Genomic DNA, 72,043 nt, shown 5'->3' on the forward strand with positions numbered 1-72,043 from the left:
AAAATTCTATTAACATTTTTATTTATAATACCATCTTATGTAAAGATGATGAGATAATGATTGATTTAATTAAATGCATGAACTAATTAGGTACATATTTCTCTACATAACAATTATTACATTTTATGCAATTATTTCTAAAAAAACAGCTCTTAGATTTCTTCCAATAAATGTTTTGGTGGTTTTGTCACACGTCCAAGTTTGGTAAATTTAATGTTTTGATGATCTGTCATAACTTTTAAGGAGTTATCTGTTAGATCTTCATAATTTTCATTGAATCTGGGTGGACTTTCGGTTACATCATGATCTAAATTTGATAACACAATTTGACTTGGTATGGTTACCAATTCCCTACTTGGGTCATCTTGTTGTATCCAAGATGTAAGTCTGGAAGTATCTCTAAGGTATGGTTTAAGGTCATTAATGTGTACAGTAATCATTGGGACATCAAGAGCCTTTTGTATTTTTACTGTCACATCACTTGGTTTACCTATAACCAAATATGGTCCGGTCCAGCCTAAACCTAATTTGACATTTGCTTAAGGCGGATACCATCTCCATACCCATGAGTTTAACTCAATACTTTTAGTTTTCACATTTTGGTCATGATAATACTTTTGTCTCATGAAAGAGCCAGTCAAGTTTTGTTGTGCAAATTCAAAAGCTTGCTCACTGGCAGCTTGAACCCACTGTACATATTCTATAGGACACATACCATTATGATTTGGATCTCCGACCAAAATATCAATTGGTACATTTATTTCTCTACCAAACATTAATAAAGATGGTGTACATTTTGTGCTATCCTGCACTTTAGTTCTATATGCAAACATAACATAGGGAAGATGGTCATCCCAGTCATTTCGGTTTGAATTGGCAAATATAGCCAACATTTGTTGCAATGTACGATTAAAACGTTCAATCATTCCATCAGACTGAGGATGGTAGGGAGTAGTGCGGGTCTTATCTATATCTAATAATTTGCATAAGGCTTTGAACAAATTTGATTCGAATTTTCGACCTTGATCTGTATGTATACAATATGGGACACCATAACGACATATAAACTCGGTCACTAATGTATCTGCAACAGTTTGTGCTGTATGATCTGCAATAGCATAAGATTCTGTCCATTTTATGAAATAGTCTCCTACAACCATTATATATGAATGACCACGGTCAGAAGTTGGTAAAGGGCCAAGAATATCTATGGCAATACGTTCCAATGGGAAACCGGATTGCACATTTTTCATTTGGGCCTTTCCTCGACCTGGGCCAGGTTTTCGCCTAGAACATAGATCACATTCATTGCACCACCTAGAGACATCACTAGTAAGACCAGGCCAGTAAAACCTTGATTTAATGTCGTTCACAGTCTTGTCTCTACCAAAGTGTCCTGCAACTCTATTACTATGTAATTGGTCAAAATATATCTGCGGATATTGCTAGGGGTAACCAAAAGATTGACTTTACCTCCGATATCCTTATCAGAAATTTTATATAAAACCTCATTTACCAGGGTCAATTCATGCCATATATTGAATAAAATTTTAGTACCGTGGCTATATTTCGAAATAGATTGTAAGGATGGCTTTTCCTTGTCCGATTGCATTGCATGTATCAAGGGACGTAATGTAGGGTCTTTTAATTGGAAATCGCCAAGCTGATCATTTGACCAAGTGTCAATTCATGTGCTTACAAATTTTTCTGGATAAATAAAACTAATTTCATTTTGCTTGTCTTTATTTGCTTTTTCGTGCCCTTTACTTGATTTTGATTTAGAATTAATATCAGAAGTCACGGGTTCGAATTCCGCACTTGGAACGATTTCAGTTGATAATGTGCTTTTCTTTGCTTGGTTTCTAGTAACAACAGAAATATTATTCTCTTTAATCGGGTAACAGTCAGTACAATTTTCGCGCTTGCATTTTGAGTGTGCAATTCTACTAAGGGAATCGGCATTCCCGTGCAAACTTCCTTTTCTGTGCTCAATTTCAAAATCATATGTGTCTAAAATAGCTAGCCAGCGCGCAACCATACCCTCAGGCTCTTTGAAATTCTTTAACCATTTAAGTGAACTATGATCTGTACGTACTAGAAAAGGTCTACCCCATAAATAATGTTTAAAATGACGGACAAAATGAACAACGGCTAGCAATTCCTTATAAGTAGTACAGTATTTGCGCTGAGACTTATTTAAGCTCTTACTTCCGTACGCAATTACCTTTTCCTCCCCATTTTGAACTTGTGATAAAGATGGCGCCCATACAGAAATTACAACAATCTGTATCCAGAATAAAGCGTCTCCTGTTGTTGTAGGATACGCTAAAATTGGCGCCTCAATTAACTTTGACTTCATGTTGTAAATGAATTTTCACATGCCTCGGACCAATGAAAACGGCTATTTTTATGCGTAAGTTGTGTAAGGGGATATGCAATTGTGCTAAAATTTTCTACATATTTCTTGTCATAATTTGCAAGTCCAAGAAAACTTTTACATCAGAAACAGACATCGGTTTTGGCCAATTTTTAACATGCATCTATTTTAGCTGGATCACAAGCCACCCCATCCCCAGATACTACATGGCCTAGATAAGCGACCTCCCTCTGAAATAATACACATTTCTTTGGTTTCAATTTTAAATTTGCTGACTTTAATCTGTCGCAGAGAAGCGTTAAGTTTTCTAATGCTTTTTCAAATGTGTCGCCATACACAATTATGTCGTCCAAATATACCAGACAGCGTTCGAATCTCAGGCCACTTAGTACAAGTTCCATTAGACGTTCGACTAGCCCAAATGGCATAAAATTAAAATGAAACAAGCCTCTGTGCGTCGCAAATGCAGTTTTATGTTTATCGTCAGTATTCGTGGCAACTTGCCAAAATCCACTAGATAGGTGAAGAGTACTAAACCAAGAAGAACCCGCCAATTGGTCAAGAGAATCAGAAATATTAGGCAAAGGATAGGCATCTTTACGCGTAATATCATTCAACTTTCTATAATCTACACAGAATCTAACTGAATAATCTTTCTTTCGTACTAAGACAATAGGACTAGCAAAAGCAGAATTGCTTTCGGAAATTATACCATTTTCTAACATGTCATTTATTTCTTTATCAGCAATTTCACGTTGCGCAATAGGCAAACGTCTTGGAGGAAGCTTAATTGGACGGTTATCACCGGTGTCTATTGTATGTTCTACTACATCAGTACAACCAAGTTTCCCATCAGGCCCTACAAAAATATCTTGGTAATTTATCAGAAAATTACGCAATCGTTCAGATTGTGATTTCGAAAGATTTTCGCAAGACTTTTCATACATGGGCATTAAATGCTCCGGAAGTACATCATTTTCCATAGAAACGTTGAAATGTGTACCGTGTGAAACTACTTCTGCTGACGAAATTTGAGATAAATTTGCTATTTCATAACCTTGTTTCAGTTTTACAGGCTCTGAATTAAAATTCAAAATAGAAAATACAACTTCTTTGTTGTTGCTTTCTACAAGAGACCTGGCTACAAATAGATCTTTACGCTGCAAAATTTTATCATTAGGTTCTACGATACCAAAAGTACAAATTTCCCATGAATCAAGTAATTTACCCTTTAATAACAATTCACATTTTGCAGGAATGCTGATCGTTTCCGAAACTGAAACGCGAGTGCATACATTTGTATTTTCTCTTTTCAACTGCACTTCAAAATTTCTTATTTTAAGAATACCCTTGCCCCAACTTGTAGTGACATCAAATTTTTCTAGAAAGTCCGGGCCCATTAAACCATCAATTTTATCTAACTGGGCAACAACAAAATTGTGTTCAAACATACGACCGTTGATTTTAAGCTTGAGTTTACATTGTCCGAAAATATTCAATGGAGTACCGTCAGCGCCTTTAAGCACAACATTTATTTTATTAAGCGTTGGCAAACAAGCCAAGGATTTATAACAGTCATAGGTCAAAATACTACAAGACGCACCAGAATCAATTAATAAATCATTTTCACTACCATCAATAACACAGGGTAGAAACCAACAACCTTGTGATATAGCTCTAACATTAACAGAAGGCCTTATGTTTGAATCACAATTAAAATTTTGCAAAAGGACTGGTCTTTCGGCTTCAAACTCAGCCCGTTCTAGTTGAACGAATTTTGATTTGGGGTATTTTTAATTTCATTAGGAAGCGTACATGTAGACTGCGCTGGCGCATTGCCAAGGTTGTAATTATCTTGATTGTAAACAGATCTATTCTGTTTTAACGGACAGTAGGTACTAATGTGACCTTCTTCGTGACAATTATAACATACTCTTTGACGGCGAGCAGATCTATTGCCCTGTCTTTTATTATTACCGGACATTTTATTGACTGAAAGTAAATCAATTTTATCATTTAGAGAAGAGACAAGTTTCTCTAGCGATGTTTGAGTATTTACGTCTTGATTTTGTACGGGACGGATATATTCTTCATTACTAGGCTTACAAGTCGTAAATGAGTCAAATGCCTCAAATTCTGTTGCAAGAGAAATGGCACTATCTAATGAAGAAGGGTGCCCGAATTGCACGTGGCGTCTGAGTTCTGACCTATTTAATCCCTCTATAAATTGATCTACAATTAAGGTTTCTAATGTTTTGTGCGGCATGTCGGGGTAAGCTTTTATACCGAGACGCTTTAAATGATAACCATATTCAGCAGGGGATTCTTGCTTATTTCGTCTTTTATTTCTAAATTCAAACTTATAACTCGAAGTTCTTTCACTTGGGTTGAAACGTTTATTGAGAACTTCTCTCAGACCAGAATAATGGCTCAACTCTGTTTTAGACAATTCTTCCAAAACACATTGCGCACGGTCTCTGAGGCAAATTGCCAAGTTTTGGGCTTTGTCAAGTTCAGACCACCTGTTGTAATTTGCGACCTGTTCAAAATGGCTAATAAACAAGCCAAAGTCAGATTCGCCATTGAATTTATCTGGCTCTCTTTCTCTACGTCGAGGCAAGTTCTCAAATTGGCGATAGCCAAGATTTAGTGGCGTTATACCTTCATTAAAATCTATCGATTGATTTTGGTTTATTACGTCACAATGATGACGTGTAGGCCTACTGTTTACATTAGTGTCGTAGCCATTCTGACAGCTAGATGTACTATAACTACTATTCATGGACATTGCTGTTTGTGGAATTGTAGAGGCATCGTGCCAAATGTCCGGCAAGGTTTGCTCTGTTTCATTAAAATCTAATTTTCTTTTTGGAGTTTGTATTACGGATTTACTTGAGTTACCTCTCCATCTTTACAAAAAGTTACTTGTTAGCCAATCAGGGAAAGGCATTTCATAGCTATTTATAGATTATATAATAATATCTTTAATATTATAGGTATTATTATTATAAAAGAATTATACATTTTTTTTTCATTTTTCATTTGTTGAGCTCAGTTTATACCAAATTATAAATAATGAGCATTAAATAATCTTTTATGACCTAAACTCAAACTTTTTTGGAATATAGAAACAACAATTTAACGGACCGTTTACAGAGCAATAAACAGCATTTATAATGCAAAATAAGATAGAAAATATTATGATTATGTGTGAACAGTAGTTTAACAACTTCATTGTTGATATGTGAATTATATTATAGTATGATATCATTATCCCATAAAAAAACCAAAGAGCACAATGAAATTCTTATCAATAAAAAGAACACTTGATTATCAGTTATAATACTTTTATCAATGCATACAAATTCGGTCATGATTTGATAATCCTACTTTGCACTGTAAAAGGTAAGATTTTACAAGATAAAGTGTTCCAAATGAAATTGTTATATATAAATAGATATTATGTTTTGAATAGTAAATATATCGATTTTGCGTATGAAAGAAATTGAAAATTCAACAATTTACTTAAAACTGTTTTTTCTCTCTTCTTTTTCACAAGGATTGACGGAACCATGTATAAAACAGCTAAGCTATAATAATGGTTTTACATAACTAAATGCATTGTCACATATAATAAAAAATGCAAGAACACATTTTATTACAGTTATAAATCACACTTTCCCTTATTTTATCTTCGTTTTAACCATTTTCTTGGGAATCACGATCAGCAATAATGTATTCTTCTTTGACAAAATAATACAGTTTTATTACTTCTGATCCTTACACTGCTTGCAATTAAATGACACTATTTGTTTTGCATTTGTTAAACATAATGAGAACCATTTTCTTAAATAAACTAGCTATTTTTCAGATTATTCTAAAATAATGTAAATATAAACATAGTTTCAGAAAATGTCATTTTTTTATTGAGAAAAGGATTGCCAGCAACGAAAAGGACACTCAGATAAGTTTATGTCTTCTTAAGTGATCATTATATACCCATTGGTACTCAGACAATACTCACATGTACATGTATTTTTCAATGATTATTAAGTAAAATTCAGATCTGATTTATAAAAACATTTATTTTATTCAGGAAAACCTGATTAAGTGTGAGTTTAAAAATGTGATATTTATAAAACTGCAAGAAGTTTAGTTAATTTCCGTTTCCTTAGCTTAAAAATATATATTTGTTGTCAGAATGGAAAGATTGTCAGTTACAAACTATTTACGTTATCAACTTGCACATTTTGTTTCTTTGGGGTTTTTTTTTTTTGTTTGGTTTTTTTTTTTTTTTTTTTTTTTGTCGTAAAAAGCCAAGACGAAAGATCAATTCGATAACGCTGTCTTATTCCGTATGCATATGTATTTACAATTGGATTTTCTATACGTCTCTTTTTTTACACAAAATAGAAGGCAAATCTAAATTCTTCTGGGGTTTTTTTGTGTTTTTTTTTTTATTTGTTTTTTCTTTTCTTAAAATATGCCAAAATGCCTGTACAATCCTTTGATTCTGTTGCTTGGTGACAGTTGTTATGTGATGTTAAAATACTACTACTCGTATGTTTATGTTTATATTTGTTCACTTTTGTAACATTCAGTGCTACGCTCATACGTACTTCCTTATTTTGGACAATAAGCGTTTAACATACTCTAAAAAAAAATTTTTTTAATTATTTTTGCCCTTTAGAAAAATAACAGAAAAATATATAGTTTCGTTTCTGAGACAAAATTTGCTTTTAAATTTCTCAGGGGACAGAAAATGATATATCTGCAGTCATTGCACATTTGCGAATGTGAACAATCAATCGTAAAATATACATTAGACATTTTGACCCATTAAATCTACAGGGATACACTGATGAAGTCATTTTCTAAGAAAATGGTAATATGGGAGAACAAACCAAGTCTATAATTGATTAAGGTATTTGAACTGTCTGTGTCGTTGAAGCATGCAAACATATTTCCAAAATGAAGTATAAAATTCATTCGTGAAAAGATCGTGTATAGATCTAGATCAGTGTTGATCACTGAATAAGTATCTGTTTTAAACAACTTTGGGTTTTTTTCGAAATCGGTTGTCATGTGGCCGAATATTGCTTTCGGGCCCTTTGGTGACATCTTGCTTAATTAGCCTTATCTCTTTTGTGCCAATACCTTAGATATTTATACGATTTTTATTATTTATTCAGAAGATTGGGAAACAAGGATCCGGAATTTTCAAGAGTGAACACATTTTGAGAATTTTCAAAATTTCAAAAGAAGGTACAACTATTAAGTATGAATTAATTTCTATAAATAAATCATTACAACGAGTAAAATGTTGATTATGCTTTGATTTTCTTACGTTTATTAAAAATAATATTCATATTCGAAACGAAACAAGTGTGAAGTGTTATTAGGTCAGATATGTTTACACAATAACATTTTTTCAAAGAAAATTGCGTGTATCATCGTTATTATTAAAGCAGCGATTAGATGTTAGTCAGCTATAGTAAAACTGTTGATTGTTGATGTGTTATACTTTGATGCTTACATTTAAATCTTTGAACGCACATTTGCATTTTTGTCTAAAAAAACGCGATGACTTCCATTGAGGTTTATAAATAGAATTTCGAACCTGAGACAAGTGATATTGACCGTGGAAAATACGACTTTTATCATGTCCTAAAGCCGTATATTGACCGTAACGTAAGTATATGTTATTACATGTATATCGTATACGACTACCTTAATAATTTTTAACGGTGTAAGAAGACTGACAATTTACATGTCACTTGTCAGCCATCGGAACTGCATTTTTGAGATATATGTGACGAATAAATGTAACAAAGTTTTAACGTTTTATATTTAATTATTAAAAGCGCTTTGATATAACGACATGCATTTAGCTCACATACTTACAATAAAGAGTTAATCTGTTCATGTTTAAGTTTGATCACTATTCCTATCTATTCGTTACACAATTTTGTTTAGTAAGGTACAAGTAAGAGCAAATGTTTGTCTGACAGAAAACACTTTCATAACCTCGATACTAAAATTAGACATACATTTTTAGATGAAAGGGGTAGAAGCATTTTTTTAAACTTTTTTGTTTGTTTTGTTTTTGTTTGTTTGTTTGTTTGTTTTATATTTGTTTTTCAAAATGCAGTCTATAATTCAAAGATGTTTTGATTTATGTCAGATTTTTTTTCTGCGTGTGCTGATCGTAGCTTTCTGAATAATACATATCTTTTTGAGGAATAGGAAATCGCTCTTTGTTCTTCGGGTTGCAGGAAATGGTACACACCATTAGTTTATCTTTTCATATTTAGCAGTATAAAAGTATAACATCAAATGGATACCTAATGTAAATCTCATATTCTCGAATCAAGTAAATACTCAAGAGACAGGTTGAGAATATCATTTGCAAAGTCCTTCCCCCTCAATCGCCATGTTTACCGCTCGAAGCATGGAGTAATATTGACCTTCATATTTCACAGCATCTAGATAATTTAACGAGTTAGGTCATTTATACTCTGCATCTCATTTCGTTAAAGGTAATGTGATTTTTGTTGTTGTTATTTTTACGATTTACTTATTTTTGCGTTGAAAAGAAAGAAAAGAAAAAAGAGATATGATGCATTCCATTGGGGTTTGTTTCTGGTAAGAAAGTGTTGAAATCTAATCTGATTTTCTGTTTCATGATTTACTAAACAATTTATGCTTACTTGAATGTGATAGCTCTATCAACAGCTGACTGTTACAAAATAGCAGTCAAAAATAATTGTAATTTATCTGTACAGTACTGTCGTACTTGTTGTCAAGTCAAGTCATAAATATTTATTTATTCTCGCGACATATAATTGTCGGATAAATTAACAATAGTAAATAATATAATATTAAAAATTATGAAAATATATAATTCACGTTTCATTTTCATGTTTCAATAAAAGATGGATTTATTTATTTATTTATTTATTTATTTATTTATCTATCTATCTATCTATCTATTTATTCATTCATAAACAAAAAAACAAAAACAACATGTGTTCGCATAGTGTTGTGTTGAAATTTAAACATTTAACGCTGATGTTAAACACATTGATTGCTCAAAAAAAAAACTTGCGGGTTGTACTTTTGTCATATAAGAAAAGACTCTTCATTTAGTACATACATGATTTATTTGACTTGTGACAGTAAATTTTCTTCAAGAGCAACTCTTTTGATCACGCCATTTACTTATTGTGCAATACTTATCTTTATTTTCAATGTGACACATTTAATTGAACATCATTGAGATATATTGTATTGTCAACTGTTTGTGTTGTATGACAAAAAACAATTCAAGAACGACACTGTTGAATGCTGTATGCAAATTTAAAATGAAAAAACAATATTTATAAAGCTTTCGTGACAGCGGAATTACTGAAATACAATATCTGAAGACATTTTGACATAGTGACAAAGTAGGCTTCTTCATAATCGTGACAAATTGTTGTTAAATATATTGTAAGATACAAGAAATGGTGATTGTTAAGAAATTCGTTTTAGCCTCATTGATTTGTTTCTTTAGCGAAATAATCAGGCTGTATAAAATAATGATATTTTTGTACAATAAATAAAAAAACTATTTTGCGATCACAAATTGAAGAAATGATATAATTGTAAAAAAATCAATAAACAAATCAGTGTATACATCAAGAATATTGATAACGACTATATTTTAGTATTGAAAGGAAAGCATCTTATTACAATAGTACGATAATATTATGAAGCAACAAATAAATAAATATACAACTAATAAGATAAACAACAGCCATGTTGCAATGATGAAATATGTTCTGTTGTTATTGTAATTTCATATTATTCTGTTAACTTGATTAAAAAAGTACTAGTTTACATCTAAATTAATGTCAAGTCTTACACTATTTAAATGACAATTAATAAAAAAAGATATATAAAAAACATGTGCGATGCATCCTCTATGAATTATCTCTTAACATTCATTACGTTTTTGAAGTACATTTATACTTGTGGCATGATGTGAAACGTGATCTGTGCGTTTTTTTCTGAATATGATATTTATACCATTAGGAAATCGTTTCTGCTTTGAAATTGATATAGAAGGGAAGTAATGCCAGATCAATTAAATATCTAATGCAAATGTCATATTTCCATACAAAATATATATACTCGCGAGACCTTAGCTAAGTGTATAATTTGTAAAATTCCATCTTCTCTATTGCGACATTTCCGTCTCGTTGTTTAAAATGAGTATTGTACATCTGGATGAATATTTTCTAGATAGCGTCATTCACCGCCATAATATAAACTTAGAGCCAGATGTCCAATTCCTATTTGAAATTCATTGCAAACAAAATAATGTAAACCACAAGTCTTAGGGATCTTATTTGTGGCAACAGCGGCTAGTTTTTATCAGTAAGTCATTGCTGTAAAAGAATGATTAGTATAGTCCTTCAAAATATTCGCCATGAACCTCTTCACATTTTCAAGCCGCCTCAGAATCCATTCAGAAAAGGCATTTTTAAACTGTTCTTTAGAAATTCTTTTTATAGACCTGCGACAGAGAAGGCAAGATTTTGGTATATGGATTTAACCAAAAGTCACAAGAAAAGAGGTCAGGGATCCAAGCGGGTTGTATCAAATACCTCAGTTCTCTCCTCCTCTAAATAAGCTTCAACCAAAACTGACCGGTGCGCAGGTGCATTATGACGGAATAATTTGATCCTGCGACCCGAACATTGAGTTCGTTGTAATGTAGTGATTAACTACAGCAATGTGAACATATGGTCACGGTAAAATGTTCCAGTTACTCTACCCCTCCCAGACACAGTGACAAGGGTTACTATTACTTCATTGTCAAAATATAGAGCGTTAATAACTCTTAATGCTTCTGCTACTTCGAGGAATAACTGGGCGATCGCTATTTTTACCTACCCACATTTTATTGCTGAGATTTTTTGTGTTGTCTGGCTAAAATAAATATAAAAAAATAGATAAAGCCACGCTTCAACTCCTCTGAAAATCTCTCCTATGCGTTCAGGGCATCGATATTTGAACCTTGTCAATGAGGCCGTGACTTTTTCAAACCGCTCCCATTTCTGGTCAAAAGTTAGCAAATGCGGGATCCAACGGGAATACACTTTCCTTTTCGTAATTTTTCTTTCAAGATGGAAATCAGTAAGGCCCGATGTGTCACTTATCTCTTCCGACTAGGGAGGGGATCATCCTTATCATTAGTTCTACATTCTAAAACATTGACATCTATCTGGCAATTGTACGGTATGGAAGGGCAATTTCTCAATACATTTAATGTAAGTCCGTTTTTATTTCTGATGCGCATTTACCCTAACCCACGTATTTTGAATTAAGCTCTTTGAATTAAGCTCTTTGCCCCTCTCTCAAATCACAATTCAACACATCCATGTTTACAACCTGTATACAAATAGTTTGAACTGATCTGCTAAAGTTTGATTGCAAGTGCAAATCAATAATATTCAAAAGTTGCATTAAACATGTATTTTCACTACGTCTACGACTGCTACTACTACTGGTACTACTTATACTCCTACTTCTGCTACTGCCAGTGGTAGTGGCTGTGGTGGTGGTGGTGGTAATAGTAGAGGTAGTAGTAGTGGTAGTAGTGGTGGTGGTAGCGGTGGCGGTGACAGTGGTAGTGGTGGTAGTGGTAGTAGTTTATCATTTTTTGTAAAAAATAAATATGAATCGCTGTTTTGATATCATTGAGCACAATCAACTTTCTTAATTGTTTATGACTGAATTGTGTAAAAAATTGTGTTCGCAACTTAATATACATGATCGTAGTTAAAATTTAACCAATATTCCTGTTTAATGATATGTCTGTGAATCAATTGTTTTAACCTTTCTTTTATTATTTGTCAATAAATCTTTTTGCAATGCAAAATGATGAATTTCAATGATTCTTACCTATCCACAATTAGTGTGTTTTAAGATGTATGTTTGTAATTAATTTAATGCAATTATCTAAACAGTCTGGGGTATACAGTATAGCAAGAATGACATTGAAAAATAACTGTATTCCAAACGACCGTATAAATTTGATAGATATGATTCAAGCAGTGGCGTAGCGCGGCCAAAAGTAATTATACGCCTTGGGGTGGGTTAAGGGAGGGGATGGCTCCTCCCTTTGTAAATGGCAGGGGGTTCAGGGGTATTCCCCCGAGAAAATTTGGATTTATAGATGCAAAATAATGCAATCTGGAGACATTTGACAACATAGTTAAATCCCTTCTTATCTAATAAATAAAGGATATTGAAAGAGTGTAAGTTTAATACTGAATTTATGTAACAAGTTGAATAAAATGATATTATGTGATCCTGTGGCAAGCATAATATTATTTTATTCAACTCGTTCAATAAATTTAGTAATGAACTTACACGCATTTAATATTCTTTTTATCACATACCAAAAACAAAGACCGTTTGAAGTGATAAAGAAACAACTTTCATTGAAGCGCCTATAGTATAACACTAACATTTAGCGCGTCTTAACGTTATGTTGATGTAACGCAAATGATGTCTTGTCAAAATATATGCACGACCGTGCAATACCATTTTTACAGAGTCGCAAAATCGGCACGGGTATGTGATATCAATGATATCTATGCAGAGATGGTTATTCTCTGAAGACAAATGCAAGGCAGCGTTGTTTTCTTGCAGCAAATTTGTCAACTATGTACTCAGAATAAATGTTCATGTCTCTGTAAATATTCATTAGGCCAAGCCCAGACTGCCGTTCTGTAGTCATGGTAGATCTCTTCATGGTGCTGAATGATTGTTCAGCTGTAGCTGTAGACACTGGCATGGTGATCAATACTAACAAACAACGACGGACATTGGGTTAGTACTGCTCATTAGCCAGTGGTAATGTTCCAAGAAGTGTCTCAGGAGCTTGTGGACGGTCCAACGCAAGTGCTCCATCTGTCCATCATGTAACCCACTATCTCACTTCCCTGGTAAAGGTAGCTTTGTCCGTACGCCCAAGACAAAGTTTAAAAATGACTCTTTATTTCAGTTTTATTATATCAAAAATAAACTAGAATAATATTTGATGTAATTTGATAGAAATAAAAATACATCTCAATATGATTTAATGATAAATTGCATTATTTTACCTACTTTAAATTTCTTGATCTGCATAAACTTACCTCGATTTAAATGCCAGTTATGGACATTAGGCCTATCTGACTTTAATAAAGTGACTTTCTGTTCATCGTTTAAAATGGTGCAGTTGAAAATATCTACGTAAGGAGGCTCATGTTCTTCGAACGTTTTTTCTCGCTAGAATAACTTCTTATGTAAACAACATTCGGAATATAATAGGATTCTACGATAAGATACCAACAAGTCAATACGCATGACACTGTCTTACCTAACATAGTACTAGCTGTTCTACACTTGCAACAAAAAATACCGATACACTATTTAAATCGCTCAATAACAAAATATTATTTGTCAGCAAATCCTTTTTTCTCCATCAGAACTCACATGTTATGATACACTATTTAAATCGCTCAATAACAAAATATTATTTGTCAGCAAATCCTTTTTTCCCCGTCAAAACTCACATGTTATGATACACTATTTAAATCGCTTAATAACAAAATATTATTTGTCAGCAAATCCTTTTTTCCCCGTCAAAACTCACGGCGATGCCTAACACGGGTTAGGGTACTGATTTGAACTACTGTTTTCAATATTTAAGACTTTTTGATTTTTTAAAATTCGTTTTCATTTAGTATGCCTACGGCGTACTGGCGTATGCCCGGCTACGCTACTGGCTTGTATTGTTATCGTGTAGCTTTATGCATAATGATGATTTACATGTCTGCATCATCAGCACGTTCTATGGAAACATATGACGTATTGAAATAGTCACGTGACAAACGATGATATATCTGCAGTCCCTGTAGTTGAGTTAATGCGATGACAATCGCATCCATGATTTAAATCTTAGACGACGAATAAACCTGTACAAACCCATAGGGATCCAATGAAATATTATTTTGTTCTAAAAAATAGCAAAATTGTTCAAATACATGGAATAATATTATCAATTCCAGTTGAAGTGGATCGTATATAGTTATCGTAGCATAGCATACAATAAAATATCAATTCAAGTAAGAAACGTTTACAGAAATGATATACATTATTATTACTGTATATATTACTGAATTTTTACTCTTAGTTATTGCATTTTATTATGTGTCACGGGTTCGCTCAGTCGGTAGAGCTTATATTACTGCCGCAGCTGATAAGCTGTCCGCGAAAACAACATTTATAATACTTGATGGACAATCATGGGTCCTTTGGAATGGGTTGGAAACTGTAAAGTAAAAAGATATATCAAAGATATATAACAATATTTATTGAAAAGTTTACAATGTACGTCTTTATATAATAAACTGTTAATGGTGAATGCAATGAATCAATATAATAACAAAGTACATGTATACAAAATATGAAATGATAACATGAACGATTCCTTTTACAAAGTTGAGCTTTAAAATACTTATTAAGAACATAGTTTAATACAAATTACTTATACTTATTACTAGAGTGAAATGCACAATAAAAATGTATCACTAACCTGTGAAGTAAAAAGATATATCAAAGATATATAACAATATTTATTGAAAAGTTTACAATGTACGTCTATATATAATAAACTGTTAATGGTGAATGCAATGAAGCATTGCATTCGTGTACAATGTAAACGGGTCACAGGTTAGATAGAAAGCGACTTATTATTATGTAATAGGTTATGAAGAAAGAAAAAGTATAGATTGGAAAAGATAATTCGGCTACTGTATAGGTATACAGGAAAGGTTTATAGGACTGTTTTGACAATTGTAATAATAAGGGGAATTAAAAATAAAAACAACACGCATGATTTATTCAATTATTTATCTATTTAATATATTTATCAATTCAAACACATAACTCTTTTATTTTACAATTCGCCCTACGACACACTCCCCCTACTTTATAAATGGCGTCCCGACATTTCCAAACCTAAAATTAAAAGGAATCAAAAATATGATGATTGAGGAGATGAAATGTCATATGAAATGAAAGTTACTCTTTGAAACATGAAAGTATTTACATATATCAACGACATAGTACTACCTTATCGAGTTTGTCTGAAACAAAACGGTACTAGTAAGTATAATAATTGTACTTGAAGTAGGATCAGGATAGTGTTCTAACAAAATCACCAGCACATGTCCTGAAATGACAAACAAAAACAACAGGTATGATTAATGATAATTACAATTGAACAACGTCATCGGCACACACATACAATTGATGTTCTCTGGATCATCTGAAATGATTCAAAAATTTGCAAATTAATGGCACTAATATAATGTTCATTTCCTATCAATACCATCAAGATATGCCTCTGTTTTACAACGTTTCTGAAAAAGAAAAATCAACATAATTGATTCAAATAAAGAACAACTGATTTAAACAATCACACAAACATAAAGTATTCACTCTTTAGAAAATCATGCTCACTAAATCATTCACACAACATGAATCAAACAATACTACCATACATGTTTGTACATATCTTGAAATAGAGAGAAATAAGAATAAAGCCATGGTTTAATATCCATATCTATCAGGTGCTCTCGATGTGCGTTTCGGTCTTGAAGAAGGAAGAAGTCCTGGCGAGCCTGTAGACCGTCTCATAGGAATAACATACGGCCTACTTTCACTAATGTTTGTAACCTGATCTTCGGCAGGTAGGTTCGGGTCCTCATCTGTTTCAATGGCATCCGTTGTTGACATGAATGGCAAAAGGAGATTACGATGGAGTGTTCTTGTCTTCTTGTACCTTGCACCTTCACGCTTCACTTGGAACACAGGTATGTCATGGTTAGGCTGGCTAATGACGATGTACGGGTCATGTTCCCATTTATCGGCCAGTTTCTGTTTGCCTCTGATGGAAACGTTCTTGACAAGAACTCGGTCTCCTGGAGCGATAACAGAACTTCGAGCTCTCTCATCATACTTTGCTTTGTTGAGCTGACCCGTCTTACTTGATATCAATCTAGCCTTTTCGTATGCTGTTTTGAGACGTTCATGTAGCTTAACCACGTACTCTGAATGTTTGCTGGCAGACAAAGTGTCTGTGGGTAAACCCAAGAAGGCATCAATGGCAAGTCTGGGATGTCTGTCGAACATCAGATAGTAAGGAGAGAACCATCTTTTTCGTTTTCGAACGAAGGAGGAACGTTGATACATTTATATTTATGCAAATCACTATGACTATGAATTATGTAAAACTTAGAAAAATACTCCCGAGATAATAGATTGAAAATATTTTATCAATATACAATGCAACCTTTTTTTGGCTAGATTATTTTGGCCTTAATGTTCTAAAACTTGTCCTGATATATCAGAATATTTCTTTTTGTCAATACATATTCTGAATTGGATTTTCAATCAAATAAATTATTTGAGATCTCCCTTTAGTTTTGAAAGATTCTTTTAAACGTCGGGAAAATGGTTGTAGTCCTTTTTTCTTCAAATAATGCTTTCCAGATTGTTAAAATGAGTATAAAACACATATCAATGTAAGGCTGTTACAATTTCCGATTTTAAAGGGACTCCACTGAGGTTTTTTGACATGACGAAACTGGAAATAATTTTTCGTGATTAATGCTCAGTTTGATGTAGGTCTAGATCAGTAACTTGTGTGCAAAATTTTAGATCATTCGCTCTTGCTGTTTATCCAGAATAATTTTTCAAATTGTTAAAAATGACCCAAATTTGAAAATCATTTAAACGCTTTCACTCAAATCGGATAAAAGATAGCACAAAAATACGATTTTCAATTCATTTTTTAGTATATTTCTGAATTATTTTTTGCATGACTTCCTGTTTTACGTGTCCCAGCTGATCTGCGTAAAACAATAAATTTTATGATTTTAGGTTTTTGAACCTCAGTGGAGTTCCTTTAAGCATTATTTACTCTTTTTTTCATACACATCATATAATTGTATGTCAGCCTTTTCCAAAAATACACACTAACTGAAAGTTAGAACTGTTTTTACGATAGCAACATTTTTTAGATATCATATACTTTATTTGTGACCGGATATCAAAAGATCGTTTCGGAGTTGAACTTTTCTTATTTATTTGCCCCCCCCCCCCCTTTTGATCGTTAAAACGAATAGTTTAAATATTTTTGTTAAACTATATAGGTCTACAATAGTCACAGGAAATTTTAATAAAAACCAATAGAAATATATAATTTGGATATTTTTTTCTTCAAAATGCTGCTTGAAGAAATGCTGATCAAGTAATAAGTGATTTAGAATAAATATGTATCTGATGAATTATAATATTTTGATCTAGAACACTTAAATATCTGCTATATAAATATACGTGCAAAGATGATAACTTCTTTTTCACCATTTTTATTATGTCATATGGCAGTTCTTCATCATTTGCCCCTTTTGTCATCATTCTCGGCGCAAACCTGGTATGTAAGTTATCTAAATGTTTTCAAATTACAAAACTGAAAGATATGACTGTTTATTTTCCGATAGTTCATTTTCATTTATTTTCTTAAATCTTTATAATGCAATTTCATAAGATGTATTAAACACGAGAAAGAATCATAGATCCCTGGTTTGACTCGAACCTGCAACAATGGGAAGTGGGAACCACTCAGCCACAGGCGCCCCGTAATATTTTATTCATTTAAAAAGGCGGAATCTTTTGTCTGTTTTGATATCATTTAACTAAAACAAAAGATATTATACATGCTCGCAACATAATATATTATTATATATTATAATTTACTAATAAAAACACGTTAAATCTAATATTTAAAATAAGATCTTGCTTAATTTGCAGTGACCAGTAGTGCAAATTGATTCTAGAATTAGTATAATTTAGACTCATATTATTTGTTATTGGCAACACTAACTTTTTTTCCTCATGTGTATTACTTAACACGTTATATATAACTTAGTAAAATACATTTTTCTTAATGATGAAATGGTGTAATACTAGTGTATTATTGATTTTTTGTTGTTGTTTTTTTGTTTGTTTTGTTGTTGTTGTTTTTTGTTACTGTTGTTGTTGTTGTTGTTGTTTTTTATTATTCTTTTGTAATTACTAATTAATGCATATTTACAATTATCCACTAAATACAAACTTAATTGAAGTACAAATGTCCACAAGATTATTGATTCAGGAAATATTTTCCTTCTTTATAGGGTCGACAAATTCCTTCAGATTCATTAATTAACCGTACTGTTTCTACACAAAATTCCGTGACAAGCAACGATATGTTTATTTTGAAAGAGCAATAAAACCTAATGTACAATTTTGTCAATTTTGCTAGTAATTATAGAAAAACCTTGCATTTCCTTTGGTTTTGTCATTTTGAAAGGAAAACAACAAAAACAGCATTGTTAAATGCTTTCATAAAGATTGATTAAGAAATTTTTTTAGAATAAAAGGAACCTTTAAAGAAAGTTGTTATGCAAAAATAGCAAAAATAATTTATCAAAAAATAGGACAACGCCTGATTAAAATAAATATAAGAAAATGCTACACGAAAAAATCTCATTCACGGTTCATTTCTAAAAACAAATAATACATTTAAAACCCACTGAAAATCTAATCGTAGGCATAATGCAAATATTTGAAAACACATTAATATTGAAATTATAAGAGAAAACATAATCATTATACTAAATAGAAAATCAATGATTTATTTAAAGCGCTAGAAACACATTAGATCTAGGATCTCATACACTAGGCATTATACAGTTACGAGTATATCATTCATATTAAGATTAACTACAATTGAAACTTTTGTCATCTAAGATCCTAAATACATATTTCGAATTACCCTTAGTATATATCTTTACAGAACACTGGAAGTATAATTTACAAAAGTGTCGTTTTCAAGTTATTTTAAATATCGTAATCAGTTTTCAAAATTTTATCAAAGGGACGCTACTCTTATACAAATAATACTTCAAAAATATAACATTTACGTCCACTTGATCGAGGTCAGAAACAGTTCCCGTTGAGCCAGTAGAATGGATATCACTATGCACGTTCTCTAACCTTCTATAAGGGTATTGCAGCATGAATCCTATTAAATTTAAATACACCTTTTTTAGAAATGCACCAACCCGCACATTTCAAATGTTGTAAAATATCCAACGATTTAATTAACAAATTGTTCGACAATATCGTAAAAGTTTAAGTCATTATGAAGGTGTACACCCTTTCTGGCTCCTAGGTAACAACAAAATCATCTGTTTCTTTATACAATAGTGTTATACACAGTACCCATATCTGACAGGTTATATGACACCAAAACAGAAAATATGATTTTGGCTAACTTTGGGTTTTACAATCAAGTGTCAAATCCATCTCACCTGCTGGAGCGAAGACATACATATATTCCAGTTATTCGAACCCATTTAATCGCCCATTACGATAACGAAGGGGTAATCGGTGGCAGCAGATATCAGATAGCCCCTAAGCTATCAGTAACAAGAGGACAAATATCCGACATGAATAATGTTCGAAACTGCGTGCACTGATTTCACTAGGTTTTGCTATGAGAAACACACACACTGCTTGAGATAACGCATGTAAATACATTTATATCAATGCCGATGTTTGAAGATAAAGTTTACAAAACAAATAATCTTTATTTGATAAGGTGAATACAAATATACAAAAGACCATTGCGTTCTAATTACTATAGAATGGAACAACTCATATATTTTTGTCTAAGTTTTTAGTAACATAAAAATTACGGACGCACTGATATGATATTATATAAATTTAGATTAGGACCAGCGTTTTTTTAAGCACACATAATAAATTTGACTTCAACAGAAAACTCGTAGCATGTTAAGAAGAGAATATATCTCATTTATTATTTAAGCGGTCATTTACGAAAGCAATTCAAATTATAACTTTCATCTTCCTTGGTCAGAATAATTGTCATAGCTAATGCTCAATTATAAATGCATGCACTTTAGCAACACAATGATACTTGTCATCTAAGTGCATCACTTTTCGATCAATTCTATCTCTTAAATCATTATACTTTGTCATTACGAACACGTTTCCAAGAAGGACAACCCAGAGGTAAAAATGATTTTAGTAAACAGGAGTTGTCTTTCTTTGAATATAAAGCTTTACGCAGAACTTTTTTTCCTTTTTTTTTCTTTTGTGTGTTGTTTGTATTTTTCTATTTTGCTTGATTAATTAAAGCCTCAAAGAAAAGTATTTGATCACAGTTGACTGTTTCACTGACAGTTCAAGTAACTGCAACTTACTTACTGCCTTTGAGACAGAATCCTAGAATTACAGCATGTAACAGCCAGGAACTTAAAGAGAAATTCTTAGTTTCGTAAGTTATCTTGCAGTTGAATATGAAGGTTTTCAACCTTTGCAATTTTAGCAATGTGACCTTAGAATAGTATTGGTACAATATATGCCGTACTTACCTCTGTGGCAAAATCTTCATTACATGACATATACAGACATACTAATGTATTTTTGTATTGATACAATAGTATTAAAATCATACAGAGTAGTGCAGTCATACCTGTGTTAAAGACTTCCCAAAAATAACGATAACCTTGCAAATAAAGACCATAAAAAACATCCGTCTCTTCCGTCATGGCCATTGTTCACAGGTTCAATTGTAACTTGTTTATGTTTGGTTTGTTTGTTTGTTTCATTTTACGCCCTTTTCCAACAGTATTTCAGTCATATAGGCGAATAGTTTCCTAACCATCGTTGGAGAGTTACACCAGTACTAGACTACCTTCCTCCGCGCTAAACTACCAAAGCATCTCCCGGGGATCGAACCCACGTCAGAGAGGTAAATGGATTAGAAGTCATCGACTCTAAGCCCTCGACCACGGAGGCAGTTATACTTGTTTTTGTATTTGTATAACAATATCATCATTTCATTTCATGATGCGTTTATTTAAGGTCGCCGCCGGAAAGCCCATATGGGCAACCGTACACACAAGTCGGGTCATCCTAGAGCGTCCCGCCGAGATTTTTCGTCGATTTTTTCCAGCTTTATTGGTGGAGGAAGACCCCAGGTGCCCCTCCGGGCATTATTTCAGGCACGAGCGGGCACCTGGTTAGAACCACCGACCATCCGTAAGCCAGCTGGATGGCTTCCTCACATGAAAGATTTCGACCCGAGTGAGGATCGAACCTACAGTGGTGAGGGACCTGTGATCTCAAGTAAACGACTTTAACCACTCGGCCACGGAGGCCCCTTTATAACAATATATTCAAGCATTTTGAGATTATAGTAAAACATGTTGTTTTTTTTATTACCTTCCAGGCAATAGTGGCAAGTCATATCATAACTCGAATAGTGACTCATTGTTAATGTCATTTCCGTTACAACCTGCACTTTGTATCACACAATTTGTTTTATTTTTTAAATATAATCTGCTTAATTTATTTAAATGTTTTTGTCTGCACGTGTTTGCTTCTGCTTTGCTTAAGGGAAGGAAGGAAGAAAGAAAAGGAGGGAAGGGGGTAGGGAGGGAGAGAAGGAAAGAAAGATGGAAAGAAGGAACGTAGGAAGGAAGGAACGTAGGAAGGAAGGAACGAACGGACGAAGGAAGGAAGGAACGAGCGGACGAAGGAAGGAACGGATGTTCAAACGGTCGGACGGACGAATGAATTATCGAATTCACAAATGAATTATCGAACGAACGAAAGGGAATGAAGGGGCAGAAGGAAGGAAAAATAGAACGAACGGGCCGAAAGGGAAATGAAGAAACGAATGAAAGGTACAGAAGAAAGGAAAGAAAGAACAAACGGACGAAAGGGAAATGAAGGAGCGAACGAAAGGAACGGAAGGGGGCAGAACGAACGGGCAAAAGAAAACGAAGGAATCGTCGGAAGGGAAGGAAGGAATAGAATATTAATAACTAAATTCATTATAACTATTTTACTTTTTTTCACTAATAATTATTACCGTATATTTATTGATTATTTTTTAAATTCTACACTTTATATTCACTTTACAACATCAATTCAATCAAAAGGAGTTAAGATCAAAATAAATTCATTTATTGAGCATAATATTGCAATAAATGTAATTGAATAGTTATATACATTTGTCAAAACGTTGTTGTTGTATTTCATTTAGAATTTGCTTCCGGTGAAAAGAACAATCAAAGCACAGAAGGCGCTGAATTTGTTTGGGTCTCAGAATGTCAGAAAGGTGAAGGTTGTGAGATTATAAATTTGTATTGTTTTTGTACAGTGCCACCAATGCTGTTTCCGGTGTTTTAACTGTTACAGTACTATGTAAATTGGCTATAAGACTAATTGCAACACTGTTATTCAATCCAATATTTATTTGACTTAAACATTTTTTTTTAAAAAATGAGTTGCCTTAACTGTGATTTGAACTCCAGACCTCTCGCTTCCTAAGCGAGCGTGCAAACCCCTCGGCCACGATGAAGTTATATGAAAACGGCTGAAGAAAATCACATTATTCTAAATCAGGGTTTGTAATCCTTATCATTTCGAAACCTGTTGTTAACACAGATGTAAATAATCAGGGAGCTTACTATATAAGCATGTATATCTATAAAGAATAAAACAATATTAAAAATCTTCGACCATTCGGAAACTATTTTGCTTGAAAATTAATGCGCCTGTCATTTGACAATCTTTACGCAGTGATCTCCCCTGAATTTTTCGGCGTTAATGTACATATAAAGGGAAGAAACCGCTTCAGAAAAGCGGACTACTTTCGGCATTTGCAACTAACAGCATCAGGGTCTGAAATTTCGCTACCATTATTTGTTTGGTCTGACGACCCAAACAAATAAAAAAGTAAGGATTTTAAACAAGGCATCATGCTTTACATAAGAATACCTGTATATAATAAAAACAAACTTGAAAGCCTGGAGTAATTAGATTTAATCAAACTAACGATGAAGTGTAGAAAGCGCGTGCATTATCTAATTATATCTTGTGAAGAAATTTTGAAACTGAATAAATTATCACATTTAGAATGTAACATAGTATGATTATGATATCCAAAGAATCTGGAATGAAGGTGTTGAACGTATTCAAACTGCTTGATTGACATATAAGCACACCTGGTAAAAAAGTTGACTTCATAGCAAATTTTATATACAGGGTTCATACACGAGGTAGGTATGCAAGAATTATTGTACAAATATGAAAATACCTAAGTGTAAATCCATTAATAGATATGCGTTTATTTGAAGATAAGAGAATAAATATACAAAATAGTTCACACTTTCAATGTATCACGATGCACGTACGCTCCAACTTGCAGACATGTGTTTCACTATAATAATTATATTATACTATATTATTACTAAAGTATTCAGGTATTCAAACACAGTAGTCAACATGGGTGTCACACGACGTATATTCAAAGCTACTGACTGGAATGGGTTGGAACTTCACACACTTTAGGCCATAACAAGATGTCGCATTCGATTTAGAAGGAAAATAAACGTATATGATTTAAGTGGTTGTTTTTCTGTTGACTTGTAGTTCTTTGTTGTTGTTTTGTTGTTGTTTTTTATCCGTCTTTGATTATATTTCATTATGTTTTCCCAACCACGTGTTCATTTGTTGCTTACTTTCCTACGCACGTCAATATAATTATGTAACAAATCCTTACTTCTTTTATAAGAATTTACATTTAACATATCACTAAAAATAAAAATAAATATCTGAAATAGAATCTACTTTTTGTTTTTTGTTGATTTTATTTCTTTCTTTCTTTTTTTCAGAAATTGAGAAATCTGAGTAGAGCAGCTCATGAACCTGAAAAAAAAGTTCTAAGTTTACACTTGTAAGGGTAATGTAAGTTATCTTGCAGTTGAATATGAATGTTTTCAACCTTGGCAATATTTGCAATTTGACCTTAGAATAGTATTGGTATTATATATACCTTTAAAAAAAATTGAATAAGTAAAATCTTACGGTTCCCATTAGCTGTACGAATTGTTGTTATAGGCCTCATCATATGCCGGAATACGGTTTCCGGAATAAAGCTATTGTGAAGCGTTTGTTAACTCGGATGAGTTGTCGTCTGCATAGATGTGCGGGAAAACAAAATTGTGCTTTCCGAAGGTATCGTGAATTGTTACTTAAAGATTAAACTTATTTCTGTATTAGATCTAATCTAATTTATCTTTAATACGATTTTCAATAATCATCAGTTCATTTTAACAACACCCGAACCCCAGTAAATAACGGAGACTCTCAGTCCAAATGTTTCCACACTTGTATTTTTCAGAAAGTTCAAGTTGCATGCAATTGAACGTTTATTTCAAAAGTTAAACTTACTAGATGCACTTAAGAAAATGCAATGAACCTTATAGATCAATATAGATCATTTCTTGATTTCACGGGCCGTTATAAGGCTGCTTCCCCAAAGAAAAATCCTTTTTAAAATCGTGCAGTTTTTTAGAGTAGCATCAAGTTTTTTTCTCCCCCTTTTGTGTACCCAACTACTTGTTGGGGAAATATGTAGAGAAAGTTTACCAATATGGAGTCTGCTTTCAAATGAAATCTCGCAAAACTTCAAGTTTTGGCAATTCTAGCATCTATTTTTAGTAACGGACCATAAACTATTTTTAGTAAGTGTACAATTTTAATAAAAACAAACAAATAATTCATGAATCATCACTCAAAACAATATAAATCCAACATGTTTTGGTACAATGTTATTGAATAAATACACTGTTATTGACATAATTGCAAAGTCATGTTTTCAATTAAAAATAGCAATAGGGTCACGGGTCACCAAATCAGTCTATGCGAAAGACTTCTAAGTTTTACTGGACAGTAGGTCCTGTAAACTGCAGACTTCCCGAAATACGTCGGTCCGACGGACATGTCCGATAAATTTTGATCAGGTCCGACGATTTTTTATTCCGGATCGGTCCGAATGTCCGGCTTTTATCCAAGCCGCATGTATACAAAATGGCGTCGCTAAAGCTGCCAAACCTGGGAAAAACGAAAATCTTCGTCATGGGAGCGCGCAGAACAGCAATAAAAGGATGAAAAGAATAGACCTGAGACAAAATTTAATGAAAAATGGAAGGAGGACCATGAATCGTTGGTGTATAACAGGGAGGAGATGAAAATGCACTGTATGGAATGTGCCGATTTTTACGAATCCGGGTCAGCTCGGCCCTAAAACGTACTCGGCCCCCGAGTCAGCTCGGCCCTATTCCAACTCGGCCCACTTTTCAATTATTAATATTTATGTTTGTGTTATCACTATTTATTGTAATTATGGTAATTCGGACAGTTTCCGAACTAGCAGTAGACTGGCTTTTCTTATCGGTAGAATTGCGAGTAAAGATAACTGATTGCGTATCTCACTGTATTTCTGAATTGTGGTAGGTTTAACCGTAAATTTAAATACCTTCAGTATATTTAATTCGGCAGAAGTACAATGTATAATAATTAAAATAATAATAAGATATTTCTTATCATTCATTTACCTTAACAACATGCAAAGCAAAGTAAATACGTTATAGGCCTATACATTTTTGTCAAGTGGGCCGAGTTGACCCGTGCCGAGTTGACCCGTGCCGAGTTGGTAGAGGGCCGAGTTGACTCTTTTCCATTTTTACGGCGAAAAAATTAAAAACAAAAAGTGACTTAGAAATACAAGCACAAGTTTTTCTTTGATTTTGATCAATTTTATTTGGTCTGACAGATTTCGTTTCGGTCCGACAGATTTTCATGGTTTGTCAGACCGAATGTCTGACAGTTTTTTTTAACTTTCGGGAAGTCTGAAACTGAAAATTTTTACTGGACCAAACATGATTTTACTGGACCGAAAAAAACCTGATTGGTATAGCATTTTGAGTGACTTGATAAATGTCAGCAGACAAAAAGTTTGTGTACAAAAAGAAAATTATATTAAATATTATCAACGATGTGAAGTTACAAACAATGTATCTTTTTGCACCACAATCAAAATGTAAACATAAATATTGTTATACATGTATTCAATGGATATTGCTATTTAAACTTCAATTCCATACAGACTATATACTAGCAAAATGAGAGGGTAAATTTCAGCAAAAGTCTGGCATATGTAAACAGAATTATATATATCGGTAATTTAGTGAAGTTGACAGATTAATTGTTCAATGATTTTGGTACCTTCTAGAGGTGCGCGGTTTAACCGGTATACCGGTAAACCACGGTCCGAGACAATCTGCGGTACGTACCGCGGTACAGACCTGGAAAACCGGTACTTTTTAGCTCTAATTTAAAGCAATTACAGATCCGTAAAATGTACTAAATTAAAAAACTTTTTCTGTTGTATATGTCAATGTTTCTTTGAGTTAACCTTTTTGCAAACAACTTTCGCCGACTGTTATCATTCTTCGATAGTTCTTAGCGAAAATTGAATGCTTTATCGATTACCGCATGTAACTTGAAAGCCAGAATTGTCGACTTGCATGATTTCAGTTGAAGAAGCAAGAATTGTCGACTTACATTTACTTGTCCAAATATCGCTTATTTGATACGAAAACTAATCGTAAAGATTGATAATTCATGAGGGCATTCCTTGCATAAAATTAGGGTGTTACTATTTTAAGTATTTATATAAATAGCGACCAATCAGGCTAGGGGTTTTCCTTACGTCACGCACTTACTGCATGCGCATGGCAATTAACTAATTATAGAACGGCGTAGAAACTGGATTAAAAGTAATGTTCGTTCAACTAATGAATATTAATTAAGCAGTAACATGGTCAGCTGTTTTCTATGTGATAATTTTAATTTGCTTTTGGGGTACATGTTTGTTTTGGTTTCTGACACAGATTAATTAAATACTTAGCACTTGCAATAAAAAATTTACAATAGCAGCTGGGACTCTGTTATAAAATTAACCGACAAATAAATATTTGTCATCGGCTAACGTGCATTTGACCTATTATTTTATTTTTTATCAATACTTTTAGCAATAAAAACATTTTATTTTTCCATTTTAAACTAATACAATTTATATAACAGTTGTTAAATGTTGAAAGAGACCAATATATAATATAAAAAAAAAACAAGAACTGATCCATGACCCAATTAATTTATGATTGTCAACATGCGAAAGTACCTTATGAAAAAAGTTAAATGATGCTTTGATTAATCTGTAATTTTATAGATCTGCTTTAAATTTTGATATTTGAAATTCTATACCAGCCTACCTTGATACTTATTTTAGAGATAAAAATTAACATATAGCGTACAATGATAATCCGTGGTATACCGCGGTTTATACCGTGGTTTTTAGGAAAAAACCGTGGTATACCGTGGTATTTTCTTTCTGGCGGTACCCAACTCTAGTACCTTCACAGTATAGTTTAATTTTTGTCAACATCTTGGACGATCTTTCATAGCTAAACACCAGTTGAGCACACGTGTAATTTAGCATTACTCTAAGTCTGTCGATTAAAGACGTAAATTATTCAAATTAATACACTGACACTTTCATTTGTGTAAACAAACTAATAGCGGGTGACCTTTCACATCTGGGCCGCTTATGTAATTTACACGGCCGCTTATTGCCTTTTAATTGTACTAGTTCTCGGATATTTTTATCTTACGTTGTTACATTAAAGTTTGCATTATGAGAATGCATAACAGTTGACAAGCATTGCATGAGCTTATATTGTGTAATGACAACATTTTGATATGTTTTAAATTTAGGTAAATGTAAGGTTTTTATAAAAACCTTAATTTTTTACCGGACCGTCGGGCCGTCAATACATATATTTTTATCGGACCTTCTGATTTTTTACCAGTCAGGGATGACGGTCCGACGGTCTTTCGGAAAGACTGCCAAATGTCATGCAAAGGTATTGGAACCTTAATTCAAGCTAGTCATGTGATAATTAGGGCAGCATTATCGAAATGCGCACCCACTGATAATCTTTGAGGCATTATTTCATCAACGCTTTTCCGAGCTTAGTCCGCCCAGAAAGCAATGATTCCATCCCAATTCCGTGCCATTTACGCCCAGAAACCATGCCAAAATTACGTACAGGTGGCGAAATTTAATGTGAAGACAACACTACACAAATGTTTCCTGAAAGTGGAGAGGTTTTTTTTTTGCATTCTGCATTTTATACAAAATATTCTCAAACTACAGTGTAAGAAATTCGGATTTAAATCCACGAGGCCGGTCGGACTACCAGATTTGAATATTCACTAGCCCAATTTAATTTTAAAACATCATGAACTTCGCAGAAAAAAGGGAAAACGTTTTGGCTGCATCCGCCATCTTGTTTGTTTGGGTAATGAACAGCGTGATTCTCCCCCTTGTTGAATGCAACGCTTGCTTTGTTATTATTTGTTTTCATATTTCAAACAATTTAATAAAGTGAAAACAGAATGACGAGTAATGATCAATTTTTAAAGTAATTATAAGAACAGAAAAAGAGAATTTTGATGAAAAGTGGCTCACAGACTGAGTTTCCCTGCATTTGTGCCATAATTTAATCTTGTTGATGTAAATTAAACATAAAATAAACTGTTGTCTTTATTTTGCACAATATATTAATTTTAAAATGTTTTGAGCCTATGTAATGATTATCTGTCCCGGCCTATACTTTTGCCTAAGTTAAAGGCTCAAATGGCCTATGAACTAAAAAAGTTATTTTGCAGAGTCTGCCCGTTCCAGTATGGAAAAAACCCTGCTGTACGCCCATTCTCAATAAAATAAAGCACTCGAGGTTGAAAAATATTAAAAATTTGATGTTGTCATTGTGTCATTTTTTATCGCTGAAGTAAAAGTTTAGGGTATTTTCCAAGTTTGCCAGAAATATTTTGAACAAGAAACTATAATATAACAGGATGGCATTTATTTCGGCAATGACACTGTATTTCTTCGGTAACGTAGATTTCAGATCTTATAATGTAACATATTTGCTGCATATTAATAATGTCTGTATAATATATCAAAATTTGTAAATTCTCTATCTAGAGGGACTTTCTAACCCTGAAAAATTCAAGGAAGTTGGGTACCTTGCTAATTTTCAGTTAATTTTGTTCGAAGTTGAATATTAGTATAAAGCAAAAATACTCTATTTTGGAAATGATTATTTTATGTCTTCATTCAAAGGATATATATCATATATAATATATGAGAGGTCGAATGCATACACAAATGTTGTATTAGCAATTTTTTTTCAAAGCATTCAACTTTCCACTTTCTTAATATTTGGAAAATGTATTGCTAAGCAGTTCTATATTTATCCCCATATAGGATGTCACGTATGTTTCTTTTTATTCAAATGCAAGTAAAGGTAGAGAAAACAATTTTATTTTTTGTAAAATAATTTATATTTATGGATATTATTTTAACATAACAGTGATTCAGATTGGACACACTTTCCTTAGGACAGATGTCCTAAATGGGCATAATTTTTTAGGTCATTTGTCTTAAAGTACAAAAAAAACTTAAGACAATTTTTGTAACAGTCAAATGAATAATAAAACATTATTGACACTTTCAAGTTTACTTTATTAATATCCCTTTTGTTTGGAAAATATTTCATTCATTTCTATTTCAGTCAGTTAAACAATTTTCTAGGTACAGCTGCTTTCCATGCCTTTAAAGCATCTTCAAATGGGAAATCTTCCCTAGGCTTGCCATTTATCCTTATCCTCATGATTTGGTCCTGAGTGTCAGGATTGAGCCTGTTTCTCAAAGCTGTAAGAGTTTGATTTTGAACAGAAAACCCCCTCTCACAGCCTGCAGTGTTTACAGGACATATGATGGCAAGACTGGCCAATATCAAAAGGTTAGGGAACTGTTCACCATGAAACTTATTTATAAGATGCCACAGTTTAAAGAGATCATCACGGGGATACATTTCTGCTTTAACAAGTATCTTAATCTGTTTCCATTCATTTTTTGTTGCATCTGGATCTATGATTGGAGAGCTGGTCTTAGTGTGCTGAACCCCATCAACCTTCCATTTGTGACTTTTCTCCTCTCCAAAATGATTGACCAGAATGTCTATTTTTTTCATCACCCCAGGTTTTCAGTTCAACATCTGACAGCAGTGTGATGGGGCCTCATTGAGAGTACCCCAAATGAGGATAGAAGATCAGTATCTGGAAACCTGAAATTATACAAGAAAAACAGAATTATACTATTTTTTAATTTACCTATATGTTATGTTATGTATAAACAATTATAGTTTTTTATATGTCATATGAAATAATAACATGTAAAAATACTATCTGCATTTTAGATACTTTATTACTAGTGTGGAAAATGTCTTGGAATGCAATGAATTACCTTTTCTCAATATTATTAACAAGTGCAGTGATAAATTTCTCCTTGGCACTAGCTATGTCACTTTTTGGACACTGGGAGATAGTGTGCTCCTTGAAGCAAGTGTCTGTAATGACCTCAGCTAACTTCTGCTCATGGCATCCTGGAGTGCTTATCAACTGCTGTAGGTCTGACAATGTCTGGTCAATCTTCACCTGACAAAAATAATGTTTATTTATAATAATGTTTCTATTAATAAAGGTTTGATTCTTAAATAGTTTTATTGCATGGTTTTAAAGAATGAAGCAATCTGAATTATTTTTATGCTCACCAAGTATAAATCAATACATCAAGCATTAGTAAGTTTTGTAAGTAACTTTTAAACGAATTTTACCTTGACTAATGCTACATCTGTAACTTCCTTTTGGAAGAAAAGATTCAACTGAGTCACAATTGGAATGATGTCCATCATTATGTAGGTAATAGATATGAACTTCAGTGTGGCAATCTGAAATAATTAAAGTTTCATTATTGTTTGTTGGTCAATTAAATCAACAAGATATTTTTCAGACAAAGTATTTTTATACAGAAAATTATCAATTAAATGTTTTAATTAACATGCAATTGAATTTAAAAATAATTTTGAAAATCTTAGCTAGAAAATAAAAACACACAGTTGCAATACAATAACATATATGTGAAAAGATATAAAGTTGTAACAAACTTACTGTAAAAACAATGTGATTTCATCCAAAATAACTATAACAGCCAACAGCAGCAAACATCTATTAAATAACATACATTGAAATGTAAAATAAAATAGGAACATTCAAACTAAAATCTGTATAACAAAACAGCTAACTCTGAACATGTGGTTATTTTCAGCATTTTAATTTAATGTTTTTTTTGCATTTAAATCAATAAGGTCAATTCATAAATAATAATTTGAATATTGTTTATAGCATGAGCCACAAGATCAATGGCTTTATTCTGTCAGTTGTAAAAAATGACTTCAAAAACTGCTGAAAATATTTAGAAAACAAGTATATTTATAACCTGTTTTGCCCAACAGAAATAATTTGACAACCTTTTTTTTTCAATCCTTCTGTGCTTTGGCATCACTCATTGGGGTGGCAGCTAGATAAGTAATCAATGGATCCAAGCCCCTGAAATAAAAAAAAAAAAAATACATTTAAATTGCTGTAATTATGTTCTTTTATGCATATGAACTTTGTGTTTTAGGATTTTCAGGTATAAGTTGATATTAAAATAGGCTTGGTCTGTCTATAACTTGAAATTGCTTTAAACAATCAAAGATTTTATTCACAATAGCAAACATAAAAATGCATATCGGAAAAAAAAACATCATGTTATATGTTTTAAATTGAAGTCTGTTTATGCACATTTGGCAAAAGATGATGATCATGTTATATGTTTAATTTTAAAATTTTTAAATAGTTTTACTTGTAAACTGCTTCAAGTGCCAGAGAAGAACGACATCCCACCGAACAGCATCGGACCTCTTTAAATCTCAATCGGGGGGAGTCCAAGACATCCTGAATGGCCTGTAAACTTTGCAACTCTTGCAGCAGAGAATTGAAGTTAGTAAAAAGATAGCTGAAATGATTAATCAATTCTTAAATAACTTTTTCTTCTTAAAATGTCATGTGCTATATACAAAATCAAAACTAAATACTTTTGTTGATTGAAGTAAGCTTACATCAGACTTAGGAAACAAACAAGATTTATAAAAATATCTTAGCATTGAATTTGAACAGAATTTTTTATTTGTTGTGTTGACAGAATTTTTTATTTGTTGGTTTATGCTTAGAATTTAATCAAAAATTTAGTAAACTGCATAAAAAATGAGCTTATCGATAGTTATAATTATTACTTACATGTTATGACTTCCTGATATGCTTTCATTGGTGGCACAGAATCAGACGCCTGACTTGTACACACAACGCTAGTCTGTGGGGCAATGCAGTGTACATTCATGATATGTGGGTTTTGACGCAGCATCATGCCTGTAGTTCCTCTGTCTCTACCTGAAATTTTGTAGAATTGCTAAAATATTACAAGTCACTATGTATTGGGAATAATCATTGCATTTCAAAGAAAAAGTCAACTTTTTTTATAACAGCAATACCACCATGTGTCACATCATAAAAATTTAACTTTGATTTATTGTGCATTGAGTATTAACATTGGTCTCATTTTTATCAGTAAAATTTTGTGCTAAATTTGTAAAAAGTACCTGTCATTGCACTAGCTCCGTCTGTGCCAAGACCCATTATCTTTTCAGGACCCAATTCCCCTTTTTTCCAACTTTCCTTGTATAGTGCAGAAGAAATAGCTGCCACCTGTTCCTTCATCATAGGCGAATGTTGCATAAATATAATGTTTCAGGAAACATATCCTCCCCCAAAAACCTGGCAATAAATGACTAGGCCGGTGGTGTAAACAGTACGATCTGTTGATTCGTCCACAAAGAAGTGTAACAAATGGGGACTTCTGTAGTTTCTGTACAGTATGTGTCTCCACAGTGTCGGATACAGCTTTCAAAAATTCATGACTAGCATTAGTCTGACTCATAGCTTATAACCGTCAGATACAGACAGATGATTGTTAGCCACTCACACCACGCAACACTTTTCTGAAAACTCAACGAGTGATTTGAATTTAACTGAGCGGTATATTTTCTTCAACCAGGTAATAAACTGTCTTTAAGGCAAGTAGAACCGCTTCTTCCTTGGCAGAGAAGTGCTTGTTCATCACACTTTTAAAGTTCATCTTTACAAGCATTTGCCGCTAAAGATTCTCTGGTGATCTTTTGATTTAACATGGTCACTAAAAGTACTTGTTCTAAAATTATTACAACCTTGTGTAAATATGTTGTCGCGTCCGTCGTTAATACAAAGGGTACAAAACATCAACTGCCTTTTCCTGTAATCGAACTTAAGCCACTTGTGGGGCCTGAAGCCATTTATTTTGAAATGAACGTGGTACTTTAGAATCAGATGAAACTACCTTTTTCTTTGATAGGCGGCTGGTTTGACGATTTTTCACTATTAAAAACCTACACTAAATAAAGATCGTTGTTTTGCATCAAAGAGAGGTTTTTTCGCCCGCCATATTTTGTCATACAACAACGATAAACATCGAAGCGTTCCGCACTACACTAAATCAATAAGCGCCGGGTACCGATAAGCGCCTGTATGACTCGGATTATTTAAATAAACGATTCGTACTTTAATCTTTTTAATCGCATAGATAGGGACGAAAATATCTGTTATAATCGAGGCTAAATTGTAAAATGAAGTTTTGACCGTTTGCTACAGAAATTTTTCGGTCAAATTGTCTGACAAACTGAATTTTTCTCGGCCCGATTGACGTACTGAATTTGTTTTTTCCGGTCATCTGTAGCTTTTATCGGCCATTGACCGAAGGGCCGATCCAATCTGAATCACTGCATAATTATATATAGAAAGAAATACGGCCATTGAGCTCTTTGTAGAGACGAATTAGTTGTTGCTGAGAACATCAATATCTTGTAATATATTTTTAACATTTCTGCTGGTACATCAACATATTATTAACATATCTTTCCTTTGTAAAAACACTTTTGTATCTTCTAACATCTAATACAAGGTAACCATTACTAACAGGGATGCTTTATCCCAACTTTATCTTTTTAATTTCAAGAATTGTTGAATTGTAAGTTGGAGTAACGTATGTTTCACGCTCGCTTATTTATGTACTTTATCACGGAATTAAAACTTACATGTAAAATCAACTTTTTTATTTAGGAATCAATGTACATCATTATATTGTCATAAAAATGAGATTTTATGTTTTTATATATATGAGTGTGTAAACAATATAAAGTCTGTTTGATAAAAGTAACGTTTGTTTCACTGTGGTTACTTAAACAAGTTAAACTCGACCAAAGTTAACAAAATTTACTTACTAATGTCAAATTGAAGTTAATTTTGCTATTATACGTGCTTTCTAACTTCAATTTCCCTTTTGATAAACTTACTTTAAAAAGTTGATAACGTATGTTTCTGTAACGTATGTTTCATTTTTACATTGAAAGTGGGTTAAAAATGACGCAAGACCGTTTAACCCGCCATAATTTGTGGTTAAATATATCAGAGTTACAACACACGTTAATTTTTTTTTCTTGTTTGGATTCTTCTTTGAATGGATTGGCTCTTAAATAATGGTAACGTATGTTTCTTTTTAAATTGCTGATGAAAAGATTTGTATAAAAAATGAAAATTTCCGAAAATAGAATTATATTTGAGAGGCTGCTAGCTTATTTTTACTTATAATTATATATATGCTGTATTATTAAGCATGCATCGATTCAATTATGTAATTTCGGTTTCACTTCTTATTGTTTTAGGTTTGTCACTATTTATTTATATGCATTTGGCGACATTTGATCATCCATTATATCAATGAGATTTTAACAGTCAAATATAATTTTTACCAATAATCAAAGTTCATATACATACAGCAATGACTAAATGCACATGTTTCATGTATGCTGGAACTTAATTTTGTGAAACACAATTTCAAAGTTGAAAATTCTAGGTGGCGACAGTAACGTATGTTACATTTTAGGGCATTAATGGTACTTGTAAAAGAAAAATAACAGATAGAAATGTAAAACTGAGAGAGTCCTTATTAGACAAAGTGGCAGCCACATTTCTAACGACATTTTGACCTCAAGAAAAACCTTCGTATAAGAGCTACACAGTGGAACATCAAATGCTGTGTTTTATTGAGAATGAGCGTGTAGTCCAGATGTTTGTGCTGATTTTTCTTCTCATTATTTGAGATTTGGACCCAAAGATAGTTTAAAATGGTAAATTTGGCTGATGGTTAGGGGTGTAACAATACGGCAAAAAACATATTGCAATATATTGCCATTTTGCTGAAGCGTATTGCAATATATTGCAATATGTATTGTCGTGTTTATGTTTTGATGTAAAGATGGGGTAACATTATGATGTAAAGATGGGGTAACATTATATATTTTTATAATATATGTAAATATTCTTAGCCCAGTGATTTCTTTCCTGTATTTTACAGCCGAATAAAAGCTGTTTCCCCTAGCTCAGAATAGGTACAAATGTAAATTTTCCCCTAAAAAAGCTAATATTTTCCCCTGAAATGTCCTGTGCACTTCTTCACCAGAACCATTACTTAACAGCATCTGACTTATTATATTATATCAGCTAGAAGACAGATAGCTGTTCCTATAGCTCTGCGATGTACCATGCATGTCAGTGTTTTTTTCTTTATATAACTACTACCCTAAAACGGTACCATTCCCAATAGAAAATAGACATTAAAATTCCCAATTTCCAACTTTAAATTCCCAAAATGACTGTTCAAAATGCCCACAAGGCAAAGTGTTTTTTCTGAAATCATTTAAATCGAACATATTCATATAAATCACCACTCAATAGTTCTATCTAGACAGTAGAAGCTGTAGGCTATCTTTATTCATGATGTCTAATCTCATTTGTGCCTGAAAAAAATGCATTAAAAAATTCCCAATTTTAGTCAAAATAACACATTTTTTCCCAATCAGTCTGGTACCGGCACCATTCCCAAAGTAGGGCCACTTCTTTTATATTTCTTGGTTTACAAAACCGGCGACCCGAAATATTTGTAAATTGGAAAAAAAATAAAACTGAAATTTCCACTTTTTTTTCCCCCGATGCAAAAAAAATTATCCGATAAGCGCGATAAATATGAGTACGAAAATTCGAATATTTTTGAGTACGAATCTATATAACACAACATTCGGACTACCTCGGATAACTACCACAGTTCATGGTAAAACAACAATGGCGGCGCCCTTGAGCGGCACTGTTTATTTCCAAGTTGATTTTGTTGGAATTAAAGATTTGCCAACCAGACGGGCTTTTTTAAAGGCTGCCGTTGATGAGGACATCGGCACAGCTATAAGCCGTATCCTTCCTCGAGAAGATTTAATGGTTTGATTTACAATATATTTGCTAGTATATTGTTAAATTGTATTTTTCTTTTCGTCGAAATGCTCAGCCAGGACCGGTTCGGACACACATCCGATCAGTATAAACCGGGAGAAGTGCTGCTTTATAACAAGCAAACGTTCCAGACACTTTGGCCATGTCATTCTAAAGAGCTAGCCCAGCACTGACTTGGTGACTGAGGCTGTTAGAAATGTCATATCTGGAGTGAACTAAACTGTACAGTTCAAGATGGCAGATATTTTTGGTACATTTGTATCAAGAAAGTTAACATGAAAGCTATACTAAGGAAAAACAACAATAAAAAGATGTTTAAATTACTGTTTTTGCTTATGTCAATAGAAGAATGACACTATTTTTGACAAAATAGTGTTTTATGTGCACCATACAAGATTTTTTTTTTTTTACAATATACCCGATGGACCTTTTTGAGGTTTTTTTTTTTTTTTTTTTTTTTCTACCACCCAGTGGACATTTTTGAAAAAAAAATTTGTAAACCAAGAAAAAAAAAAGAAGTGGCCTAGAGAAAAAAAACGCTGCATGTTTAATTGAATTGATATTGAAAATTTTATAAAATGTGTTGGTAAATTCCATTCTCAGTTGTTGGAATTTTCCCCTTTTCTGATTTATCGCGCTATAGTTTCCCTGTTTAGAAAGCCACAGGTTGTTTTGAAAATTGGAAAAAAATTCACTGTCAGTAGAAACTTAATAAAAATGTAAGGACTAAATAGAAAGTAAAGTGTCACACAATTTGATAAACAAAACTAGTCACACATGACCTTTTACATCTGGGTCGCTTATGTAAAATACGCGGCCGCTTATTGACTTTTAAGTGTACTAGATGTCGAATATTTTTATCTTACCTTGGCACCAATAAAATACGCCAATTAAAGATTTTATGCAAAATTTGTACGAAATTAAAAGGCAATTAATTGAAAATTATGGTTTTTATAAAATACTGGTTTTCCCAAAATCGTACTGCGGTACGAAATTTATTTTTTCATATTGCAATATATCCGTATACTGGTAAACCGTTCACCCTTACCGATGGCTGGCTCTTAATAACAGCCCCGTGAGGGTTGTATTATCAGTGTTTTTACCAGATTTACAAGTAAATTTTATGGGAGTTATTAAACTTTTTCTTTTATAACACTAGGTCACACGGACAAATTTAGCTTACCTGGCGATATTTCAAACTTTCATTAATTCTGGAAGGCAAAAGAAGAGAATAACAAGTGGATAAAGCTGCTAAAGAAAATGGCAAGAGGTGGCCCAAATTTGGTGAGATAAAACTTTGTTGAAATAAATTTTATCTTTTTGTAGAATTGTAAAACATTGCAAAATTGTAAAGTTTGTTCAAAATTGTATAAAATTTTGCCAACCAAAGTACACAATGATTTTTCAAAATGCAAATTTTTAGGATAATGATTTAAGTTAGGATTTTTTTACCCAGTATGTGAACTCAAAGGCTGCAGTTATTTTCTTGGAATCCACATTTAGTTAATTTACTCTTAGTAGTGACCGATAAAATCATAAAAAGAATTCACTATCAAAATCATAGTTATAGAATTCTATAATTTTGATAGTGAACTTTTTTTTTGTAATTTCAGGGTTGTCATTAACATTTTTTGCAGAAGGTTTGTTTTGAACTTGAGGCGGTCATTTCTGTCTTTATCATGCATAACAAAGAGTGTTTTCTGAATTTTGAGGCGGCCCATAATGCATTTGAGACAGGTATTTTGGCCTCCTGCTGCCTCTTCATGACAACCCTGTAATTTTATCGATGGTTTTGCATTTTAAGTATCTTACAGTAAGCCTTAGTTTTATAGGTGGTTTTGTATTAAATATCTTATAGTAAGCCTAAAATATTTCTGAAATTTCTTTTTAAGGGTGGTAGCAGGGGTCCAGGGGCAGGGTGGGTGGGGTGTCCAAACACGGATAGTAATTTAACAGCCACCTGTGGTTGGCAGGTGTAGAATCACAGCACCAATTGCTTGGTATATAACAGTGTCAGCGATTTCAAATACATCTCTTGATAAAACAGAATGGCTGCTGTCATTGGAGATAATATTATTCAACAGTGTATTGACCTTTACCAATGAAATTTATTTGAGATTATATCATGCAACAGTGTATTGACCCTTACCAAAGAAATTTCTTTGGTCATATAATGTCTGAGCAGTAATTTTCTCTGACCTCACCTGAATGGGCATACTGAGCTTATTTTTTTCCAGTCATCTGTCACTGTTATTGGCCCTGTGACCCAATGATCAACCAAGTGGGAATCACTGTTGAATATGTTTAAATGATCATGTTTTTTACTTTCCATAGGAGGCCATGAAGAATCTGGATCTGAACCAGTTTCTGGACAAAGATATTGACCTTACTCAGTTCTTCAGTCAACAGGAGCTGGATGATATGGGAATTCATCAGCAAACAAGACTGAAAAACATTGCACAGAATTATGAGATTATGCTCTATATGGGTAAGACTGTTAAAGACTTTTCAGGGCTTAATATTTCCTTCTACAGCAGGGACCGTCATAGGGTGAAAGAAAATATTCTTTAAAATCATGCAGTTTTCCTACCTCGAACACAACACTTCACTCATTCATTTTAACTGTAGGAACTTGAGAATGGAGCTGCAGATTGCGGCGCATATTGTGGATTGTGTAACGGTTTTTAAAAATGTTTCTGCTACATCTAAATATCTTTTAGTATTATCCGAGTATATAGCCTCAAAAATATATTATCAATTGAACACAATCTGTTAGCTTTAAAACTGGTCAAATTTTATGGTATTATAAAGAAAGACAAGGAGAGACATTTGCCGCAAGATTCGCCTTTGGCTATACTCGATTACTATTTTTTCAGAATTTGTTCCCCTTATCATTGTAAACTATCAATTTGTCCAGATCTAACTTTCACAGTTTGTTGTTTACACGTGTTGACATGTATAGGTGGCATTATAACGGGTGTATTTGTGTTTTGATTTAGTCTTATAATTTTATATTTATTTTTTGTTAGGTTTGCCTGCAATTAAACCCGACTTCATGAAAGGTTGTTCTAATAGAGCCAAGGAACTGAAAAGAAGGAACCAGGTCAGCCATACTACCACTCTACCTACTAAGAATAAAATCACATGTTCTGATTCTGACAGTGATGAAACTTGGACTCCAGATTTAGAAAGAAAGAAAAGAGCTAAAGGTATTTTGTGATTGCTCAAGTCAAGCAAGACATTTTCCATTTTGCTTTATATTCTCTTCAAGAAAGCTTAGATATTTTGCAACAAAACAAAATTGAATCTGAGAAAGGAAACATTTTTTAAAGCTCTAGTTTTTTGTGGCAAAAAAATTGGAGCTTAATTCTATAGTTACTGTTACTGTTATGTTGTCATTGAAGTTGCTGTCTGAAAATAATGCATTAGGTCATTATTTATTTCTCAATGGATTGCCTTCGTACTTAGAAGTCACAGACACAACAACCTTTTGAACAAGACCTTTCAGATTGGCCAGACTGAACTTGATCTTAAGTCATAAATGACCTTGACCGTTAAGGTTTTAGTTTTGCTTAAAGTTTGCTTAAATCATCTTTTTCAGATGGCTGTATCATATGTATGGGTATGTTCTATGATGATGGAAATATAAATGTGTTATAAGCAAAATCACAAGAAAAGTCAAATTCAAATGTATCAAAAAAATAACTAGACATGTTGCAGATTTTGTTCTTTTCCATTCCTGCATTTTTCAGGACATAAATCTGTCATTACTCTCAGTGTATGTTGGAAACAACATTAAATTTGGAGACAGAACTAATATTTTGTATTTTTGAAATTGATAAGTTACTTATACATGGAAATAGCTCATATATGAAGAAAAAAACAAACAACCAATTTCATTAATAATGTCTGTGTTTAAATTAATATAATATGATATATAGAATGTGCATGTCAGAAAGTCATTGAAAGTTAGATTTTCGTTAACTTTGAACTGTAGAAGCAATGTATTTAACATTGCATTGACAGAAGCTAGTGATTTCTCTCCCTATATTTTACAGCCGATTAAAAGTTGTTTCCCTTAGCCCAAATTAGGTATATTTCCCCTAAATTTTTATATTTTCCACTGAAATTCCGTCAGTGTGCACAGTCTTTAGCAGAACCATGACTTAACAGCAGCTGACTTAATGTATCAATTAGTTGAACTGAAAGACAAAAAATGTTACTATAGAAAGCCTATGCTATATTTATACCATCCATGTTAAATTGAAAATTTATAAAAAATGTATGGGTAAATTTCATTCTTAGTAGTTGGAATTTGATTTCCTGTTCCCCCTTTTCCTGATTTATCATGCTATATTTTCTCCTTCAGGAAGCCTCAGGTTGTTTTGAAACTGAAAAATAAAATCACTGGAAGCAAATATAAGGCTTTATCACATAAACCGCGGCCATTTGATAAAAATGATATTACACTAGTGTAATAACACTTTGACATAACGTCATTTGCTCTATATAGAAACATAGAGTTAAAGCGTGCTAATGTTAAGCGTTACACTATGGACGCGTCATTGAAAAATGACTCATTTTAACAGTTCACTGTCCTTAATTTATATATGTGATAAATAGAATATTATATTTGTATAGATTCAATACTAAATTTATTGAACTCATTGAATAAAACAATATTATGCTCGCCAGAGGCTCGCATAATAAGATTTTATTCAACTTGTTAAATAAATTTAGTATTAAACTACACTCATTCAAATTATCATCTATGTATATTGCTATATTCTCTGATAAAATCATAAAATACATAATTATATTAACAAAAATTATTTTCCAGAAAATAAGGTTTATCCTACTTTCTCAGCACCAAGAAAGCGAAAATGTAAAGTTGATGATATAAAAGAGAAAAAAACCAAGGTAAGTGATTAGTAGTCATATCATAGCAAATAGAGGTTTCTTTGAGGCATTTTTAGCTCACCTAATCACAAAGTGCTCAGAGGTGAGCATTTGTGATGGCAGCATGCATGCCCACCTTCAGTGGTTCCTTATTATCCACATCATCTAGCCCTAAACCAATGTGGGTTTTGACTAAACTTCACAGGATATACAAAGGTAGCCCTCTATTTAAATGGTTTAAGGTTCCAATCCTATGAATAAGTAGGTAACAGGAGTTAAAACTAGACTTTTTTTTTCATCCGAAACTTCAATACACACATTTTAAAGAGGGTCACATAGACTCACATTGTAAACATGATCGAAATATCTGCTGAGAATGCAGTATTAATCTTACCATCAGTAGTGAAAAATGACAGAAAATCAGTACAATGGGAAACTAAGGCGCCAAACTTTTTGTATTGGTGCCTTTTTTGTATTGTTACAGAAACAAAACCTGTCCGTTAGGCAATATGTATTTAGTCGTTGAGGTAAAACTATTATGGACAGGGATAGGTTTTTAGCTCACCTGTCACAAAGTGACAGGGTGAGCTTTTGTGATCGCTTTTCGTCCGGCGTTCGGCCGTCGTCCGTAATCTTTTACTTTAAATGACATCTCCTGATAATCCACTCAGCCAATTTCATCCAAACTTCACAGGAATGTTCCTTTGGTGGTCACCTTTGAAAATTGTTCAAAGAATTAAATTCCATGCAGAACTCTGGTTGCCATGGCAACCAAAAGAAAAAACTTTAAATTTCTTCTTATAAAAAACCTAAGAGCTAGTGCTTAGATATTTGGCATGAAACATCTTCTAGTGAGTGTCTACCAAGTTTGTTAAAATGAAAGCCCTTGGGTCAAAATTGGCCCTGCCCCAGGGGGTCATTGATTTTCCCTATATGCATATAGTAAAAACTTAAAAATCTTCTTTTAAAGAACCCAAAGAGCTAGAGCTAAAATATTTTGCATGAAACATCTACTAATGGATGTCTACCAAGTTTGTTCAAATAAAAGCTCTGGGGACAAAATTGGCCCCGCCCCAGGGGGTCATCAATTTTCCATATATGCATATAGTAAATTAAAAAATCTTCTTTTAAAGAACCCAAAGAGCTAGAGCTAAGATATTTAGCATGAAACATCTTCTAATGGGTGTTTACCAAGTTTGTTCAAATAAGAGCCCTGGGGTCAAAATTGGCCCAGCCCCAGGGGTGTCATTGGTTTTTCTTCTTTTAAAAAAACCCAAAGAGCTAGAGCTAAGATGTTTAGCATATAACATCTTCTAGTTAGTGTCTACCAAGTTTGTTCAAATAAAAGCCATGGGGTCAAAATTGGCCCCGCCCGGGGGACATTCATTTACTTATATGTGTATTATATAAACAAAAACTTAAAAAATCTTCTTTGAAAAAACTCAAATAGCTAGAGTTTAGATATTAAGCACGAAGCATCTTCTAGTGAGTGTCTACAAAGTTTGTTCAAATAAAAGCCCCGGGGTCAAAATTGGCCCCGCCCCGAGGGACATTGATTTTCCTTATATGTGTAAAGCAAAAACTTAAAAATCTCCTTTGAAAAAACCCGAATAGCTAGAGTTTAGATATTAAGCAGGAAACATTTCCTAGTAAGTGTCTACAAAGATTGTTCAAATAAAAGCCCTTGGGTCAAAACTGGCCCGGCCCCAGGTGTGTAACTGTTTTTAACTATATGTGTTGAGAAAAAACTTGACCAGCTAGACCTTAGATGTTTAGCATGAAACATCTTCTAATGGGTGTCTACCAAGTTTGTTCAAATAAAAGCCATGGGGTTTAAACTGGCCCCGCTTCAGGGGCCTATAAACAGGTGAGCGACTTCAGGGCTATCGATCATGGCCCTCTTGTATAATGTTACAAATCTATTTTTACAATAACATTGCCTTAAATGCATAAATATGACATTTTTTTTGTCCCCCGCTTTTTAGAAGAAAAAAGGGGATATAGAAATAGGCTACGTCCTTCTGTCCATCTGTCACATTTTCGTGTCTGGTCCATAACTTTGTCATTTATCAAAGGTATCTGAAATAACTTGGCACAAATATTTGTTATAATAAGACAATGTGTCATGCGCAACAACAAGACCCCTACCTTTAGGGTCAAGGTCGCACTTGCTCATTCAAGGTCAACATTTCCTATTTGAGGGTATATGTCATGTCTGGTCCATAATTTTCTTATCTGTAAAGGGATTTTGTAAATACTTGCCACAATTGTTCACAATAATAAGACGATGTGTCATGCGAAACAATCAGTCACCTACCTCCAAGGTCAAGGTTTCACTTGGAGGTCAAATATTAACATGTTAAAGGGTATATTTTGTGTCCGGTCAATAACTTTTTCAAAGATCAAAGTATAAATTAAGGATAAAAAAACAAATAGTCACTATAATAAGACAATGTGTCATGCGTAACACCTGCATCCCTACCTCCAAGTTCAAGGTCACACTTAGAGGTCAACAGTTAACATAGTCTGTTTTAGGGTATTTTGTGTCCGATCTAGAACTTCTTTGGGATTTTGAAATAACTAGGCACAAATAGTCACAATAATATTATAAGATGATATGTCAAGAACAACACCTGCACCCCTACCTCCAAGGTTAAGGTCACACTTAGAGATCAAAGGTTAACAGAGACTTTTATATATGGTATATTGTGTGTCCCATCCATACCTTCTTCATAGATCAAGGGATTTTGTTCGAATCAAAGAAACTAGTCTTAATTCTTCAAAGCAACCACTCAGAGAATGATTGTCACAAGGCCTAGTTGCATCTTGTTATGCCTGTATATTAGGCATTTATATGTTAAATTTGAATGTTTCTATTTTAGGCCTTGAAGAAATCTAGTGACAGTACTTCAAAGAAAAGGGTATATGAATTTAGAGAAAGAAAAGCAGTGAACTTCATGCATCTTGAAGCTCCAGATGATGATCATTTTCTGTGTATGATATATTTTGGAATAGGATACATTATTATTATTATCATTATAGTACTCTGTAAAAAATTTAATAGACCCCATAACATGAGAAATTTGGTTACACCTTTAAGCAAAACTAATCAAATGTTACACGTCACAGTTTTAACAAAATAAAGCTGGGTTAAACGTGACTGATCTTCAAAAGTTAAAATCACAAAATTCATGTTCCATCAAATTGATAGTGATATTTTTCACACTTGTTTTGTAATTGGTTAAAGTGTACAGGTGTGAAATGGGGCCCTATTTTGGCCTCAAATTGGCCTTGAAAACCAATATTTCATCACTTTTTTAATGTATCAAAATGTTTAAATAGACAATATTTATTTACTGAGATTTGATGCCATTTACACTTAAATTTTAGCTTATGTTGTAAAATGCAGTTTTAACTGATCATCAACTGTTGGTAAAATGCAACCTAAGTAATAATTATATTAATAGTTTTGCGGTGGCCATCTGTAGAGTCTCAGCAATTACTCCCTTTACAGCAGTTGTATCAATACACCAACAAACAGTTTTCCAACTAACAGAGCAGACAATAATAGTTGTGTTTTGTCAGTAAAGACATACATGCCATAACGTCCCGGATGCCCGGGATTGTCCCAGAAATCGGATGTCTGTCCCGGAGATGTCCCGGGCATCGATTTGATCCCAGAAAAAAAATCATGATATTTTGCAAAATATTCATAAATTTTCTTAAATCAAATCTCGCACATTTCACCTCTCGATCGTAAAACATATTCTGACCTGGTACACATAATACACAGGAACGTTGACACTTACAAGTTTACAATATACAGCCCCCCAATTATCGACTGTCGATTCCCCTCGGCAATAGCTTTCTTCATGCATCGGCAATTAACATTCTCTGTTGAATTCGGCAGCGTTTAATGGTCGGGTTAATTAATGGTTTACGGCCCTTAACAATTATCGTTAATCCCCGATAATCATTAATTTTTAGATCAATCGCTAACTTGCCGAAAGTCTAATTATTACAAACAATGTAAATATATCTATCAAATAAAAAATTAAAGGTGTCAAATAAATCACCTTGCTGTGTTTGTTTTTATGACTGGAAGAATTGCATTACGTGACATGTAGTAATTATCACGACTTTAAGATATAACGGGTGAACAACATGGCTGCGCCCATTCACCGGGTTTATAATAAATAATAACTTACAACTTACTTGCTTTTAGGGAATAATAAATGAAATAAAGAAATACTATAAAATGATAATTATGTCGACCTAAAAGACTACTTATAAAACTAGTAAGTTCACTGTTTATCATTAAAATTCAGGAGAAAGTCGTCCTAATTAATAACGTTATACGATTGACCCCCCCCCCTTTTCCACAACTGCCTACACATCCATTATTGCCGCGATGAAAAGTGTCCCGGAAAGCTGTCCAAAAATTATGGCATGTATGGTAAAGATGTTACTCTTGAATTGTCTTTCATTTGATATTCCATGGTTATTGTACATGAACTTCATATTGAAACTATTTATTGGTGTGTTAAAGTTTGGAAAGAGACGGTAATTCTTCACAGAGATTGCAAACTGTATCAATGATTAATATCATAATGAAAATTTTTGACAATGCCTTATAATTTCTTTGTTTAAATTTGCACAATATTCATCATCAAATGATATTTTTTCCTCAATATAAATCATACATAAATTAACGAATTCATGTTTTAGACTGTGAGGATTGTAACAAAGAGTATGACATGGATTGTCCTATACATGGACCATTGCAGTATATTAGAGATACAGTGGTAATCTTTTATTTCAATAGGAGTTTTTTTCTTTTTCTAAAGATCATTTAAAGTTCCAAGTAATTGATTAATGGTAAATTTTGATAAGACATGTAACCCTGAAGAATATTACATTGTTGGATTCAGGGCACTTAAAATTATCATGACATTTCAGCCATCCTTTATATCTTAAGTCTTCTGTTCACTTTCATGAGTGTGTATTTAATAAATTTTTAAGTAAAAGACGATAGATGGCTGTTGATGAAAAAACAACATACCGTATAAGTGGTTTTTTCTGCGGGCTCCAAATTCTGTGTTTTTTCCAAATTTTGGCATGTTTTTAGTTCTGCGGACTTTATTTCTGCGGCACATTCTTTGGACAAAACGTGATTTAATTTCTGCAACTTTTCTTATCTAAGTAACGTTTCTCTAGTTTATTTTCATGTACACATTCGCATTTGTTTATCGTCGTCACCAAAAAACTGTACTGTTATTACAAACAATTGTTTGCTTGCAAACAAATATAATGCGCAACAAAAGAAAGGTATGCCTCTTTTGATCAGCGTGAATATACTCCGGTAGTATCTTGAATTGCTATACCGTAAATCAGATGACTATTAAAGTATTCGACGATTATTTAGCAGTATAAGGGTTGAAATGGTTTGAATGATTTAGTGATAAACAAACCTTTAGCGTATCGGCAAACACTATAAATTACATGCTGTTAAAATATTTTTATTCTTAAGTTAAAATAATTAACAATAAGTACATCCTTACAAACAAACACAGAATACATACTTAGCAGACAACAGTTTTATTCAACTTGAAAACCCGCTAACCATTGTAATCCGCTAGTTGTTATTACTTTTGAAGTTTAGATGAAACAGGTCATAATGCAGTGCACATAAAGTACCAGGCTAAAAAACAAAAACATGGAAAAATATTCTGCGGTTTTTATTTCTGCGGTGCTGAAACTGACCGCAGAAAACGCAGAAATAATGTCACCGTAGGAAAAACCACTTATACGGTAGTTTACTGGAGCATATAACTGGATAAATAAGAGTTGTCAGTTCAATAGATTTGCACAAAAGTAGCGATGGTTTTTGTGTCGCCTCTACAGAGTAGTGGCGACATATAGGGATCACTTCTCCGTCGTCTGTCCGTCCGTCCGTCCGTCTGTCCGTTCGTCCGTCACAAAACTTGTCCGGACTACTCCTCATAAACTACTGGTGCAATTTCATCCAAACTTTACAGGAATGATCAGTACCAAGTCTAGTTGTGCATATTGTCAGCATTTTCCGGTTCAATGATTTTTGTCAGAGTTATGGCCCTTTAATAATTTTTATTTTTAAAGTTTGTCCGGACTACTTCTCTTATACCACTCATGCAATTTCAATGAAACTTTACAGGATTGATCTGTAGCTCAAGTCCTTGCGCATATTGCACGGGTTTTCCGGTTGAATGATTTTTGGCCGAGTTATGGCCCTTTGATAAAAAGGTTTCTTTTTCTGTGTGTTGCCAGATACACAAAAGCTTGTCCGGACTACTCCTCATAAACTACTGGTGCAATTTCATCCAAACTTTACAGGAATGATCAGTACCAAGTCTAGTTGTGCATATTGTCAGCATTTTCCGGTTCAATGATTTTTGTCAGAGTTATGGCCCTTTAATAATTTTTATTTTTAAAGTTTGTCCGGACTACTTCTCTTATACCACTCATGCAATTTCAATGAAACTTTACAGGATTGATCTGTAGCTCAAGTCCTTGCGCATATTGCACGGGTTTTCCGATTGAATGATTTTTGGTCGAGTTATGGCCCTTTGATAAAAAGGTGTTTTTTTCTGTGTGTTGCCAGATACGCAAAAGCTTGTCCGGTCTACTCCTCATAAACTACTGGTGCAATTTTATCCAAACTTTACAGGAATGATCAGTACCAAGTCTAGTTGTGCACTGTCTGTCCGTCTGTCACAAAATTTGTCCCAACATGAAATTGGCCATCATGAGGCGACACATGTGATTACTGATCGCTCTTGTTATTGTCAAAGTAAAGCATTAATTGATTATCACAAATGTTCAGGATAACAAAGTTTCATTGTGCTAAACACTTTTGCGAATTTACTTAAAAAAGATGCATGATAAACTAAAAAGTTATGGATTGGCCAAGATTTTAAACTTCAGACCTTTGACCTCTACATGTGGCCTTGACCTAAGAGTTGGGATTCTTGGTCTGCCAATAACAATGTATCATCATGCTACACATTTAATTTACCCCAAGTTATTTCAAAATCCCTTGGTGCATAACAAAGTGACCATGAATGCTAGAGATCTAGGTCTAAGTATGACACATCATCACATCATTTGTGCCAAATCATTTCAAGGTCCCTTGATGCATGATAGTGTGATGTGCTGGACAAGATTTTTAACTGCTACCTTCGACCCCTCAGAGTCACCTTGACCTTGGAGGTAGGGTTCTAGGTCTAGCACATGACAGTATTTCTTCATGCTACACAGTCATATGTGCCAAGTTATTTTAAAGTCCCTTTTGGCATGAGAGAAAGTAATGGGTGAGACAAGATTTCTTATTGCTGACCTTTGACCTCTTAGTGTGAGCCAGATGTCTGAGTCTTCACCTTGGGTATGACACTTCAGCTTTTCGTGCCCAATTGTTTCAAAATTGCGTGATGTATGACTACTAGGCCACTGCCCAGACAATGTTTTATAACTGTTGACCTTAGACCTCTAAGTATGATGTTGACCTTTGATCTACTAAACTAGGTCTTGCCATGACACACTAATTGTGCTTAACATTTTTGCCAACTCCAGTGCATGGTTGAGTTACACACATGCTACTAAAAGTAATATACCGCTAGTAGATGTATGCATTTAATATGAAAAAAACAGTGGAAATTGTGGGTGTATCTTTGTCATATGCACACATTTCAAGTAAACTTAATGTAAAGTTATTTTTTGTTACACAGGTAAACTTAGAATATGATGAAGATAGAGCTTTGCATACATTGCCTCCAGGTTTGGTTGTTAAGCCATCTAGTATTATTGGGGCTGGTTTAGGAGTGTTTACTGAGAGAGAAATTCCACCTCGTGTCATGTTTGGACCATATGGAGGTGTTGAGATACACGATGAGATGACAGCTCATGACTCTGGCTACTGTTGGCAGGTATAAACTTTCACATGGAGTTCATGATTAGATTTTATGGTTTTATTTCTCAAAGAGGTGTGGACTGTAATTTTATAGCCAATATTGTTTCTATTTTTCATTGTTATGTTTGGATAGTAATATATGTCAGTATATAAATGTTAACTTATAGGAAACATCAGCAGCCCAATTCAGAACACTTGGTAGAGCTGGTAACAGATATTCAGAATGACCTTGGTTGAGTTACATTCGGACTGCTCATTTTTCACACCCTGTGACAGTGACATATTTTATTTTAAATATCTTCAGATAATAATTTTGATTTATTAGCTTGCTATTCTTTTCAATTGTCTATTGGGTCAATAAGTTGATGCACTGTTATAAAAGCATCTTAAAAAACAACATTTTTATGCTCCCCGAAAAAATTTCGGGGGAGCATATAGTCGCCGCCTTGTCCGTCCGTCCGTCCGTCCGTCTTTCCGTCCGTCCGTCCGTCCGTCCGTCCGTCCGTCCCCTTTTCTTGTCCGGGACATAACTTTGAAACAACAAGAGGTATCAACATGAAACTTTGTAGGTAGATAGATCTCATTGAGTAGGTGTGCAGTGCACAAGAACCGTAACTCTGCCTTGCCTAATTTTTGAATTACCCCCCTTTGTTTATTTTACACTTTGAAATTTGTCCGGGACATAACTCTAAAAGTATAAGAGGTATCAACATGAAACTTTGTAGGTAGATAGATCTCATTGAGTAGGTGTGCAGTGCACAAGAACCGTAACTCTGCCTTGCCTAATTTGTGAATTATCCCCCTTTGTTTATTTTACACTTTGAACTTTGTCCGGGACATTACTCTAAAAGTATAAGAGGTATCAACATGAAACTTTGTAGGTAGATAGATCTCATTGAGTAGGTGTGCAGTGCACAAGAACCGTAACTCTGCCTTGCCTAATTTTTGAATTATCTCCCTTTGTTTATTTTACACTTTGAACTTTGTCCTGGACATAACTCTAAAAGCATAAGAGGTATCAACATGAAACTTTGTAGGTAGATAAATCTCATTGAGTAGGTGTGCAGTGCACAAGAACCGTAACTCTGCCTTGCCTGATTTTTGAATTATCCCCCTTTGTTTATTTTACACTTTGAACTTTGTCCGGGACATTACTCTAAAAGTATAAGAGGTATCAACATGAAACTTTGTAGGTAGATAGATCTCATTGAGTAGGTGTGCAGTGCACAAGAACCGTAACTCTGCCTTGCCTGATTTTTGAATTATCCCCCTTTGTTTATTTTACACTTTGAACTTTGTCCGGGACATAACTCTAAAAGTATAAGAGGTATCAACATGAAACTTTGTAGGTAGATAGATCTCATTGAGTAGGTGTGCAGTGCACAAGAACCGTAACTCTGCCTTGTCTTATTTTTGAATTATCCCCCTTTGTTTATTTTACACTTTGAACTTTGTCCGGGACATAACTCTAAAAGTAAAAGAGGTATCAACATGAAACTTTGTAGGTAGATAGATCTCATTGAGTAGGTGTGCAGTGAACAAGAACCTTAACTCTGCCTTGCCTAATTTTTGAATTATCCCCCTTTGTTTATGTTTACACTTTGAACTTGTTCCAGGACATAACTCTTAATGTATAAGAGATATCAACATGAAACTTTGTAGGTAGATAGATCTCATTGAGTAAGTTTGCAGTGCACAAGAACTGTAACACTGTCTTGCCTACTTTTGGAGTTATTGCCCTTTGTTCATTTTGAAACTTTGAACTTTGTCTGGGACATTACTCTAAAATTATAAGAGATATCAACATGAATCTTTGTAGATAGATAGGTCTCATTGGGTGAAAGTGCAGTGCTTAAGAATCATTACTCTGCCTTGCCTTATTTTGAAGTAATTGCCCTTTGTTTATTTTTACTTTTTGACTTTTGACCTGGACATTACTTTAAAACTATTAGAGATATCAACATGAAACTTTGTAGGTAGCTAGATATATTTTGATAGAACTGCAATGCTTAAAGAACCTAAACAAAGCCTGGTCTAATTTTGGAGTTATTGCCCTTTGTTCATTTTTACACTTTGACTTTTACCCTGGACATAACTCTGATATCATCAGGAAACTTTTTAGATAGATAGATCTCATTGAATAGAAGTGCAGTGCAAAAAAAAACATAACTCTGCTTTGCCTAAATTTTGAGTTTTTGCCCTTTGTTCATTTTTTTTATACTTTCCTGTGTCCAGAACCTTCTCGGGGAGCATCACCCGGTTCAACCGGTTCTTGTTTTTGTTTACCATACCTTATTTTTTGGGCTATTTAGTACAAAATGTCTAAACCTCAAAGAAAGATATCTTAACTTCAAATTAAGAAAGCGTAGTTACCAAAATTTGAATTGTTAAATCAACTGTTGAGTTTAAAACTCTTAGAAAAAACTTGTATCCCATTACGTAATCAAGTCAACATATATTATATATTGAAAGTTCGGCTTATTTTTGTTGTTGTAGATTTATGCAAATGGTAAGCCGAGCCATTTTGTGGATGCTCGAGATAAAGTAACTTCAAACTGGATGAGATATGTAAATTGTGCACCCAGTGAATCTGAACAAAATCTTGTAGCATTTCAATTCAAGGGCAATATTTATTATCGGTCTTACAAAACAATATTCCCTGGAACTGAACTGCTTTGCTGGTATGGCAATGAATATGGGAGGGAACTTGGACTTGTGCGAGATAAAAACCTACTTATCAGACCTAAACTTGTAAATGGTCAAGGTACATGTATTTTGTTCACATTTTTCTCAATAGATTACTATATAAAAGGAATTACAAGGGTGTTTTATTTTTGTTTTTGATAAAGATTTTTTATTTTAATTCACTGACCTATTTGCCAAAATATATGCCAAATGTAGGCCTTTTCTAAATTCACAGATCTGTTGAAATGCATCTTAAATATCTACTGTCAGTGAAAAGTGAATGCTTTTAAAGGTTTTGTGCAATATTCCCATTTCTCTTTTCTTGTAACCATGCTAAATTTAAAAATAAAGTCTGCTCTTATAAAACATTAAGTAAAAATCATTGCTATTAATTTTGTAATACTAAACAATATTTTACAAGGAAAAGTAGATCCACAAAAAGTACAGAAGTGACAAATGAAAAAAAAATCATGAAAAAATAAATATTGTTATTTTCAGAGTGCTTTTCCTGTGTGTTTTGTAAGATATCATTTACCACTGCAGTTTATAATGTTAGACATCTCCTTCACGTGCATGGTAAAAACAAACTTTCTCAAACTGATATTCAAGTGCTTGATGCATGGCTGCGAAAAAATGATGCAGAGGAATATTCTAAAGGAAGGGAAAAAAGACGTAATAGGAGTGTTAAAAATCACTCTGGACAACCTACAAAACCAAATAAAAATTTTCAGCAAGTAGGTCAAGATACACATCAAAATGCTGAAGAAAAATTGTGGAAGGAAAATAATCTTTATTGCACAGATAGTAAAAGTGCAGTATATAAAAGTAAACATGAGGGAGAGAAACATTATAAATGTGATGCTTGTGATTATGCAAGTAGTAATAGTGGTAATCTAAAGAGACATAAGAGAATACATACAGGAGAGAAAAGTTTTAAATGTGATGTTTGTGATTATGCAAGTAATCAAATTGATCACCTAAAGAGGCATAAAAAAATACATACAGGAGAGAAATGTTTTAAATGTGATGTTTGTGATTATGCATGTAATACAAGTAGTTATCTAAAGACACATAAGAGAATACATACAGGAGAGAAATGTTTTAAATGTGATGTTTGTGATTATGCATATAATACAAGTAGTTATCTAAAGACACATAAGAGAATACATACAGGAGAGAAATGTTTTAAATGTGATGTTTGTGATTATGCATGTAATACAAGTGGTAATCTAAAGAGACATAAGAGAATACATACAGGAGAGAAATGTTTTAAATGTGATGTTTGTGATTATGCAAGTAATCAAAGTGGTGCTCTAAACAGACATAAGAGAATGCATACAGGAGAGAAATGTTTTAAATGTGATGTTTGTGATTATGCATGTAATCAAAGTGGTAATCTAAAGGCACATAAGAGAAAACATACAGAGAAAAACTTAGATAAAATAGAATAAGTTTAGAATGTGATTTTTCAATGAATAATCAAAAAATAAATTATGTTTGACGTTGTTGTTTAGTGTGTATTCACAAAAAGTGCCAAATGTAGACTACCTCATGTTTTAGAACACATTTAATGAGTAAAGACATTAAAAATAATGAATATAGAATAATTTCACGTCTTTAGTTATGTACACATTCGACACTTCTCAACATTAATTTTGTGTGCATGCATGCTAATAGTTACAGTAACGCAAAGTAAATATTTCAGATTTCAGTTAGTTAACCAATACTATCAGATTGGATATGTTCCAACTAAGAAAATAAATACCTATAATCCTATATGGGTGTGTTTTGTCCAGAAATAAAAAAAATTAAAAGCTATTTGTCATTGTAATATGGCACTTACAACTATGAACATACTGAGAATTGGAAAATGATTCTTTCAAAAAATACTTTTTTTCCAAAATTTAACTTTGAAACCACCTCTATTAGATGGGAAATGTCCTAACTAAGAAAATGAGTACCAACATGTGTGTATTTTGTCCAAAAAAAAAAAGTTAATGCTTCTCTCTCATCAATGTAATGCACTTAAACATTTTGTAAAAAAATATTACAACATGGTTCATTGATAAATTGGCATAAGCACTCAGGTGATGATATTAAAGGTGTTAGCTTGCAATTGGAAAATTTACAAGTCTGTAGAACTTAATTTAAAAACAAAATGTCATATCATTTCAAAGTAAAACATAGGTAATATTTTAAAGATCAATCTGCTTTGTTATGCTGTTGGTCTAAAAGTTACTGATTCTTGAATTTTATAACCTGTTTTGGGCTATAAACCAACCAAATGCAGTTAACAGATTAATGTGACACCCTTGATATACATACATGTATATTAAAATTATATTATACATAGGTGCTATTTAAAAAAAGTCCATTTATATTTTATACCCTAATGTACAAACAAGGAATGTTTTTCTTTCCAATAAATTTTTGGTTCAATTGAATTTTAACATTATCGAAGAAGAAGAAAGTCCTTATTTTTTGGTTGAAACTTGAAATATTTCTAAAATAAATATTTCTATATTTTTGTTATACCCCCGCACAACAAAGTTGTAAGGGGGGTATACTGGAATCAGCTTGTCCGTCCGTCCGTCCGGCCGTCCGTCCGGCCGTCCGTCCGGCTGTCCGTCGGTTTTTTCTTGTCTGCCCAATAACTTAAGATTCCTTTGACCCTTAGTCTTCATATTTGGCATGGAGGTTAGTCATGATTAGTAGATGACCCCTATTGATTTTGAGGTCACTAGGTCAAAGGTCAAGGTCACAGGGGCCTTGACTTCAAAAAGCTTGTCCGCCCAATAACTTAAGATTCCTTTGACCTACATTCGTCATATTTGGCATGGAGGTTAGTCATGATTAGTAGATGACCCCTATTGATTTTGAGGTCACTAGGTCAAAGGTCAAGGTCACAGGGGCCTTGACTTCAAAAAGCTTGTCCGCCCTATAACTTAAGATTCCTTTGACCTACAGTCGTCATATTTGGAATGGAGGTTAGTCATGATTAGTAGATGACCCCTATTGATTTTGAGGTCACCAGGTCAAAGGTCAAGGTCAAAGGGGCCTTGACTTCAAAACGCTTGTCCGCCCAATAACTTAAGATTCCTTTGACCCACAGTCTTCATATTTGGCATGGAGGTTAGTCATGATCAGTAGATGACCCCTATTGATTTTGAGGTCACCAGGTCAAAGGTCAAGGTCACAGGGGCCTTGACTTCAAAAAGCTTGTCCGCCCTATACCTTAAGATTCCTTTGACCCATAGTCTTGATATTTGGCATGGAGGTTTGTCATGATTAGTAGATGACCCCTATTGATTTTGAGGTCACCAGGTCAAAGGTCAAGGTCACAGGGGCCTTGACTCCAAAAAGCTTGTCCGCCCAATAACTTAAGATTCCTTTGACCCACAGTCTTCATATTTGGAATGGAGGTTATTCATGATTAGTAGATGACCCCTATTGATTTTGAGGTCAAAGGTCAAAGTCACAGGGACTTTGACTTCAAAAAGTTTGTCTGCCCAATAACTTTAGATTCCTTTGACCCACAGTCTTCATATTTGGCATTGATGTTGATCATGATTAGTAGATGACCCCTTTTGATTTTGAGGTCACTGGGTCAAAGGTCAAGGTCATAGGGACTTTGACTTCAAAAAGTTTGTCCACCCATTAACTTAAGATTCCTTTGACCCACAGTCTTCATATTTGGCATGGATGTTGATCATGACTATAAGGTGACCCATATTGATTTTGAGGTCACTGGGTCAAAGGTCAAGGTCACAGGGACCTTGACAAAAAAAAGCTTTTCTTCTCAACTGTTAAAGAATGTCCTGTCCGCAATGTATTGATTTTGACATTTTCACATTTGAAGCATGTAGAATACATAACTTAGCAATGCACTGGCTTAGTAACCTCAGATTTGGCAGGGAGGTTGTCCTTGAGCTCTAAATGGCCACCGTTGATTCTGACAAAGTGGTATGCGGGGGTATTCACGCCATGATAGTGGCAGTTCTAGTTAAAACCAATAAATTGTCTGAAATAATTAAAAGAAACAAGAGTTTTGATTAGGTCCCCATAAAAATGGAGACTAAAGCTGTAATCTGTATATATAAAGCTCTTTTAGCTCGACTTTTCAATGAGAATAATTAGAGCTTTTGTAGTCACCTGAGTGTTGGCATAACCACTTATGTTAAAGTTTTTGTAATGACTCAAATATTTCAAAAGTCCATCAACATAATTAATTGTTTTGAAACTTTGCACACTTGTTCACCATCATGGCCCCAATCTGTAGACAGGATGAAGTAACTGTATCAAGCATTTTGACAGAATTATGCCCCTTTTTTGACTTAGAATTTATGTTAAAGTTTTGTAATCCCTTAAATATTTTCAAAATCCATTGACATATGGCTTTGAAACTTTACACACTTGTTCACCATCATGATCCCAACCTGTCGACAGGAGGTGGTAACATTATGAAGCATTTGGCAGAATAATGCCCCTTTTTCAACTTAGAATTTACATTGAAGTTTGCATACCTGTTACCACCTCAAATATTTTCATATTCTATTGAATCTGGGTTTGAAACAAATTGAAATTTTTTACTCTTCTTTGAGACCATAGTAGGACTTTCTTCAAGGCCTTTAACTATAAAATGGATTTATAAAAATTTTTGCCCTTTTGTTAACTTAGAAAATTTTACATTATCAAGGCTTTTTTTCTATCAAGCACTTAGAATACTAGTAGTTGAGCGTTGCTTTCCTACCGACAGCTCTTGTTTTATATGCAATTGTATCTAACTCAGGGTTTTTTCCCCAGGTTTTGGGAGCATGACCCAATTACCCATGGAATTGGGAATTTCAGCGATGTTTTGTTAAAAATTGGGGAAAAAAGCATGACTGAAAAATTGCAGTAATTAAATGAATGCAAACAATCACTGTCTCGGATGACATCTTCAAACATTTAAGCACTATAAACAGTGAAGAAGCTTAAATATTTCAAAGATTTATGGTTTTTAACAGGGTTCCCACGGTCAGGGAAAAGTCAGGGAAAAATGATTTTTTTTCAAGGTCAGGGAAAAGTCAGGGAATTTTGAAATTGGTCAGGGAAATATGAAAAATAAGGAAAAGTCAGGGAATTTTGTAAAGGCCTCAACAGACGGTAGGATTTAGCTGTACAGCACTAATTAGAGATAAGATGTACAATTTTCAAAGCTATACAACACTTGCATTCAGATGGTATTTCTATACTGTAAGAATCTTCTGAGGTTTCCCCTAAAAAGGATCCCTTTACATTGATCCTTTACATACTTTACTCACTTAATACTTTTTTTCGCCATGAGTAATGATTTTGAAAACACCTCCATTAAAAAAAATATATATACATGTATATTTTTTTTTTAATGTGGGAAGCCTGACCCGAGACTCAAACCTGGGACCCTCGGAATACCGTACTGCGGCTCTACTGACTAAGGCTATGTGGCCGCCTACAAACTACCTCCCCCCCCAAATTCATGTTATTAGAGAACCAACTCAATAGCCGTGACATAAATCATTTTCGGAATAATTTGGGATTCGAACACAACACTAACTTTGGGTCTCCTGAAGAGTTTTTCAAACATCATTTTTACCCCATCTTACTAACTATGTTTTACCTTTTAGCCCTAATTGTTCTGGGAATTTCATTCATTACATCCATTATCAGGAGATAATTTGCTTATCTGTTACTTGTCATTGTGGGAGGTTCTGTAAAAATCGGTACGACAAGATTTTCAAAATAGAACATGTCCTATCCTTTACATTCGAAAAGGTTCCCAAAACAAGAAATAGTTAAACCTTCACCTTAAGATTTGTCTGTTTCATCTTAAATTTTAATTGGTGTTGGGACTTTAAAAACCCCTAAAAACCCTTTTGTTGAGGCCTTTTAAAAGAAGAATTTTTTGGTTTTAAAAATGTAGAAAGCAAAATATCCCAAAGGGTAAGGATTTTCTTTTTTATTGTTTTTATTAAAGGGATCTTAAAAATTTAATTTTTTCCCTTATTGCATTTCCTTTTTTCTCCCTTTTTTAAATTTCTTTCTTAAACTAAAGTTCTTTAAAATTTTTTTTTAAAATTTTTGTTTATTTAAAGGGAAAATTTTAAAATTAAAAAGGGGAAGTAACAAATCTTCTAAAAAACAGTTAGTCCAAATTTAATCAACCTTGGTAGGATTGTTCCTTTGGTTAAAGGCTTCCAAATTAGTTAAAATTTTTCAACCAAGTTGCTCAAATTTTTTACCCATAGCGTCAAAAAATTGACCTTGCTTCAAGGGGTCATAGGTTTTCCTTATATGTTTATACATTTAGTAAAAATCTAAAAAAATTCTCCTCTGAATTGACAAAGGCTATTTATGGTTAGATATCTAGCATGAAAATTTTTTTCTTGCATATCAGAATGGATTATCTACCGTTTACACCGGTGCTAGAAAACTCTATCTTACACCCCCCATGTAAGACAAGTCGCATGTTTTAAATGACGTCATTGACACGAGCCCTTTTATGAATGAAAATTGCGTTCTTAGGATGACGTCACTTAACCCCGTTTATGAATGAAATTGTCAGTTCATACGCTACTATATAGTAAAAAGTGCGTAATTGAGAATATCCGTTTTTTTTTAATTTCTGTTTTAAAAATAATTGAAATATGTTTATATGCAAGAAAAAGAATCAAAACACCGGCTGTCGGTACAGACAGGAATATCTTAGCTCTCGGGTGACTGTTTTTACAGCCTCGTTACCGCCGTAAACGAGCTAGATATTCCGGTCTGTACCGGCAGCCGGGTTTGTAAGATTCTTATAGTATTAGACCCTTTACCAAGATTGTTTATAATTATAGCCCTGGGGTCAAAATTTGTCTGATTCATTGATTTTTCATTATTTTACATATAGTAAAAATAACTATCTATGAAATAAGTAATGCTAATAATTGGAAAAAAAAGTTTTTTTTTTTAAGAAAAAAAAAATGTGGGACTGTATTTAAAGTTTTTAAAATACATAAACACCTATCAATTTAAAATATTGCACTACATATGGCCTTTGTATCTTAACATTTAGACACCACTGGCACATTTATTTTCATATGTCATGCTGAAATACAATATGAACTTGATCCCAAAATTCATTAGACACATCTGGCATCAATATGGCAAAAGTTTCAATTGAATAGAACAAAAAAAAAAATTACTTCTTGATCTTATATATTTTTGGCCCTGACCCATTTACAAAGCAGGTAATTCAATGGAGGATTGTCTAAAAATAAGCATGCATTTTACTTGTTCATGAGTTTAAATGTTTAGTGATTAATTAAAAAAATTTGTTTTAACAAGAAAACAATTAAGACAGGTACAGGTAATAAAGTTAGCTTCATTTTAAAAGCAATAAATGTAGCCAATAATACTTAAGTAAATAGTAAAATTATTAACAAAACTAACTGTGGTAGTTTAAAGTATTCAAAAAGTTTTATTACACTGCTTTGTATGCTCAAGAATGAAACATATTTGAAAGCGACATGTTATGAAATACTTTTTCATTTTGGAATAAATGTACTCATGCTAATTTGAAAGTAAATTACACAAGTAGCTACTGACAATTGTTGCTTATATTCATATACATGTAATCCTTAAATTAATCAAAATAAAGAGGGAGAAAAGAGATAATAGAGAACAGGCGGGGCCCAAGGATATAAAAAATATGTTTAATGGTCTAAAGATTGTAAAAACTTGACGCTGTTATTGGTCAGGGAAAAATGGTCATGGTCAGGGAAAAGTCATGGAAAAGTCAGGGAATTTTGATTTCTCTTCTTTGTGTTAAAGTCAATATTCTGTTTCTGTTTAAGTCAATATTTTTATTATGTAACTTTCAATTGGGAACTTTTCCATGTGGATTAGGATTATCTTATACTATTTTCAATTGGGAATAATACATAATATCGGCTATAAAACAAGCCCCCCCCCCCCCCCCAAAAAAAAAAAAAAAAAAATCCCTATAACTTAAACTAAAAGTTAGTCACATGTAGATTTTTTAAATATTTTCTAGAATGCAAAATGCAAATAATATTTCCCTGAAATCCCTCTTTAATGTTTGATATATTTACTTAAAACAATAAATTTCTTCTCCTCCCCATTCAAGTAGTTTTATCATTACATAAATTGGTACAACATGATGTTTATATGAAGATGTATATAATATTATCTATGAACTCATTATAGAAATGTTGTACAGTTCAAATATTATATTCTTTTGCTTTATATGCTTTATAATTATGTATAGGACAGTTCAGACATTGTGATATGCTTTTATCTCAATGGCAAATAGAGTAAGGTTGCCAACTTTTAACCAATTTTCAATCACCTCTTTTGCATTTTGTGTCTGAAAAAAAGATTTTGATTTTCCCCTCCTAAAAATTTTTACTGATGGTTTAGTGGTCTTACTCTTTTGTTTACACCATACTGAAAAAAGCAGGGGAAAACTAATGAGGTTTTCCCTTAAAAATTTAAATGCTAGAAAGTCACTGTATCATTAACAGTGCTCAGGTGTGCAACCATATGACTTGTATATCAGTGTTGTTTTTCAATATCTCATTAAAAAGCTTATTTAGCTTGTATATGTAATCTCAGTAGCCTGATACAGATTTTCATATTGAATGAAGAAATTTATCCAGATTTCTTTTTTTATGAAATAAAAGATCTTGCCGAACAGCAGCTCTTTACATATACTGAACTTTGGCTCAAGTTTTTGTTTACTTTTTTTCCTAATTAAACATTTACTGAAGTCGTGATTTCTTAAGAAATTGTCAGATAATAATATTTTGTATATACAAGTAAATGGATTCACACATCTGCCTTTCCTTGTTTTTGTTCTTTGAAGATTGAATCTGAACACATGTTTTAATTGCCAAATTTGTTGAATACTCCTAATTTTATATTAAAATTACCAAACACATATTGTGTACCTTAATGTTATTTAATTATGGCATTGATTTTCTGTACAGCATTTAATACATTACAAAAAGTAAAATTGTGAAATATGAATGCATATACATGTACAATTGTTTTAGATGAAAAAAATTGCATTATTTAGGGAAATGACAATGTAGCTAAAGTTGTTGTCAGTATTTAATTTACTTGCACATGTAAATTTATTTTATTGAATTTGTTAATGATATGCACATTGTGTTATGACAATGTTTTAAAAATTATTTGTTTTTCTGTCTTATTGTTTGATACATTGAAACATTGATAAAAATGTATTTTTCACCTAACCATGCTTAATATCTTTAACGGATTTGTCCATCTTTCAATTCAGACCAAACCATTCACATTTTTTGGAAAAATTTGAAAGCAAATTCATGTTTGCCCTTTCTAAAAAAGAAATAAAAAAAATCATTATTGTAACTTTATAAATGATTTAACCTGCCCCTCAGACACATTAGATTATCAAAATCTATTGCCTCCAAAATTATGTTGCTTTATTAACAGCAAGCGGAAGTAAAAACCTGTTCAATGGAACAAATGCCCCTTGTTGTTAGCCAAAGTGAATCTATACTGTTGTTTTTTATCATGAATGGTTTCTTTATCATGTTTTCAAAGAAACTGCAAACTGCTTGCCAAGAACTTTTTGACAAATCACAATGATGGTGAAAAAGGACAAATTTTGGTGTTTTGATTTATTGAATTTCTTAAGACACTCAACTGTTTAATATATGCAAATTAAGAAAAAAGAAATGTGGGTGTTCTGTCTTAAATTATGGCTATAGATATGATTATGTTCTTTTTTTTTTGTAATAAAATATTCTTAACTTAAAGCAGCACACCTCAAAACTCATGCTTATTGTCATGAAAATTTTGAAAATGTATTTGAATGTGTAATATTGTGTGGTAACCAAAATTTTAAGGAAGCAATTTACACATTATCAATGGCACTTACCAACCACGTCAATTACCAAAAAGCTGGTCAAAATATGCATAAATAGCCTTTAATGCATTAGTTACACAGTAGAAATATAGTTGTCAATACTGAAAAATCAGTCATTAATTGCAAATAATAATGTAAAATATTACTTGAATCTTGAAATTTTTTACTTTTCTATATATTCTATACATTTTTCTCAAGTTTGATTTTATTGAAAATTAATATTTTGACTCATCTGGAGGCATGTAGCTTTATTTACCACGAATAAGTCAATAAGATCATGAAACACATGTAATTTCTAGGGTAATGTAACACATGTCATTTCTAGGGTAATGTAACACATGTCATTTCTAGGGTAATGTAACACATGACATTTCTAGGGTAATGTAACACATGTTATTTCTAGGATAACTAACACATGTCATTTCTAGGGTAATGTAACACATGTAATTTCTAGGGTAATGTAACACATGTAATTTCTAAGGTAATGTAACACATGTCATTTCTAGGGTAATGTAACACATGTCATTTCTAGGGTAATGTAACACATGAAATTTCTAGGGTAATGTAACACATGACATTTCTAGGGTAATGTAACACATGTCATTTCTAGGGTAATGTAACACATGTCATTTCTAGGATAATGTCACACATGACATTTCTAGGATAATGTAACACATGTCATTTCTAGGGTAATGTCACACATGTCATTTCTAGGGTAACGTAACACATGTCATTTCTAGGGTAACGTAACACATGTCATTTCTAGGGTAATATAACACATGTCTTTTCTAGGGTAATATAACACATGTCATTTCTAGGATAATGTAACACATGTCATTTCTAGGGTAATGTAACACATGTCATTTCTAGGGTAATGTATTTATACTAAATGTGCTGCACATGCACCCGGTGAAATTTGAGTTGATATAAAGATCCAGTTTTGGCCACTCATGGTTGCAGTCAGTTATCACCTGTATGTGTGCTCATGATTTATATTAAAGTCAGGCTAAACTTAATTGAAATAAAAAAAAATTGTATTGTACATTTTTAAGCTGTTAAAACACATTTAGGTCTTTTAAAAGTTTGTTTGTCTGAAGACACACATGATTTTAATTAGTTTATTAATTAATAATAACACTTAATTTCCTGGCATCAAAAGATTCTACCCATGTAATCTGCAATGTTTGCTTTTAAGTTAATATTGCAAGGAATGTTACATAACTAAGACAAAGTTTTATGATTTCAGATTAAGATATGAGCCGCGTCATGACAAAACCTACAAAGTGTATATGTATAATGATCATGTCACATATCTAAATATAGAATGTCAACAGTGATTTTATTGCAAAATAACACACTTTCAATTCTTCTATTTTTAAAAGTAAAAAATGCGGGTTGTGTTAGAATACTATATAATTTATGTTATTATAATACAAGCATTATTTTGAAGGTTCAATCAGCAAAAATATTTTACCTCACTGACTCTTTTATTTTGTCTTTGATTCAGTCAGAACCTTAAATGAATTTCAAGTATTGGAACAAAATTTAATACCTAAATTTTTAACAATGTTGGCATATGAAATAATTTTGGAGATCCTATAACAGCATAAAAGGAGTTAGATCTAGAAATACATTTAAACAAGGATAAGGAAGCCTTTGGATTCGGTAATAAAATGTTACTTGTCCAGCAGGATGATTATAGGGGAAAATGATTCACTTACCCTTTAGTTGGGTCTTCTTGCCATGATAAGTGGAGTGGAATTTATATTTTTCCAACCCTAATGTAATGCCATAGATAATGTTTTACACACTTATCATGTGACAAGTACATAATAATACATGTAAGTGTCTTCAGGGGTTGAAGTACCATCAAAATTTGAGGGGTGAAATGTCTGGGGAGTGAAGTATCTAATGTTCCCTTAATTATCTGCTTATGAAGAAAATGGTTCAGTTGTCTCCACTGTCATTTATTATAACTTTTTTGTTTTTGCACTGTGTTTGTGTTACTATATTGAAAATTTGTTATGTAAAATTGTTACTAAAATTTGTGTAGTTTATTAGTTCATGAATAAAGTTACCATTCTTATTGCAACAAATTGTTCTGCGTTTCTTTCTCTACAAATGAAATTTAGGAAACTGAGTATTTCCATCATAATTTCTTATATATTTAGTTGATGCCACAGTCTAAAAGGACCTGGATCTACAAAATTTCCTTTCCAGTGAAACTGTATTTCTTTGCATAATTCAATCATTCTTTGTAATTTCTTGATAAAAGAAATTGATTGAGTTTTATTACCTTGCCTTCAAAGAAAAATGTTACATTTTTGTCTCAGAAAACCAAAATTCATTAAATTCTTTAGAAATATCAAACATGTGTTTAATAAATTTTTAAAAATGGATTTAGACAATGTTAGATGTTTAACAGCTAAAAAAAAATAGCACTGAATGTGAATGTGCAGTATTGTGTAGTAAAGGTAGCATAATGTAAACAAAACAAATTTTCTTTTTGAATTTCATACAAAATACTAATTTCCATTATTGTACCAACTGCCATTTTTTACAAAGCATATGAATTATCTAAATGGCAAATTAGTATTTTTCGGAATTTGTAACAAGATACAAATGATTCAAACTTTAAAAGCACTGAGGCAAAGTGCTTTCATTTTTATTACGTACTTTTGAGAAATAATGGGCCTTTAATATTCTTTTTTTTTATCAAAATATAGAAATATGTAAGAGCATTCAGAGAAATGTCTATTATCCAAATAGGCCCTTTTAAATGGTCTTACAACAGCTGCTCGAGGGTATAACTGTTTACGGGAGTAACAAGGCAATGCTGAGTTTCTTTTAAACAGTTACCAGAGAGATAGATATGTCTGTGACAACAGTCTGCAGTGTTTGATTCTTTTTCTTGCATATTACAAATAAATAAATTATGAAAACTAATATTTTCATTTAACATTTTTTTCTACTAATAGTGTATGATTCATATCATATCATAGAAATGACGTCATGCGACTTGCCTAACATTGGGATCTAGCACCGGTGTAAACAGTAGATAATTCTGTCTGATATGCAAGAAAGTGTTTACTTTAGCACAAACACTGATATATTTTAAATCAGTGTCAAGATCACCCATGGAAGACAAAAGATTTTTGTCTTGAGTATAACTTAACTTGCCAAAATCAAATAAAATTCTTTTAAGGTTGGTTTATGATCTTAATGGATTCAGTATTATTGCTGAAATTATAATAGTTGTAATGCCATGACAGGGCGTAACATTGGAATCCCTCAAACACTGCACTAAAAAAAAGAGGCCATGTATTGCAAGCCTTAAAACTATCTGTTTCCCCTCCCGTGGCCCATGGTAGGTTGATAATTTTTTTTATCCATTTAGATTTTTTTATTATATAAAAGTTATATGGAGGTCAAACAAATTTTGAAGTTTACAATTTTTAACAGTGAGTCTTTGGGAAATGATGTAAATTTTTCACCGGCAGAAAGCCCATTGGGGAGGGGTTTTTGGGCCCCAAAAAATGCTTAATGAGCTTTGATTTTTTATGGCAGAAAACAGGCAGAGTCGGGCTTAATTGTTAACCCTTCAGTCACGCCACCATATTTTTTTCAACTTGTTGAAATTAGAACAAAGAGAATCGTATAATATGATTTTTTTGAACTCCTGACAAAAATTTTTCTTTCTCCATTTTTCTCACTACCTGATCAGCGTTAATTGATAAATCAGACGTTAACGTCGAAAAAAAAAACCCTACAATTTTAAATGCATATATCACCGCAACAGTGAAATTCATTGAAATTCATAATTGGGGCGTCTGTGGCCGAGTGGTTAAGGTTGTTGACTTCAAACCACTTGCCCCTCACCGCTGTGGGTTCGAATCCCGACAGGGACTTTGGATTCTTTCATGTGAGGAAGCTATCCAGCTAGCTGACGGAACGTCCGTGGTTCTACTCAGGTGCCCGTTCATGCCTGAAATAATGCACGGAAGGGCACCTGAGGTCTTCCTCCACCAGTAAAGCTGGAACGTCGCGTATACTGTGTCTATGTGACGTAAAACCCAAAACAAACAAAAAATTCATAATCTATATCTAAGAAATAAAATACGACTTGTATGTTAAACTTGTTAATGATAGCGGGACGTAAACATATGATAGTATTTCTCTACAGAAAATTGGTTTGCACTTTTTGCAGTGAAGAATTCACAGACTACTGGATTTCTTATGAATGTCAATCAAAGGTTTACAAGTCATAAACCAAACAAAAAATATATGGAAAAATAAGGATCATTAGGATCATTTGGAATAAGAAACTTGATTTATAACAGGAATTAAAATTAAGCTGGCGCTGGCTGATTTTTATCCTTAGATATTTGTTTATATTAACATTCCAATACAAACAAATTTAAATGTACAAAACATTTACAAATATAGTGTTATTTCAATCTGGGACATAAGTTATCTTATGTCCGAGTTTATGATAAGGAACATATATTTGAAGTATGAAGTTGATCCCTTAAGTAACAAGAGCCATGTCAACATGGCCATCCCCCGCCGAATGGGTTTGCTCATTGGAAGAATTGGATGTAGTAGAGCAGAATAATTCATTTTTAAGAGGTCTTTTGGTAATGAAAACTAATGACTGAAGTGATTACAGATTTGAAACCTATGTAAATACTGATGGCTGAAAATAACAAAGGGCAATAACTGAAAAATAATGCAGGATAGGTTATCATTCTTGTGTGCTGCACCCCTCTTCAGTAAAATCTATCCACCTATGAAGAACAAAGGGCAATTACTCAAAAATTATATAGGGAAGAGTAATCATTCTTGTGCACAGCATTCCTCCTCAATAAGATCTAACCACCTATGACATTTCATGTTGATATCTCAAATACTTTTTGAGTTATGCTCCACTGAGGTGAAAAATTAAGTATGAAAAATAACAAAGGGCAAAATCTCAAAAATTATGAAAGGTAAGAGTTATCATTCTTGTGCATTGCACACCTACTGAGTGTGATCTATGCACCTATGAAGTTTCATGTTGATATCTCAAAGGCTTTTTGAGTTATGCTCTGGACAAAATTAATTTTGAAAAATAACAAAGGGCAATAATTCATAAATTATGCAGGATAGAGTTATCATTCTTTTGCACTGCACTCCTCTTCAATGAGATCCATCCACCTATCAAGTTTCAAGTTGATACCTCAAATACCTTTTGAGATAAGCTCCGGACAAAATAGTATGAAAAAAGAACAAAGGGCAATAACTAAAAAAATATATAGGAAAGAGTTATCATTGTTGCGCACAGCATTCCTCCTCAATAAGATCTATCCACCTATGACATTTCATGTTGACATCTCAAACACTTTTGAGTTAAGCTCCACTAAGGTGAAAAATTAAGTATGAAAAATAACAAAGGGCAAAAACTCAAAAATTATGCAGGAAAGAGTTATCATTCTTGTGCATTACACACCTCCTGAGTGAGATCTATGCACCTATGAAGTTTCATGTTGATATCTCAAAGGCCTTTTGAGTTATGCTCTGGACAAAATTAATTTTGAAAAATAACAAAGGGCAATAACTCAAAAATTATGCAGGGAAGAGTTATCATTCTTGTGCACTGCACTCCTCCTCAATGAGGTTCCATCCACCTATGAAGTTTCAAGTTGATATCTCAAATATTTTATTTTTTTGAGATAAGCTTTGGACAAAATAGTATGAAAAAGAACAAAGAGCAATAACTCAAAAATTGTATATGGAAGAGTTTTCATTCTTGTGCACAGCATTCTTCCTCAATAAGATCTATCCACCTATGACATTTCATGTTGACATCTTAAACACTTTCGAGTTATGCTCCACTCAGGTAAAAAATTAAGTATGAAAAATAACAAAGGGCAATAACTCAAAAATTATGAAAGGTAGAGCTATCATTCTTGTGCACTGCACTCCTCCAGAGTGTGATATATGCACCTATGAAGTTTCATGTTGATATTTCAAACGTTTTTCGAGTTATGCTCTGGACAAAAGATAATTTTATTTTGAAAAATAACAAAGGGCAATAATTCATAAATTATGCAGGATAGAGTTATCATTCTTTTGCACTGCACTCCTCTTCAATGAGATCCATCCACCTATGAAGTTTCAAGTTGATACCACAAATACTTTTTGAGATAAGCTCCGGACAAAATAGTATGAAAAAGAACAAAGGGCAATTACTCAAAAATTATATAGGGAAGAGTAATCATTCTTGTGCACAGCATTCCTCCTCAATAAGATCTAACCACCTATGACATTTCATGTTGATATCTCAAATACTTTTTGAGTTATGCTCCACTGAGGTGAAAAATTAAGTATGAAAAATAACAAAGGGCAAAATCTCAAAAATTATGAAAGGTAAGAGTTATCATTCTTGTGCATTGCACACCTACTGAGTGTGATCTATGCACCTATGAAGTTTCATGTTGATATCTCAAAGGCTTTTTGAGTTATGCTCTGGACAAAATTAATTTTGAAAAATAACAAAGGGCAATAATTCATAAATTATGCAGGATAGAGTTATCATTATTTTGCACTGCACTCCTCTTCAATGAGATCCATCCACCTATCAAGTTTCAAGTTGATACCTCAAATACTTTTTGAGATAAGCTCCAAACAAAATAGTATGAAAAAGAACAAAGGGCAATAACTCAAAAATTATATAGCAAAGAGTAATCATTCATGATTCTTGTGCACAGCATTCCTCCTCAATAAGATCTAACCACCTATGACATTTCATGTTGATACCTCAAACACTTTTTGAGTTATGCTCCACTGAGGTGAAAACTTAAATATGAAAAATAACAAAGGGCAAAATCTCAAAAATTATGAAAGGTAAAGTTATCATTCTTGTGCAATGCACATCTACTGAGTGAGATCTATTTCAAGTTGATATCTCTAATACTTTTTGAGATATGCTCTGGACAAAAATGTCAGACGGAAACGGAGACTATTTCTATATCCCCCGTCGCCTTTTCGGCGGGGGATAATAAAGAAGTTACAGTAAAAAATATTTTTTTCAAGGAAAATTCTAAGTTCAAGGGGAGATAAATCTGAAAATATGAGTGCTAGAGTTATGAACCTTGTCACATAAGATGTGGTTGATTATAAGGAACATTTATTTGAAGTTTGAAGAAATGAAAAAGTTATGGTGAAAAATATTTTACTGCACCAAAACTTTAATCTGAAATTTGGACGCGGACGCCAACGCTAAGGGGCGAGCAGGACAGCTCTCCATATACTTCGTTTAGTCCAGTTAAAATGCAGGCTAAGCTATATGAACAAACAATTGCTTGAATTATGTATTTACTTCATTCTCCCACATTTTCTTCAATAAAAAAATACGATCAGAATTATTATAAATAATACGATAAACCGGTGGTTCATCCATTTCATTTCTGTACACATCCATGCAAGAAGAGATAGCATTATGAAAACCAGAACTTTTGTAACTTTACCATGATTCTTGTATATTTTCATTCAACATCCCTGCAGGAAACTTATCAAAATTTAATGCCAACCAAACAGTGAAAATAGTGTCAATATCTAATTTGCCTTCAGAAAATATTGACCATGTGATAAAAGAACATCATAAAATGGATTGTACATATTAATTGTGATATAGTTTTCAGATGCCAAAAAACATGGAATAAAATGTTCTTTTAAATCCGGAAATTTCCTATTTTGAATGAAGGCATTCACTATTGTTTGTGCCAGTATTTGTGACAAATCCTTATTGTGCACCCCTGTTCGGAGGTTCAATGGATTATTTGGCATGTAGGCTGTCTTTACTTCTACAACAAAGGTGAAGGATCCATCACTCTCACAGTCATCTGATGTACATGAACACATGGGGTTACCACAACCCTCCCCATCTATCTCTTCAGGAACATGCTTTACCACTTTAATTTTACTGCGTCTTATAGAGATATCTGCACGACCATGCCAAACTTTACCATTTCCTGAAAATGAAACCGAAAATGATAATTTTTTACTTCCAACAGTGTTGATTTAAACAGATGTCAACTTATTATCGCACATTGATTACTACTGCTACAGGTGATAAAAGTACATGTGAGAAGTACTTTAAAGATTTTGTCCAACATAATAACAAGAGGGCCATAATGGCCCTTAGTTCTTTGCTTTGCATGTTGTAAGGTAAATAAATAATAAGAAATATCTTATTATTATTATTATTATTATTATATAGTTATACATTGTACTTCTGCCGAAATAAAGTATATTTAGAAATAAATTGTTATTTATTTGTCTTATATTTATAAACTCTCTCCGTCGAACTACGTAAATAACCGAGGTATATTGAGTGAAAAGGCAAGACTTGTTTCCCTTCGCTTGCAAAAGAATGCAAATTTACCCGTGCTTAAATCGCTAGTTTGGGGCGATTAAATGTCCGATTTTCACATGTTACACTAATTAAAAGCTGGTGATCTTAGCTTCCTCTCAGTATATATTTCAACACATTGTTTGACACTGAAGGTATTTAAAATTACGGTTAAACATACTACGAGTCAGAAATACAGTGAGACACACAATCGGTTATCTTTACTCGCAAGTCTACTGATCAGAAAAGCCTGTCTGCTGCTAGTTCTGAAACTGTCAATCCGTGTTTTATAAATAATTACAATGATAACAATAAAAAGTGAAAACCAAACCTAAATATAGATAATTAAAAAGTGGGCCGAGTTGACCCGTGCCGAGTTGGAATAGGGCCGAGCTGACTCGGGGGCCGAGTATGTTTTAGGGCCGAGCTGACCCGGATTCATTGGGTGTCGTCAAATGCGGTCTATCAATCGCAAGGTAGAAGGACGCTTAATCTGCTTGTGTATTTTCTTCCTCGATCCGCTTATCAATAAGTTATCATACATCAAATATCACGGTATGTTTAAAAATATTGTAGAACTCTTATCAAATCACGATTAAATGGCTGCTAAAAGGGCTGTACGTACATTGCCTTTCGACGATAACCACGAATCATAGATTCTATGGTTCCGTGTAAAAACTGAGATGACTCATATGGCCTCATGAAAATACTTTAGAGGTTTTAAACGCCAAACTTGTTTATTTGTCCCGTACAGGGGAACATATCCCCCTTTTGAAATGACCAGAAAATTACCCCCATAGCCAAAGTATTGCGTCTCCTAAGTAGCCGCGTATGGCCCCATGAAAAATTCTAAACGGTTGTAGCATATGCATATGGCCCATGTTAAAACTGTTCAAAATGACTGATTTTTGGAAGGAAATTTTTTTCAAAAAAAAATTTCCTTTCTATAGTATCGGTCTGCCTATATTGAAAAAGAACGAACAACACCTAATTGAATTCTGTTTAAGCTCAATAGAAAATAAGTAAGTTAATGCGACCAAGAAAGTAGTGCAGCAGAACTATATGTATACTTTCAAACGTGGATGACTTGAAGAAAAAGCTGATGTTCAAAAAAACTTGAAATGATGATATTCAATGTTAGCTTACATCAATGGAACATAATCTTAAACGTGTACGAAAAAAAAAACATCAAGTATTATTTACGCATTAGGCAAAGAAAAGTTTGTGTCCATGTACCTATGTACAATTAAATTGAATATAAATAAGGTGTAATTTTGTAGCAGAGATGCTGAAAAAGTTCACATATAAGTCAACGAAGGGAAATGAAAGTTATTTATTGTATATATTTAGCAATTTATTTGAATAGCATTTTATGCCACCGCTGATTTTTTTACGTCGATAAGG

At 33.1% G+C, this 72,043-nt stretch overlaps 1 protein-coding gene and 1 long non-coding RNA gene across 2 annotated transcripts; one reads left to right on the forward strand and one right to left on the reverse strand.

Moving 5' to 3' along the window:
- Nucleotides 1-24,519: 24,519 nt before the first annotated feature.
- LOC132718351 (zinc finger protein 737-like) lies at nt 24,520-54,274 on the forward strand. Its single transcript, XM_060702048.1, has 10 exons — nt 24,520-24,577; nt 37,944-38,068; nt 39,119-39,272; nt 39,814-39,993; nt 41,625-41,704; nt 44,566-44,677; nt 46,412-46,488; nt 49,447-49,644; nt 52,125-52,392; nt 52,812-54,274. The coding sequence occupies exons 2-10, from the start codon at nt 38,045-38,047 to the stop codon at nt 53,762-53,764; spliced, it is 2,046 nt and encodes a 681-aa protein (XP_060558031.1). The 5' UTR covers nt 24,520-24,577; nt 37,944-38,044; the 3' UTR covers nt 53,765-54,274.
- LOC132718348 (uncharacterized) lies at nt 29,954-31,171 on the reverse strand. Its single transcript, XR_009624079.1, has 3 exons — nt 31,150-31,171; nt 30,780-30,970; nt 29,954-30,600 (listed from the first exon to the last, which is right to left on the reverse strand). It is a non-coding gene; the product is annotated as an uncharacterized LOC132718348 (long non-coding RNA).
- Nucleotides 54,275-72,043: the final 17,769 nt, after the last annotated feature.

Source organism: Ruditapes philippinarum, unplaced genomic scaffold (genome assembly GCF_026571515.1).
Source record: "Ruditapes philippinarum isolate M1 unplaced genomic scaffold, ASM2657151v2 ctg2833_1_1_1_1, whole genome shotgun sequence".
In the NCBI taxonomy this organism is placed as follows: Eukaryota; Metazoa; Mollusca; class Bivalvia; order Venerida; family Veneridae; genus Ruditapes; species Ruditapes philippinarum.

Coding starts and splice junctions, on each gene's coding strand:
- LOC132718351 (XM_060702048.1), top strand. CDS start 38,045: ATGGCAAGAGGTGGCCCAAATTTG. Junction 39,273..39,813: donor TGAGATTATGCTCTATATGG/GTAAGACTGTTA, acceptor ATTTTTTGTTAG/GTTTGCCTGCAATTAAACCC. Junction 46,489..49,446: donor AGTATATTAGAGATACAGTG/GTAATCTTTTAT, acceptor TTTGTTACACAG/GTAAACTTAGAATATGATGA.